Genomic DNA, 68705 nt, shown 5'->3' on the forward strand with positions numbered 1-68705 from the left:
CAACTACTCCATAAAACGATGCGTAAACCCGTAATAAAAAATAATGAACATTACACTTGTTCCTTCATCTCAGGATTTATGCGATGTTGGCGCCTGGTACCGTATCTCTTACAAAACAATTACAACGACCATATCACGTTTCATCATATTCCTAATGAACTGAAGGATGTAACGGCGATGCTAATGAGATCTCAAAATAAAATCCTCCGATCTCCTAATCACACTCACCAAAAATCCCACGCAATTCCTGTTCGCGTCCATTCACAATCAGATCTATAAATCTGTCAATTGAAATCAATGATTCAGCGTATTATATTATTAACGCCACAAAAAGCCAGACATAATTATTCTCGGGATAATTAAAGCAAGTGCATAATGAATGAATTTCCGAAGCAAAGTATCGGCTTTCGACGCATTAATGAGTAATTGAATAGATACAATCAACGGAATAGAAAAAAAAATCATTGAATTGCAAGTGAAATGATCAACACGTCATGAGAATTTTCCACCCCTCCTTTCATTATGTTATAGAGATTCTCTCCCCTCGGGGCATTTAATCATGATCGCAATAGCTGGGTGTACCATTCACGCATCCTCCTCACACATCATCTATGTGACAAACTCCAACGTTACCGCACAACATCCCCTTTAATCCCTAATTACGATGCGAGGGAGAATGGAATGGAGTAGCAAGCTGAGTCGTGAAACACTGCATAGCAGATATGAACCAGTGGACTCATACAGCAACAAACGTTACTGATTCGAGCGACTAGTCGACTGCATTGTATGCTCAGGCACTAATTGCCCATCCAATGCTTCATGACTCCACGAGTTCTCAATACTTGTTCCATTATGATACATCTTACCTCTCAATTTTTCCATCCTCGTCACTCCTTCCATAAATCCGAACGCCAATACACGAGGAGAAAAATCCAATCCAAAAATTCAAACTGCCATTACTCTATCGCAGTAATCCATAGAAATGATTTGTTTCGAAAAATTACTAATCAATCTGATGACTTCAGTGTTGTCACTGCATTGACAACAAGTCATGCCGTCATTTTTGAGAAATTATGTCAATCATGCCTCAATCAAACTGAGATGATAATTGGCTTAATATTTTCTCTCGGGGCACGTGAACATCATTATTGATTAAAACTGGACTCGAATTATGCAGCGAAGCTTAATTAATATCTGGAGAAAGTACTCGTAACTTCCGAGACTCCGTAAACATTTTATTCGAGTAACACTGGTTGCGCAATTGCACCAGACTGAAATTGTAGTCGGGTTTAACACGTTATATAGGTATATAAACCGGTGGCTTTGCCTACGTGACTGGTGCTAGAGTGCAATATGGTCACGTTAACTGGATTCTCGATAGTCTTTGAGCAACTCCTTTGATGATTGCCAGATTGCCCTGTCTCCTTCAACTGAATATCATTTTTATTTCGAGTTTAATTAAATGGTTGAAGAGAACTCCATTGATCTCGATATCAAGTAATGAGTAAGGTTTATACCAGACAATTACTTCCGATCAATGATGTGGTTTCCGATGATCAAATTCATTCAATAAATATTAACAGTAAAACTAAAACAGTAATATGACGGTAATATTACAAAATATCCATAATTCGCTCAGTTTTCATAACAAACCATTAAACTGATAATTAAATAAAATAGCAGGCACAAATTATCAGGTTGTTATTTTATTCCATAAGTCACTGATTTTTTTTTATAATTAAATCATCATATGGCGATTGATTTTCCGGTGGTTGATCATGGTCGGTGTTTATCTCATAATTATTTCGCAACCTCAACTTTCAAAGAGCAAAGTGAACTTTTCTATTCCGAGAAAATACCAATAATAGTGGAAAAGAGATTATGATGAGTTAACGATAATTACTTCATCCATCACTTATAGCAATGATTCTTCGTTTTTTTATGACTCCGAGAAAAACTAGAAAACATCGGAATGATTAAGTAACGCACATTTCTTGTGTTATTAGTGGGAAAAATCAGAGGATGGTGAGGGGCGGGGGAATCCATTGCCCAGATAATGAAAAAAAAATATTGCGACACTCAGGTTGGAGTCGCGTAAACGAGAGTTCAATAGCATCACCTACGGAGAAATGCACTCTTGTTTCCTGATCGGGTCTTGAACAGAATACCGACAATTGCATCAAGGCCAACATACGCATTACCCCAGACACTCAATCTCACTCATCTGTCCTCTCTCTCTTACCAAACTATTACAGCAATCCGCATATTCTCATCACCAAGAAGAGAAAATTAAACGGATATTTTGCAATTCTCACACGATGTGCGTTTTAATAGTGCTACCACTACATTTTTAACCGTGACGCCATTGAACCCATTTCCACGGTTAAATATTCGTCCGAAATCTCAGCTGCTATCTCTGTCAATCGCCCACTAAGTTATTCTGCACATCATCGCAATAAATTGTTAGATTGTGTAATTGTCCGCTGGAATGACAATGAAAATGAGTAATTGGGGGAGCCATAAGATTTTTTTTAGGAATACACAGGTGGAATGAAATGGACGGAGTCATTTTAAGAATTTAATTGCATGAATCAACAGGTATGGCGACAATTACGGGATAGTAATCTCTGAAGTTCAACTCGGGTTTAGTCATCATTTTAATTTGACTTCTGAACGGCTTTCAATTGTCTATTGGCAGTCGTTTTTCTCTTTACCTGACATGCAAAAATCCAATTATCATATTTACCAACGACAAGAAAATCCCCATATTTCAATGTAAATTTATATTGTAAAAGAATTATTTATGATTCATTGCCGCACATAAATATACAAATTGTGCCAAGTAAATTTACTTGGCAGAAATAAATCAATTTACCAAAAGAATTTTTATTTCTCCGTGGACACCTGAAAGGAAAATAAAAATCCACTTTTCCACTGTTGTATCGATTCAATCTGAATAAACTATTCGATCCATCAATTCATGAAAATTCCAGTAATAAATGCAATAATTGCAGTAAAAATTCTAATGCTCCTCACAAAAAATGAAATATCCAAGCTTTTACTTAAAATAGTAATGATGTAATTTCAACTACAATTACTATGTACTCCACTGGGGTTTCACTAAAAATTCCTGAACGAGCATGGAATACAGTCCACGGTAACTAAAATTGGGGGATAATTTCCAACAAGTTATTATCTTCTCTCTCTATATATATATGTATATAAAAAGACTCATAATTTTTGAATATGGCGAAATTGGAAGCGAAAAAAAAAATATAACGTCTCGCTGGAGTATTTTGCTGCACATGAGCAGGGATAAATTTAGTTCCTTACCTTTTTCGTTTGGATCAATGGTAGTACGTGCTTCGTGCTCGATTGCACCGTATTTCCAACGAAAAGAATTGCGCATGGAAGAACAATGCCCCCAGCAAGGAGCATTTCTGATCGAATTTATGCCTCGAAAGTGTATCCAATATACACGAGCTCCGCCATCGCTCCATTTATATTAAACATTAGAGAAAAGCCTATTTCATACACGTGAAATTTCAATGAGAGTAATATTATTTATTCCACTTTCCACCACAATTTATTCTCTGAAATTACCATAGAATATAATTTCGTCATTATGACTTACTTCCGAACGATTCCTCATGGGAAACTACTTGAAAATGATGTTTTCACTGCCTCGTGGTGGCGTAAGTAAGTTTTATGCGGATAAAAAAGTGAAAAATTACATACCGAAAACGTGGAAGTCTTCAGGACGTGGAATAATGACGGAAGCGAATGTTTGAATTCATTTAGTTTATTTTTCCCGTCGAGGAGGAGTCCGATAGATAAACGATTTACGGACTCCCAAATGTCGACGTCTTCATCCATCTTTCCAAATCACATTTGAAGGATCCCAGCCGTTGCGAAGAATCCTCTTTCATTCCCTGCGATGATGTATTAACTAATTCAGGAGATATATTACCATTTTTATGATGTAGGTCACTGCGGAATAATGCCCTCGAGAACGGAAAATTTTTCTCGCCTGATGGAAATTCGGGAAGATATTTTTAAATAGAATTGGAGGGAAGGACGAGGAATGAATGAAATTTCAGGAGAGAACCAAAATCTGCGATTCGCCAAATCTTCGAGATATTTTGCCCCTAGAAGGAACTCTTTTCCCTTGAAAAAAAATTGTCAATAAAAAAAATATATGTGTATAAAAAATATAAATATATCATATCCAAATACATGATCATTATATAAAAAAATATCTATCAAAAAGTATCAAAAAATTGTTTAATATCCTAAGACAATCATAAAAAATATAATTGCTGAAGAAAACATGCTCTACCGTAAACTTGTTTTTTTTTTTCGTGTAGCAGTTGACGATCACAAAGTGCTTTCTAACATATTGGAAAAATTTGAATCGAAAAAAATCTTTTTCATGTATCATGCATCAGAATACCCAATAAAATCTCCACACCAGAATATACACTTGCCCCTCGTATAAATTTACAAACATAAAAGGGCTTGAAGTACTTGAGTACTCAAAAACATGCGGACTATCGCATCCAAGACATCACCGCCACCCATATATTTTTTGTCTTTTATGAAGATGCTAGGATGCATGAAACTTTAGGAGTGAGACACACCGGTCTCCACGTGTGACTGATTCTTGATGAAAGTACAAAAAAAAAGGAAAAAAAAAATACACAGGAACATCGAGAGATCATAGTACACTCTCCTTTGCTTGACGACGTACGAAACACGCTAAAATTCCTCATGTTCTTTTCTTCTCTGACATTTCCCCATTTCTCCATCAGTTCATTTTTTGTTCACTCCTTCTGTACCGCAACCGCACCGAGCTCCCACTATTTTAAAAAATATTTTCTCTCATTTTTTTTTATAGTACCTCGACTTTTTCATATCTCCCCTGCTTCTTCTGCTTTTGTATTACACTTTTTTAACTTCAACATCTCTCGGTGCAGCCTGGCGCAACTGTAGAGGGTCTCGTTAACGCATAAAAGGATGCCATGTGAAGGAATACGCAGTCTGCCAGACAGCACTTTTTGCTGTTCAACCCGTCCTGTGCAGCATGGATGTACATGTAATTTCGTTGGAAATTATTTGAAGCAATTGCGGATGATATTGGGGGAAAAAAGTCGGAATTATTCTGCGAGATAATGCCTGAATTTTCGTCGACGAATTATTTATTTAACATATTTTTATTATTTATTTTATCGAGTATTCATGAATATTATCATGTTCTAGCAGATCACGCATACGAGTACATTTCATAGAAGTACTTCATGTCACAATTCTTGTTTAAAATTTCTACTCCAGAATCATAAAAATTTACAATCTCGCAACATTCATCGGTTTCATTTCCAATTGTATACCGTACATAGAAAAAATACTTCTATACTACCTAATTTGTCCTCCAACTGGTGAAATTCCATGGGTTGTGTCAGTCCAGGAGATGACGAAAAAAAAAACGAGACAGAAAGCTGTAAGAGCAGTTGAATGATAAAAAGAGAAGTGAATAGTCGAATCTATCAAGAGAGGTAATTACCTAGAATAATTGGCGGAGGAAAAATTGCCCGTCAAATGAAATGTTTCTATAATTGCTCACGGAGGGGAGGCAATGAACTCAATTAAATCGTCTAATCGTGTAATGCAAACCGCAGTAGTTGAAAAAAAGCGTCAGGCTAATTTTCGTTTTAATCCAGCAGCTGATGTTTAAGGTAATAAAAGAGTTGAGGGCTGAATAAATTATACATCCGTTCTTTTTGCAGGTTCTCTCTCCTCGGCATCAGGGAGTACTCGAGGGTTGAAAAAAATAAATGGCTCTCGAGGTTATTTGTTAATCCCCAGAGGAAAGAAAAGATCATCTTCAACGGACAGACCAGAGCTAAGCGGATCGCCCTAAATTTCTATTAGTCACTTGAGTGATCTATAGAATATATTCTTCACCGACTGCTAAAATTAATGGAACAAATATAAAGATATACAATTTCTCTCGAAATTAATCGAACTTGATCACACTGTCTAAATTCTCACCCAACAACATATCCCTATATTTATTTATTCTTCATCCTTTAATTCGGTATTACCCATAATCCAATATTAAAATTCATCGGAAACTATTTGAGGGTGGTAATTAATTTTGGGAGAATTTTTTCCGGAAAATTTCACGTGGAAGACTTAACTTCGGCTACCCAAGAAGTCAATTAAACCTGTGGTAATTAGTTGATCACCTGACATATTAAAAAAATTCCCATTATTGTGGTAAAAAAAAAATGTATCCGGATTCATAATTTCTTTGGTGTTGTTCATTTTTTTCGCTTCAATTTCCAACCAAGGAGATAATAACTAGGGACAGACATGGGAATGAAAGCATGGGGGAGAAAGCGATGAAAGAATGGAGTGAAAAGAGTGGAGTGGAAAAAGGGCTGGTCGGGGTGGTTAGAGAGAGGCAGCTTAATTCTCGTTGAAGACTGGTAAATGCGAAATTATATAGATAAGGCGGAAGAGAAAATGATAGATAATACATAACTCTGGTGAATATACAGTAGTGTATTTTTCTACAATGTACCGACAAACCTTGGGATATATATTTTTTTTTCAACAATTTTTTTTTCTAATTTCAGTTTCTGTTTTCCATCTCTCGCAGTGAATAAAACAAGTTTCAGTGGCACCGGTTACTGATGGCAACAAAACAGTTTCTGTTTTATTTTCTCCACTACCAGCCCTTGCTGTGTTGCTTTGAATGTAACTAATTAGTGACTACGTCGAGTCTGACGTAGTGAGCCCAGGATTTGGCTGACGTCGCTCGTTATCATTTTTATTTCAAAAGCTCAGCGTGTAACTCTCAGAATTTCTGGTGTGAATAGAGAAATATGAAGATTGAATAAATGAAGATGAAGGTGATATATCGGGAGTTGTTTCTGCGGGAGTTTCAGACGTTAGGTGTGTCCGGAAAATGTCCGGCAAACAATATGCAAAATTTTCATAGAGAAAAATAAATAAATGCGTGAGATCCTGATATAAAAAGGAGAAAGGAAATCCATCTCGACACATCTTCAAAATATCTCGAATGATCGTGAGAGAAAGACCCGTAGGACGAACCTGACCCGACACCACGATATGGTAGCAAAATTTTGAAAACCAAAAAATCGCAAAATTTGGAAATCATTGTAGAAACCAAGGAAGGTTCTACATCATTGAATAAATCGTGCGTGGGAGAGCGGGGGCGGCGAAATTTTTTAAATTCAAAAAATGTAAAAAATGTTAAACTCGCGAAAATTTGGGAATTATCGCGGAAACGAAGGAAGGTCGCAAAATATTGAAGAAATTTTGTCTAAGGGGCGGGGGCGGCTAAATTTGAAAATTCCAAAAAATTTCAAAAATTCAGAATATCTTGAAAATTTGAGGATTATCGAGCAGGCAATCTAGTAAATGATCAAACAGAAGCTGTAATAAAAAATTAAGTGACTACTAGCGGCATCTATGTATTGCAATGAGAGATAAAAACCCCGCAGTTACCTAATGAGTTGCCGGGAAAATACCAGAGCAAATAATTATAAACTATTTAGAAATTCATTGCAATAATTTCTCCCCAGTTTTCTAATTGGCAACACTCCATATTCTCCTGTTTTCGAGGAGAATTTCCATTTTAATGATGAAAAACATTCAAAATCTTAGAATAAATTGTTATTCAGACATTCAGAGCATTTTTTTTTCTTGTCTTCGTGGGGAAAATGAAGCTTTGACTTGGAAATACGTGATAAAATATACTTCGTCTCGCCACTGGGATTTAAAAAAAACCCGAAATATATCAACTGCTCCCTCGCCATTATACAGAGCATGCAGGATTATGAAAGTCACTCGAGCCACTTCCGGTAGGTTTGATATATGTGCAGAAGTGGGAATATATATACATACCACATGAGGAAGAGAGGAAAAAATCCAATTTTAATGAAAGGATGGAGAAGGCATTATTCATGCACTTGGACAGAGATATCATTGGAAAAAGCGGGCGAATTGCAGCCAAAAGAGCGACTCATTGCTCACCCTCGGACAATCGTCAAAAACCAATTGTCGAAATGACTTCCATACTGATAATTCATATTTCAAATGATGCACATTCGAGAGGCACATTCAGATCTCACACCCGCGAGGAACTGATGACTTAAACTGGATTAAAAATAAATGAAAGATCGAGTCATCCAATTAAATTGGTCGCGATATAATTTCACCTACATTATTCGTTCCTTGAAATTTAGACTGATTCAATTGCGGAGAAATAAAAAATTATCGAGTTATACTCTTTCAGTATTTGTTTTAGGCATTCATTTTTAATTATTCTAATTACCACGATTTTCAGAGGAGGTAGACTTTTATTGTTATTTCTGGGATGATGCTGTCTGCACTGAGAAAAAATTTTTCTGGTACATTAATTCACCTCTGCCAATAAAAACACTTGGCACAAGTCAATGCATTGAAGAATTTATATTGAAAGATGTGGATGTAGCGAAATTATTACACGATCTTGATATTTTGGAAGTCATTAAATATTTTTTTTTTCTATTTTTTGGTGCAGAAAATACGTCTCTACTTTTTCTCCCCGCCCTCGTGGCGAAAATTCTGGGGTCGAAGGTCCATTTTTATCCAGTATGACGAGTAACAGCTGATTGCGAGCTCTTTATAATTTATCAGGAGACCGCTGCCAAAAAATAGAACAACAGAGTTTGGGTCCATCGGGTGTGAAAACGTCTTATCTTCTGTTTACGACGAGAGTTGTTTATGAATTGGTGGTCCATACGTAATACCCGTGGTCACTTTAAGCTCTCCTCATTTTTATCATTGGATTCTATGTTTTTGGGGTCGGGAAATTGGGGAAGAAGTCATTGCGTATTGAGAATGAACCCGGGTAAAAAAAAATTGTAATCGAAATATTTTTTCCCAATTTTCAAAAAACTTCTGGAAAACTTTTCAAAAATTTTTTTGTTCCTATTCAATTTTTAAAAAATTTTTCAAAACCTATCTTAAAAATTAATTGTTTTTTTTCTGATTTTTTTGTTGGTTTCATAAAAAAAATTTTGCGAAAAGTTTTCCAGAAATTTTTGGAAAATTTAAAAATTACTCCATGAGGATTTATTCGCCCTGATTACGGATCTCTGGCCGGGCCGCTACTCAGAACTCTTCACTTTTTCCGCGAATTTTCATTATTGCGCAATTAGTGAATTGGTGATAATTCTTTAACTTACCACTCAATTTGCATTCATAGAAAAATTTCATTAGAATTTTTTTTCAATTATTATTCCCACTCTGAATATCGCCCACTACCTGTCTAAATAATTTACTAACAAACCTTCGCGATTTTAATGAAAAATTCTAATTTTTTTATTTGAAAATGTTTTGTTATAGTAACTTTAAATCAGGGCAGAATCATCGAGTTGCCCAGATCTTACGATGTCTTTGGCAGCGTGCATTAATCCCCGGATACCGTATCTGATTTTCTTTCGATATTCGAATAATGTCTCGATAACAGCGACTCCAACTTCCTCAAGAAAAGCCGCTAAAGGATCCTGTTCCTGTTGGAAAAATGCAGATCAATGAATCGTTGATCAACGATCTCCTCCGAATTAATTATCTCGTTAAATATATAAAACAGAAAGAATAAATATTAATTACCTCGTCATTATCATCGTCAAAAATTCTATCCCATTCGAAGTCATCCTCCGATTCGTTATCAGTACTGTTAGAGGAGTTGTTTTGGAGATTTTTGTCCGAAGGCCCCGAACTTTGAATTCCCACATTGGATTTTCCATCAAGGTCTTGGATTTTTGATTGTTCTGTGCTCTGATTCCACGGCTGATTAGAATTTCCATTTGGAATTCCTGTAGAGGAATTCTGTTTCACATGTTCATTAAATCCTGGCAGAGTTGGAAATGGATTCAGAGTTGCTTGAGTGGGTTCTTCCGAATTTTTATCGGTTGACTTTGTGGTGGTTCCTAAATCCTCAAGATTCTCCTGAACAGTATTCACATTCTCATCGTACACCTCAAGGTGTCGCAATATTGCCTACAATTGCCAATAAATCAATGTATTTCATGAATAATAAATTAACGGGAATATTGACAATGATTTTATTAAAAAAAATCGAAAACTATGAAAAAACGTTGAAAAATAATTGAATTCACTTACACGATTGTTTCGCACTATTTTCTGAATAGGTACAGCATTAATTAACGTGCAGGCAAGCAACACGATGAACAAATTGTTAGAAACCATTTTCTCATTGAGTAATTCCGACTATTGAATTCCTGACAACTACCTACTGGCCTCAAAATTCTTCAAAATCTATCCTATATACTCCCCACCTGTATAAACATTGCTTATCAGAAATCTACATGTTAACAAATTCAAAAAGACTCTCTCCGTCCGTTCCAAGAGAATGCCGACCTGATCATCATCGAATTAAAGTATATCGTTTTATTATATGTACTTCGTTTTCTGAACCGAATATTTTGAACCAATAACTGGCACGTAATTCTTCTCAAAATCATAATAAATCGACGAGAAAAATTCTTTTATTGTCAGTCAACAAAATAAAACACAAACGCCAACAGACTCGAATATCCCCACATAAATTCATTTCGGTCTTTCAGAATTTCATAATCTGTCGAAGTCCCCAGCAATAAGCGGTTGTAATAATTTTTATGGTCTTTATCAGATCGACCTTGTAACCAAAAAAAAATATTCAAAAAACGCCGCGCTAAGATGGGGAGGAATCGGCCAAGAAAGTCCCTAGGATTTTTTTTCGAGTGTTGGCGGCAGCCTCTGGGGAATTTTCAAAATACTCACTAGCAAAACAAGTACAAACCGTTGAGTGTTGACAGTGAATGTTAGTGTCTTCTTTGTGATTTTAATTGTTTAAATTTACTTTCTCGTATTATAGCGATTTATTCACGTCTTCAGGACAAAATGCTGGTGGAAAATAGATTTGAATGTGACATGGAGACGATTCTCTCCTGCTCTGAGGAGGAGAAACTATATTTCAAAAGGTTAAACAAGTACCTGCACGACTGCAGAACGAAAATCACGAAATTCGTGGAGGTAGAATCAAATAAGGGCAAAGGTATGAATAAATTCAATTTAATTTAATGATAATTATAATTAGGCTTTCGGCCCTCATGTCCTTCTATTTTCACGTTCAGGTACATCGACCAGGTTAGAACAGGATAAAGAACTGATCGCACAATTATCCACTGACATCAGAACCCTCGAGACTCAGCTAGATAATATCCTGTTAAACCAAAAAATATCGAATAAGAAACTCGAAAATACGATAGCCACGGATGAAACTTTGAATGCCGACATTTGCAGAGAAAAAGAAATCAGAGAGGCTCTCGCCCTGGAGACAGTCGACCTACAACAACGTAATTCCAATAATTATTTTCAAGATTTACGCACATTTCACCAGTGGAATTAAAATGAACCATGACACAACAAAATTTAATTTTCCATCAAAATTGCATTTGTCTAAAATGATAGTCTCATTTTCTCCATAATCATTCCTTCCAGAACTGGAGACACAGAAGGAGGCGAAGAAGAAGGAATGGAATGCCATCAAGATGGCGATAGCGATTTACAAAGAGAAGTTGAATATTCACATTGATGTCCAGCACCAGGAGAACCATGACACCCTAACAGTTACGTTAGTCCACGATGAAAATCCAAACCGAGACAATAATTACGTGGTTCTCCAGCACTCCGAGGGTGCATGGCGAGGTGAGTTCACCCTCAGAACATTGGTGAAATAAAAGATTATTCTTTAAATCAAAATGTGTCACTTTTTTATTTCAGTGTCGAATATTCAACCACCACTGAGTGACAAGGACCTCACCGCAATAAACTTGAATCAGTCTCGAGACTACGAGATTCTCGAAATCACGAGATTTCTGTGTCAAATAAGAAATATTTTTTTAAAACATGACGTCAGCGATAAATAATACTTTATTGATTCGAATGAACATCAAGAAATACTCGTTTTTTAGAAGAGTAAAGCCTTTATTGATAAAAATTAGGATATCTAGAAACTTTTTTTTTTAATCTCTCGTCAACTTTTCCTTTCCACGTTTACAGACATACGATTCGTTACATATACATGTCAATTTTTATTTTGATCAACGATGAACGCTTTTCTTATCAAAATATAACGTTTTGTCGTTATTTTGCAATAATAGGTTTTTTTCTTCTCTATTTGCAGAGATCAATAATAAAGTTACATTTCACATTCCTTTCAATTTTCTTTAGACTTAGAGATCTGTTAACTGTCTTCATGTACCTTCGCAGTGATGAAAAGAAAATTGATTGAAAAAAAAAGAAAAAACGAAAGCAAGAGACTGCAGATCACAGCGTTGATAAATTACTTAGAAGCTAAACAATGTTACATATCGTGTCAATATATGCATACATAGGTATAAATATTTCATTTGGACACATCTGGCTTCAGATAATGGAGTTAATGTATGCATATTATTGCTACGACGGTTAGCGCTATGAGAGAATTTTTCGCTTACAATACTTAACAGTTCAATGGGTCTGACTTTGACTTCTGTATAATTGAAGCTGATCGGCTCATTTCTGGTTAATTACCTTGCTCCATCGTCGTATCATTCAATTAGTCAACGCAATTGTCACGTGAGAACACAAATGAAAAAAATTCAATAGAAAAACCAATTCATTAGAAAATTCTGTTGGATTATTAATCCATTGAACCTTATACTTATACTTTCTATGGATTCTCTTGAAATACTACGTCAAGAAAATTTCAATTTCTGTCTACATTATTCTTTTGAATTCTGTTGCTATTTCGAAATGTAAGATTCACTGAATTCTCCTTCAATCGAATGCGCTGGTTTTTCTTGTCGACGTTTTTTTTTTCATACGTGGTTAGATGAAAGAAGACTGCGGGAGTGAATTGTTTTGAATACTATGACGAATATTCTACTCAATACCTAAGAATGGCTGTTTAAAAATGACTTGAGGAGACTTCAATAAAAATTATTAGCATTAATTTTTTTTCTTTCGCAATTGCTCGCACAGATGAAAATAAAAATATCCAATGATTCCTTGAAGAAATTTTCTTGAAAATTGTTCTTTTTTTCGTTAACATTTTCCACATATAGTTGTTCCTCATAAAAAAAAAACTTAAAAATGGAAAAGAATGATAAATAATATTAATAATGGGGAATAATTATGACAAATATATTACGTATGCAGTGCGCGAGTCAATAATAAATCATTTTTATGGGCACGGGTCAAATAGTGGGTTCAACTACATCTCGCCCACTGACAATTGAACAACTCGCAATTCAACAGATTTTATTTCACTCATCAGTTGACCTGCAGTCATGAGTTCTCTCATTAAATTTTTTTTCTCTCCTCAAACATTGATCTATTGATTCATGATATTTCTCAGCACCCAGGTTGTTCGATCCCTCAATAATAACTATCGGTTATTCTAAAATATTTGTCATTCTGAGTAGTGAAGAGGGATTTTCTGAGTAGTCAAGGGATTTAACACTAAATAATATCATTAGAAACCTAAATTTAATCATGTTTTAGGGATAAAATGAAAACTATTTACAATGTCTACAACAGTGCCCTGTGCCTAAACCATAATTAACCAACTACAATTCTTACATTCACACGACATTAATTTGAATTTTCGTCGCTCCGTCGCTTTTTTCGCACTCTAAGAATACGCAAGTACTCTCACATTTATAATGCTTTATATTTCCTCGAAATCGTTATGGAAAAATTGTAAACTATCAATTACCCCTGTTGAATATATTATTTTCTTTGATATTTCGATAACTCTTTCTCTCATGAAATTCCAGCAGATCTCTAGGGAGAATTGAATGATAAGAACAAGGAGAAGTACTTGGAGATTCTCGAGTAATCTTAGCGTATAATAATTTTATTCGAGAGTCGCAGCAAATGATACATTACCGCCAGAGGCGGCGGCAGCAACCGCAATAAAAAGGGTAGGCGGCAATAGAGGCGGAGAAGATGTTGTTTCAGCTGGGGTCTTCATCGTCGTCGGACAGTTACTGCTGACCCCATAGACCTTTGCATGGTTGACTTCCAGTGCAACCGTTAGGTCGGCCAGACCGGCGTCACACAACACTGGGTTATCTGAAAATACGTGTTTGTTATTATTTTTTTCTCTCCTGGAAAATTTATCACGCCGTACGCTAGAGATAACAAATAATCAAACCGAAGAAAGCACAATTGATACGACAGCACATAGAAAAACCTTCAGTGCACCCCAAGAAAATATTTATTTGTCATCAACAAAATAAGTTTTTTTTACTAAATACATTTTTTATCAACATGGACATCTCTATTTCTGATTCCTCATACAAATGTATCAAGATTTTATGTGAATATGTATTTTACGCTTTAAATAATGTAGGAAACAGAAATATTTGTTCAATTCCGATATTGAGCATTTGGCAATCCCTTTTCCTTATCCGAGGTCAAACTCCGCGTGAATGAAACTTCATACGTGGTAATGTACACTTCGTGTAATCACTCGTTATCCCGCATTCATAGTTTTCTAAGTGTCATATCTCCTGATTTTAGTGATTTATTGTACCAGCCCTGGCGTCATGTAGCAGCGATAATTTCAATATCTAATCGTTCCAATAAATTCAAGTGAAAATGTCACAAAACTGCAGGATTTCACGTCAATAATGATATCAAATCGAGTTGAAACAAGAGACTCACTCCCCAATGAAAGTGGCTCATCAATTCTAGTGTATTTTATCCCAAAATTCAGTAGTCAAATAAATATTATAAATATTATAAAAAATTAGTACCTTGTAAGTAAATACGTAAGACATCAGGCACTCCATGCACAGTGCATCGTGTATTAGCCACCAATTCTGGTGTCAATGATGTTATCTCATTAGCAGAGACGTCTGCCCAGCAGAGAACTGGAAAACCCCGGAAATCTCGTTCTGATAACGTTATCAAACGATTGTTTGATGCATTGAGCTCTTCCAATGCAGGTAAATACGTCTGCAATAAGTAACCCATACGAATCGCTCGTTAAAGTAAATGATAAAGTGATCATAATTTCATTAGTGTAGTAGTACCTAATACGCAAATAGATACCAAATTTTTTGTAGTTCTTATTTTCCTCTACAAAAAGGTTTCAAAGGAATTTTCTCTATCTCCGTTAAATTCCGAGATATTTCTGAAAAGTTCGACAAGACAACCAGTCTACTTATCATCCTTCACAATTCACCTAATAGATAAGTTTTCGAAGAGTACCTTCCAAACTGAGATAGCTAGAAAAAAATGTGTAGGGTCTTTTTTATAGAGTGAAATGAAAGCTACAAAAAAGGTCCCGCAACATTTTTTCCAGCCGTTGTAAATTCCGAGATATTCCTTGAAATATCCGATTATACTACAGGAAACTGATAATCTTTGCGATTAATACAACTTTGCGAATAATACGTCAGCCCAGGAGTGAAGCTCACCTCGGAAGTATCTTCGAGTGTTGTGAGTCTGTTATACGATAGATCCAAGACTCGAAGTCCCTCGAGGCCCTCAAGATCCTGAGGTCCAATCGTTGGACCGAGTGCATTGTGACTGAGATTAAGCCTCTGCAACTCTCGCATTCCAATGAACAACGATCCCTCCAAGCTACTCAACTCGTTATTCTGCAGTCGCATATCCTGAACACTGGCACCAGGTATCTCCTCACCCTCCTCCTCAACGAGATTCTACGTTAATCAATAAATTCCTAATTAGCCACAATTGTTTCAACCTTGAAGACGATCATCACACATACCTCCGTTGGTCCACGATAAAGACGGATAATTCGATTGCTTGACAGATCGAGTAAACGTAATTCCTTGAGTCCACGTAACAAGGCAAATGAAAATTCACTCAATTCGTTGTGGGTCAAATTTAAACACTTTAATGATCTCAATGGCCAGAGAGCGCTGTTGCTACCATTACCATCACCACCGATGCTTGTATCACCACCCAATGATTTCAGGGAATTGTGCCCCAACTCCAGATCCTCCAGCAACTCTGCCTCCACGAAATCTTCCTCTGTCAACTTTCAATAAAAATTCAAGATAACACGGGTTAAAAATTTGAAAACGGGTTACATTGAATTCAGCTATAAAGGTTTAATTTTTGTTACAAAATTAAATTCAATAAATTTACAAAAATATGGAATATGTACCTCTTGCAAGTTGTTGTATGACAACTCTAGGAACTTGAGCCTCCGTGCCTTCTGCAGAGTTCCATCGAGACTTTGGATGTAATTATGCTGAAGAAAAAGGGTCTCAAGTCTGTGTAGATATCGAAATTCCGTTGGCAGATGAGTCAATTCATTGTCAGCGGCATAAAGCATCTTCAGGTTGTGCCCAGATACCGGTAGTTCACCGTCCAATGACGTCAATTCATTAGAATTCAGAAAGAGCCACTCCAATTGGTTGAGATCACTGGTAATTTCATAAATTCAGCATCAGTGATAATCAAGGAAATTCGCGATAAATACAGAAAAATACCAAGAGTCATTGGCAGATATCTATTGAAAATCTTCAAGACTAGGAACGAATTTTATTTCCATTTTCGCCTTCGGATCAATAAATAGAGATTAATGGAGCATCTTGGAAGAGGAAGCTTGATTGTCCCTTATTAACTCATCAGTCAGCAACATTGTAAACAGGATATTAAGAATGAGGTTGCACATACCGGAGGGTTCGATTCAGTGAGTTCAGATGATTTCTACCGACGTGTAGATGTCTGACGAGTGGTGGAAGTGAACCTGGTATCATTTCCGATATCAAATTCCCGGCCATTGACAGATGCTGCAGCGTTGGGTTGTACTGAAAATTTTATTATTTAACACAACGCAATTCAATGCAATCCAAAATATACGTGGTAGAACGAATTTGTTTAATATTTGTTTAATATGGATAATATATTCTATTGATTGTTTCTATTGAATGTTTTTACTGTATATAATTTGCAGTTATTACCTTGAAATCATCAGAATCAATGCGATTGATGCGATTTCTGCTGAGATCAAGGGTGCGAAGCAGTGAAAGATGCGATAAAATATCCCTCGGTATCGACAATATTTCGTTATCAGCTAGACTCAAGTATTGCGTCCGACCCAATCCAGCGAATACTTCACCATCTACATTCCTGAAAAATAATTAATTCCTCATACACTCATCCTCAATTCCGTCTATACGAGTTCAAAGTACTATAAAAAATTCAAGATAAACATTGACTCTGAAAAATCTGTTGAATTCCGTTTGGAACTTTTCCAAAATTCTGAGGAATTCTCATAAAACTTTTGTTGTATACTCGATGGAGAAAATTTTTCATTGAAGATTCAGGAAAAAACAGAAAATCCATGACTCAGCGTTTCTTATAAAAATACTTAAAAAAATAATAGTGTTTTAACGAAAATTTGCTGGAATTCCAGTAGGCATTCACCAGAATTTTTCTAGAAAATGGTGTTTCTCGTTTTAATTCGAATGCATCTGCTGGTACATGTGGTGTTGTAAATGAAGAAAAATTGTGGCAATTAAACCCAACAAAATTAATAGCATAAATCATTATTAATGGGAGAGCGGGAAATTTCTGTAGGAACTTCCGGAAATGCTACCGCCTCAGTTGCAAACTCCAATCTAAGGGTCATTGTGATTCATTATTTAATTACCACCACTGATAACCGTGATAACAACCCACATAAACATGGACAGCCATCTGAAAAAGGTCAGGCACGATTAAGGCTTTATCTTTATTTATTGTGAGGCGCCAGAAGTTGAAGCGGACAGTCTGAATTTTTATCAAAAATTTATTTTTCAGTCTGAAGTACTTGAATTGTTGGGAGACCAGAACAACGCGGGAATATTATTGTTTTCCATTTTCCAGGGGCATGGAAAAACCACGTGCTCTTGCATGTGGTTTATTATGTCAACGCACAGTGACAAATACTCCGTTAAAATTTATGAATCATTGGGAAAAATGATTGAACGACTTGCTGTCCCCGAAGCGGTGAGTCATCAGATGAATTAATTTTTAGCGAATCACAGAATTTACGTTATAACACGTACAATTTCACTCTCGACTCACCATTGAATTGTTCGATAAGTCGTTTCGCTCGAGGCGTACTTTTTATCCTTTTTAATGTTTTGGTAATTTTTTGGGAATTTTTATCTCCGTACGGTTCTACCTTGTGAATGAAGAAATTCGTTATAAATTATATTTTTCAATATCCGAGACTGAAGTGAGTAGTGGTGTGCATGATATAGTCAGACCCACGTGGTACCCTCTACCCCCATTCGTATACATAAAAAACTTCAATAAATGAAACACCGATTTGCAATGACTACGCACTTGTGACTCCGAGTACTTCAAACCGCCGGAATAATTATTAATTCCAGGATCGACGGAAAAACTGAGAAGAAACGGAGGAAAACTCTGGGGAAACCCGACAAAAAAATATTGACAACGTGTGAAAAAACAAATAGTGGAAATACCCAGTGCTTTTTGTAAGAAATTCCATGAGCATTCTCTTGTCATTTTCATTGTAATTAATTTTGAATAATTAATAATTATTCTAATTAGAAGATCATACAACTCCATTGCAACACTTTTTATTTCTCTACCCCCAGTTTTCGCCACTGAATTTTTATTAATTCCCCATAATAAAATAAAAATATCGTAATTATAAACCAACATTTATTTAAAAACAGATGTCACATAATTTTGAAGAGAATAATCCCAAGAGCACCTGTAAAAACAGACTGACGAGAAAAACCCCGATAAATTCATGGGAATTTCCCTGTAAATTCGCAGAAAGCTCGAGAATTTTCGTCTCCAACGAACGTCAGAAAAAATACCGAAGAAAAAAAAAAGGAAAAGAGTGGAGTGGACTTACCCCAGATGATCGTGATTCAATTCAAGTCTCGTAATGGACATTCTGAGCTCCTTGAACCCATGCCTCGATATATCCCGCAACTCCGAGTGAGAAACCCTGAGTGTAATGGTCTGTTCAGGACCAAATTTACCCCTGAGTGCATCAGCAACTTGTCCAAATGACTTCATCCTCTCGCACACAACTTCAATTCTCTCCCCATGACCCTGGGAATTGACATTTTTACCGATACCACCACCGTCATTAACACCACCCCCACCACCACTTGCACTTGAACTAGCACTTGGTACAATACGGCCCACATTACCCGAATCATTAGACGGTGTTACTGAAACTGGATTAACAACAACAGGACTTGTAAAGTCCTCCTGTCTGCATGTGCAGGGATTTATTTCACGTCTAACAGCGCAATGAAGACTCGAGCTAGCAGCAAGTCCGAGTAAAGTGTAAAGTATACCGGACATTGTTCACAGGATTATTTGTATTTTCAACGAAAAAACAAAAAAAAACAATCTATTGAATGCGGCTGATTGTTGTTCCTTAGTCAGCGTGATGCTACCGACTATCCTAATCACCATCCAAACAACCGAGAGTCCCCATCCGCAATGATTCCGGTACGGACCATGCGCGCACCCCCCGCAAACAACCAATTGCCGACAAGTATCTCCGTCGATTTACCCCTACCCGCCCCCCCCCCCGTACTACCACCCCCTTAACTCACCCACCTCATCCACCCTCGTTTCTTCACCCCCTCCACCCCACCTTCTCCCTATTTTTTTTTTATCCCTATTTCCCCCACCCCCCTTTTTCCCCCCTCGTTGCCCCTGTGACAATCAATCAGACGACTGGCTCTACCCAGTAGTCTGCTTTCCCCCACCTTTATCTCAACCCTCCTGACCACCTCCCTACCCCCCTATCACTCCCTGTCTCCCCTTATCTCCCCCTATCACTATTTTTCCCTCTCCCCAAGCACCGTGATTCCTTCTCACTTGTTCTCCACTGTTTTCTTTATTGCTGTCTCCACTACTTTTTGTTTCAGTTTTATAACTTCCAGCCCATCAACTCTCGTTACACTCCAACTGAGTTTAATCCGGTGATTAGATTTGCTGGATTAATGCACTTGTCACTTTGAATTTTCCTTTTTTTTTTCTTCCCTTTGGTTGGATTATTGGGCCTCGGGGTATGTGGAACACATTTGTAGTGATTTTTTTTTTGTCGGGGGGTGGGGGTTATTGATGAGATATTTGGCGCGATGGAATTGTGTTGGTCAATTCATCACGCGTGTATTTCAAACTGCTGGCGCCACGGACGCAGCAAGAACATTAAATCGTTGCGGGCCGTGCCGGACTTACTTATAGGCTCTGGACGGGAGGTTTGTATGGCAAGTACGAAAACAGGAGTGATAGTTATCGGTGGGAACTCTGGGAGAACTTCGGACAATTTTCGGGGGGTGGGGAGACTCTTTTTTTCGACGGAACATGCAAAGAAATATGCAATAAAAACTGCCCATTATTTCTGTTATTCCGCAGCGAAATATGGTGAAGGAAAGTTTACGGAACTCAATTACTCAATTACTCTTTACATTTTTTTTTTCATTTTTTGTCGAATTTTTCGTGAAAATATGCGATATCACAATGGCGTATTCGGTAGCTGAACTTGAGTTGAATAATTTTTAGTGAATATTTCTCTCCGTGCAGGGTTATTCAACGAATGACCTAAATCAGTCATTTCTTCTCGCGAATCGTTTCCATCACAAATTTTTTTAGACTCTAATTGCATTATGTCAATATTCTTTAACGCAAAGCCGATGGAAACGATTCGTAATCCGAACTAGATGGAGAACAGGCTTCAGAGTTAATCAGCTTAATTGTAACGTGATTATCACTCGCATCTGCATCGAGGAAAATGGGCAATTTGACTAAAATAAGAATCTTCATCAAAATTTTATTCGTCACCCCAAGGAAAAAATAAAAAATAAAAAATAAAAAAAAAGATGTCCAAAAACCATTTAATCAGGTAAAAAAAAAATTCATTCATCTCAAATAACTACTTTATTTTAATTGAATAAACTATCTACTGATTTGGAATAACTCTTCAATTTGCTCAAGTTGCAGAAAGAGATTACAATAGATTTTTTAGTTCTTCTGATTGGATTGGCGTAAATGTGTGAGGTATATGCATTGAGGCATATAAATGGCAGACATTGAAACACCTACAATAGTCAAGATGCAAGAGTGAATTTTTTACGAGTGAAAAACGATGAGGCGTCAACGAGGCGTCGTGAAAGCGACATTCCAAACGCGTCTTGTCACGCCATCCACCCCGAAAATTCAGCATCGAATTGTTCTACCTCCATTTATTTTTCCAGCCTTTTTATTATTTCTTTTAATTTATTTTTCTCTCCATTTTTTCCTCTTACCTTTTATTTTTTGTCACCGAAAAATTTACTGGGTGGACAAAACAAAGAGAAATTTATGTCCGCCGTACGACACCTCCTACCCACTGGACATTCCAAGCACTCTTTGCGGACGTCGAACTGTATTTCTATTACTATGTTTCTTCTTCTTTTTTCAAATTCTTTTTTCAGATTCTTTATCCGTCCTCACATGGTCCGCAGCTTTTGGAATGGCATCCGGCTGACACATTGAAACCAGAGTACATAAATAAAAATTATAAATAAATTAAAATACGGTGAACACATTCTGGGGACATTTAATTGAAAAATTATTGATTTTGGTAATAAAATTTTATTCAAACCGCCAATCATATCGGTATTCAGTTAATAATTAACATGAGTCACCTAAACAAATGATTTATCCGACAGAAATAAAAAAAATTCTTCGAATAGAATTTTCCTGGCAAATTGACAAAAATTCATTTGTATCTCAATTGAACTATAAATTGTGTTTCTGGTGTCATTAAATAATTTTCATTGGAACAAGTTGTTAGTTGGTTGAAATAAGAGGGAAAATTTAAATAAAGACTTCTATTCGGTCATTTTAATTGGCATACGAGTTCCAAGTAAATTATAATTACCATATGTAGAAGTTAAATGAATATTGTTACACGGAAAAACTATAACATTATGTTGAATAAAGTTTCTGTTTCTTCACGAGAAAAAAAAATGCAGTAACTTGCGATAACAGAATCCCTGAATGCAGGGCTTCAATAACTAAAATAATATCACAATATTTTCCGAATGAATAAAATCAATTTTTTACTACTTTTACAACCAATTCTCTGTGTTTTTAAATATTGAGAAGTCACTGTAAATAATTAATCAGATATTTTGGATATACTATTCTATGGCGTAGATTCGCCTCAACTCGAAAGTTTATCGTGTTTTCATAGACATTTATGTCGAGACGTTATAAACAAAGGTCAGAAGTTGAGCAGCGTGATGTATACTCGTTATCAATGAAAATACGACTGCTGTCTCCATTACTATATCGCACATGATTTAGAACAGTGAGAGCTCTTTCCTCCGATTTTCCTCTCATCCGTCCCACGGCTTCGTACAGATTTGTGAGGGGAATTTCCGTGAATGAAACCACCCATATCTCATCTTTAACTTCTCCCCACGGTTGTCTCATCATTGATTGAACTCATTGAAATTTTCAATCTCCAAAATTCGGTCCAATCCTCCAGTGAAGACGACGAAAAACAAACTTCTCATCAAGATAGTACGAAAAAAAGAAAAAAAATGAAATGTTACCTCAATGTAACAATCCACACAACTCAAATCCGAGGCAAGTGTTGTGGCCCTTTTCATACGGATAGCAAATGAAGGCTGACGTCACATTGGTTTGCGAGTGAATGAATAAAAAAATAATCTAGTAAAAAGAGAGAGAGATTAAAATAAGAGTCTTGCGTGTTGGTTATAAAACAAATGCGAGAATGCAGCCTGGCGCCAACGTACACGAGGGGCTGTTGGGCGCCTCACGGACGATCGCGCATAACGAAACACGAATGCCGCATGAACGCCTACCGATCGTGCGTAACATCGAAAAACTGTACATTCGATACAAGAGGACGGCAATAAAAAGTCGTTAAATGAAAATACAAAATAAATAAAGGCTGAGGTAAAAATTGACAATCCAGTTGGCTCGATCCACCACCTCATTTCACTTGTACAAGACGAGTGTGTATACCGGAACCGTTGGCGGACACGCAGGAGCCGGACAGTCGGGCTATGTGAGAAAAACAAGGCCTATACGACCCCAACTAAGTACTCCACTGGACGGACAAGGGAACGAGAGCTAAATCGAGACAGCTACATCATTATGAGGCGTGCCCCCGAGTTTCTTTTCCCTCTATTCGTTTCCTTTTCACGTATTTTCTTCTTCTTCTTCTTCATCTTCTTCCTTTTCATTTTTTACTTACTTTTCTTTTTCTTTATTTTCTTCGTCATCTTCTGGCGCCTGATGGACCCGACTTCTTGATGGCCCACAACGTAACCCCTCTGACTGCCTCGTTTTTATCTACCCGGTGTATATCACATTATCTACCTTCTTCAGGGATACTCTTTAGCTTTTTACCTTTCTCACATTTTTATTGTCTTTTCACTGCCGAGGGTGAGTCATTGCCGTTTGCCGGACGTCAATCTGTGGAAAAGGCATTTTTCCGAGGTTATTCCTTTTTTATTCGTTTATTTTTAAGAGGGCGGGGGTGGGTGAGTGATTTATGGATTTATTGTGCTTATTTTGAGGAATTTGTGAAAATTTGGGTGTCTTGAAGGAAATATGCGTGGGTTCATAACGAGTGTCTCGTATTTATTGGCATATTTTTCCGTCGAATCAATTCCTCAATTTCAGAGATTTTTATTTTTTACTTCAAGAAAATAAATAGGATTATCACCATCATAAAATGCCTCTTCGCTACCTAATTGGATTAACTCGGCATTTCAAGCAGTAAAATAGGAATATTGAGAGAGAAGTTTCAAGTGCTTATGATACTTCATTAGAGGGACACATTTAATTATCCTTCAACTCTTCTATGGGCGTTTAATTTCCTACAATTTTTTTTCCTGGAGTATCTCAATTTCAGAGATGAATCATTTCCGGGGCTTTGAAGGGCGCCGAAAATTTTTTTCATTTTTGAATCGAATCGAATTCTGAATCGAAAAAAAATTCGCTCAAATCGACTTCACTATAAGTGAAATCGATGCGTCTCGCCGAGATATAAACGAATATGACCTTATGCGCAGAAGTCGATAATATAGGGACGCGCAACATAGACCATGATTTTTCAAATGGATTTAACTCATTAACAATCAATGTACAAACGACGAAAACAAGAAATTCGTAATGTACAAACGATTTCCTTCGGAAAACACCCCTAATTTGGTTTTATTGATCAATTTTTAATTTGTTGTCGGCTAAGATCATGCCGAAATTTAATTAATTTTTTTTAATTAATCAGTTGATGTACAAACAAGAATTTTATAGGTACAATCATGTGCTAACGATGTACAATCGAGTACATAAGGTCGTTTTTCTAATTAGTGACCCATGTCGGCTAAGTACCTGGAGGTCGAGTCCACAGATGGACAAACACTCCCATTGGGTGTGGCGCCCTCCCTCTCTTGGGCTGCAGTACTACGATGCCGCTGGGGTCACTCCAACCCCCAGAACTGAGCGTCTCTACTTTAGTCAACCCTCTTTAGTGTCGCTGACAATCCCCTTATAATCCGTGGGTAAAACCTCGTGCTACCGCGTTGAGATATTTGATAGTTGAGGTTAATTCAAGGCACCGAAACTTTTCCAATAAATTACTCATCCCCATTCAACAAGGCCCATAAAAATTCTCGCCAACTCTCCTGCTGATGTGAATAATTCCACTGAATTAAAAATGGCAGTAAGAGTCCAGTTCGAAAACAGCAACGAAGTCGGAGTATTCTCAAAGCTGACCAATTCGTACTGTCTTGTGGCAATCGGTGGTTCAGAAAACTTCTACAGTGTTTTCGAGGCTGAATTAGCCGAGACAGTGCCAGTAATCCACGCTTCTATCGCAGGATGCAGGATTATTGGTCGGCTTACTGTTGGAAACAAGAACGGTCTTTTAGTACCAAACACAACAACCGACATTGAACTTCAACATATTCGTAACTCATTGCCGGACTCTGTCAAGGTCCAGAGAGTGGAGGAGAGGCTGTCTGCACTTGGAAATGTCATCGCGTGCAATGATTATGTTGCTCTGGTCCATCCTGATCTCGACAGAGAAACCGAGGAGATTCTCGCAGACACATTGAAGGTTGAAGTTTTCAGGCAGACAGTGGCCAGTAATGTTCTCGTAGGCTCATACTCTGTTTTGTCGAATCAAGGAGGTCTGGTGCACCCAAAAACCTCGATACAGGATCAGGATGAATTGTCATCCCTCTTACAAGTTCCATTAGCTGTAAATATTCTTACGTTTCGTGTGGATTAATTGAAACATTTTTTTTACTGAGCATTAGTGTCGATTTCTTAGTAAATTATTGCATATTTTTATGAAATTATTGTTGTTACAGGCTGGAACGGTCAATAGGGGAAGTGACGTGATAGCAGCAGGAATGGTAGTGAACGATTGGGCGAGTTTTTGTGGTATGGATACAACTGGTACTGAAATTTCGGTTATTGAGAGTGTATTCAAGCTTAATGAGGCAACACCTGGTGCAATTACCTCGAACATGAGGGCATCACTCATAGAGAGGTGAGGAGAGTGTTTTTTTTTTATGAAAATGGCAATAATTTCACGAAAACTCGATTAAAGAGTGATTCGACTTATCTTTTATCTTTTCAATTCACTAATGATTTTTTTTTTACTTTTGGACTAATTATTGCTTCTCTCGTTTCAGTATGTCCTAGAATTACTGCTATCACCAATCGAGTGTAAATCTGGACAAAGTAAGAACGCGATGTTTGCCTGTACATAATTACATCAAAACTTCCGCAAAAAGGAAGTAATATCCAGTATAAATTTTCATCTTGGGAAGCCAGGATTAATTCATATGAAGTGCATCTGTCTTTTTAATCAATCGAGTTATAAAATAGAGGAATAAATAATGACAAATTGAGTATGGAATTTTATTCAATTGAAATTCAGGATTGTCTCTTTATTCCTTAAAAACGAAAAAACACTGAGTCATCGCATTATCTCATTCGATGGAAAAAAAAATTATGCATTATTTATTCTATCTTCAGGCTTAACTGCAGGTCAATTTATTACAATTAATAAGATATATACAGTAATATCAAAGTAATACTCATTGGCTGCAGATTAATAACAAAACTAAAACACAAAATTGCAAGATATTTAACCTGAACACATTTCATGTTACTTCTGTGCTGACAGGAAATTGATATCTACGTTCTTCGTCCATTCAGCATTTCGTTGAAGAGTCTGAGGTGATAAATAGTACGCTATGAAAATTTCAGTTATAAAATGTATGTCTCTGCAAAGTAATCAGGTGGATCAGGCCCTAGATCGCTGGTAACTTCTAAATTCTAATTCATTCATGTCAGATTTCCGTACAGTTGTAGAATGGTGGAATAGGACACGACTTAAATAGGAATTTAACTTCAGAAATATTTCTCAAAATTGGAATTTCTGTTCCACCACTCGACTCCACAATTTCAAAGTTATTAACAATAATTATCCCAATTCGAGGTGAATAAGCATCACTGACTGGCAACAATGTGTGCGTCATTAACGATCATTTTCCAGTCATTAGCTTCTCTCACTTGTCACTTCATTACGATTGAAATAATCTCTGCAATTAGTTTGGACTAGAGTAGAGGAAGCTGCTCGGCATTGAGTAGTTCCTCGGCCGCAGGAGCTTCAGAGCGCATTACTAGAGTTATTCCTGCGCTGTAAGATGCTGGGATACGAATGTGCGTTGGATCAGCGGTACGAAATCTTGGTGGACGTTTCTGGTCCATCGATTCGCGTATCATATTCACCACCTGACCTGCTCATCCGATAAAAATTCCAATCGTGCATTTATTGATCCCAATAATCTGAGATCTGCAATATTTATTCAGTTTAATTCAATTGAAGAAACAATGATAATTACCAAGGACATTGAGCCTCCGCCAGCGATGGTCCATTTGAGCAAGTTTTGCCAAGTCAGTTGTGGGGTTCCAGTGTGCTAAAACGTCTGCTCGACGAATCAACAGGACACTGGGGCTCATCAACTGATGCCACACAATCTAAACGAGAATAGCAATTTCATTTAAATAAAAATACTTAAAAAAATGATAATCTCCTCCATCATTTCGAGTTAAGTACCTGCTCAGGGAGACATTCTAGAGGATTGGTGAAATAAATGCCAGCCTGACTAACCCCAAAGATCATTTGATGATGCCAAGCATCTGGAATCTTTGTTCCAGTTCCATAATTTTGGAGATTCAGTGTAGCTATCGGTGCTGCGCCTGACGTCAATCAAATATTTTAATTTTCAATGCTTCAATCAATTTGAGTATGATAATTCAAAAAAAAATTACCCCTAGAAATCCAGTAATGTAACCAATGTGAGAGTGATATTGCTCTCTCGGGATAGAAAGCAAAGAATTTGGAGACCACAGCTCCATTAGTAGCGAGAGATAATCCCCTTATGAGGTCTCTGTGAGTGGCACCCGCCTGTGATCTGCTGACTAAATATCTTGGCAAAGGGCTGCCAGGTTCACGCTGTCTAGTTGCAATGCTCTTGACTAAAACCTCAAGGGAGAATGGCACATCGAGGGCGAGTAAAACATTGACAGCTGAAGTTGCACCACATGCAGATGTTGCAATCTGGGTGACTTGTTTGACAGTTGCCTCCTGTTCACTCCAGAGCATGACTTTTTCCACTGGCAGAAGCCCATCGAGTCGCTCATTATACAATTCACTCTCGAGATTTGAATCTCCACTCTGATTAAACGCTGTCTGCTTATTGAGCATTAATTTCTTCGCCATCATTCGATGATAGAGCGTCGAGGAAAGATTCACCTTTCGAGAATTCAAGGCTGAGTTTTCCGGCAAAGAAACAGCTGCAGCATCAGCCCACAATTCAGAGTCAGCGTCTCTGCTTTCACCTGGCGATATTAAATCTCCACTGGTGTTGTGGTACCCATAGGATTCCCTGATGGGCAGTCCAGGATTTCGTTGAACACCTGGTGTACTCAGCCTTCGTACTCCAGAAACTGAGATTGAAGGCTGGGGTCCAGGAGTTCCACTCCCCGAAGGCATATCCATCTCATTCTCGACTTCGCAACTAACATTTGGCTCCTGTCTGGGAGTCTCAGTTCCACCAGTGTTTTTGGAGATTACTTTGCCCCCACTCAAGTCATTCAAAAAGATGTGATCCTCAGCGTGATCCATAGCGATATTCTGGATGTCCTCGTTGATGGAAGCAAGATCACTGTCACCAGTGTCTTGTTCGCAGGATGGTCCAGGATCAAAATCCATCTCAAGGAAGTCCATCTCAGGGCTGGAGGGTCCACTGAGGGGTAGACCAGCGACTTCCTGGGCATCAGGTGCCCTTCCCAAACCTGGAGGTGCCCTGTAATCACGCTCATCGCCTTGGTCATTCCCCTTGTACGTGTATATACAGTAATCCTCATCAGACATGTCCCCTTCGTTTCCAGAGCTCGAGTCTCGTCTTTCTCTGTGTGTTCGTTGTAACCCAGGCTGTAATCCACTGGGTCCAGGTATCTCTCTGCTCCCATTGATATTGGGCCTGAGGAACCCACAGGTGCCTTGACTCGTCGAGCCAATGCAGCCCCCGATATTATTCAGAACACCATCAGACACGTAATCCTCTGGGCTCGAGCTAGAGCTGCAGGAAACCTTTGGGGGGCACTTGTTTATGCCACACACGTAGTCCACGTTGTTCCTCATGTCCACGTCGTCGTGGGGATGACCTCCGGAAGATGTGGAAGTAGAACTTGGCAAAGAGTGGGTCGTGGAGAAATTGGCGTTCGTCAGGGGTTTGAATCGAGAGGATGTCTCAGCTGGAGAACCATTGGAAATTCCTGGGGACTTTGAAGAACATCTTGGGGAGTCCTCACCCAGGTTGTTGTTGAGTTTGTGTTGATCACCGCCGTTTTGAATCTTTGGGGGCTTACGAGGACCCTCTGGTGAACGATTGTCGTTTGGGGCTTCGTCCATGTCCAGGTCAATTTCATTACGAGGTTTTGTGGGTTTTTCTTTTGAGTTCATCGTGGTGATCGAGGAATTTCCAGTAGTTTTGGGGCAAGCCTATCGAAGACAAGCGATATTCGTAATAAATTTGTCGATGAGGAGGAGTCGAGTAATTAAATAAAATACAATTTTGTACCGCTGCTGAAACAGTTGGATTCACAATCACGATAAATTTAAATAAAATTATCCCGATGAAAAAAAATTTCTGTCACTGGAAAAATGCAATAGAGGTCAAGGTGGTCCGAGCGTATCAATTTACGCAAAATGTCGTACTACTGTTCTACCTTCACTAAAAATAATAATAAATGTTGAGACAATAATTAAACTGTCCCTGATGACACACAATGCCAGATCGTCCATGAATATTTAACTTGTTGCGGAAGGTCACATTCTCCCCCATCCCCGAGGGCCTAAAAATCCCCAGATCCTCTCCCGCGAATCGAAAAGATCCCCCTGAGGGCTCAAGATTTTTGTCCCAAAAAAATCCAAAGAAATCCTTCAACGATTATTTCACAAAGTGCCTGGAGCAAGTGCGTCGCTGTAAAAGCGTGCTCAACCTCAAAAAAAAAAGAAAATAGGGAGAATGAAAAAAAGTACCTGAAGTGAGTTGAATGACACGAGGACTCACTGATGTGCATATTACCTCTGCTTCATGGATATTCGATAATGAGGGGACTGCAATTTGTTTTTCTCGATTGTTTACGTGAGATAAAATGGGAAACGTGTACTGTCACTGGTGCTAATGAGGGGAATGAATTCGGTATACTAACGTTTCCGAGAATATCAGTCCCGGAAGTCAGCTGATTCGACGGAAATGATTTTCTTCAGTCAGAAATTGTGGTGCAGTGCTTCATCCATTCCAAAACAGTATTTCATCGACTGATTGCGCTAAAAATCATTTATTTCCCGTGACCATTGGTTTCTGCAATTCCCGGAGAATTCTGTTCCATTTGTTTTTTATCTTTACTCGAGTTTTTTTCGTATTCTCGAATGAAAATTAATTGAGAGTTGAGAGTGATGGAGTACTCGAGTTGTCGAATATTCATGGAAGCAATGGTATTTTGTATGTAAATGGAAAATAATCAGCTGTCACTGGGAAGAATTAGGAATTCCTGGGGGATGGGAATGTAGATATTTGTAAGCATTCGTGAGCCTGGAGGTTGGCAAGAATATTTTTTACTGTTGAGTTGTGGGATTCACTGTCGTAATGAACATCGTGAAGATTAATGTGAAGAATGTGATCTTTATTATCCTGTCACTCATATCAAGTGCTGTCAATGATGCTCACATCGGTTATGGTGAGAGCGATGATGACAATTTGGACGTAAGTGCCAAAGAATTTAATTCAAGTAGAAATGAAATTTCAATGTTTTGCACATTATTTGCGTGAATTAAATTTTTTTGGCACTCTTAGTCTGTCATTGAGATATCCATGTGGCAATTATGCTGATTGATTAATTATTCTTTCTTCTAGACGAATTGATGAATTATGCCCATAATAATTTCACCTACAATAACAGTAACAGAAAGGTAATTGTTGTCTAAAATGTTCGATTGTTTCAATACTTTCAATTCTTATCAATTTGGTTTCACACAAAATCCTCGGAATCGTTTAAATATAAAAGTTATTATTTATTGTTGATAAAAAAATTATTGAAAGCTGGTTGTTTTATTTACCGGCAGGACGAATTGTATGGAATGTGCCCTGTTGGAGAAATGTGCACAGACTTGAGTGGTGACTGCTTAAAATGCGATATGACGACAAATTGCGTTTATGGAACGACTTATACTGCCAATTGCACTGCTCCAGAGCCTATCGACTGTGTGGTATGTAAACAATTTAAGTGGGCATAATTTTTCTTCAAAATTTCCTCTTGCAATTTAATTCTAAGAGTAAAAAGATGAGAATATTTGACCTCATTTATTTCAGGGAGAGAGAACATTTTCGAAACAGTATATCTGCCGATACTGTTATCAGACTGGCCACTGGGAACATCACTGTCAACAGAAGAGTAGTTGTAGCTCTGTGGCATCACCTCCACAATATTATAAGTAAGCCTTTTTTGTTGCTCGTAATTCTGAATATTAATTTTCTACTGTTTCAGGACAAACTGTACAGTTAATAGCGATATAATATGTCTGGGAAAGAGAAAATTCATGAAGAATTTAAAGTGCAATTGGACGGGGGGGTATCGATGGTCCACCGCTCTCATTTTGAGTATTACACTTGGGGGCTTTGGAGCTGATAGGTAAATTTTTTATTCAATCGAATTTTGGGAAGTTTTCAAAGTGAATACCAATTTCCATTGATTATTTGATATTATATCTAATTAATGGAATAACTGAGGATAATTCGTTATTATTCTGTTTGAATTTCAGATTTTATTTGGGTCACTGGCAAGAGGGGATTGGAAAACTCTTCAGCTTCGGTGGCCTAGGGGTGTGGACATTAATCGACGTAATGCTGATCTCCATGCGATATTTAGGACCTGCAGATGGGTCCCTCTACATTTAACGTGCATTTTACCATCAATCATATTACTCACCATTTTAATATTTATTATTTTTCTCGAGTTTACCTGAGACGTGAATTTACTCATTTGCTCTTTTTACGCAGACGATTTAGTGTTCTCATTTTTCGTGTATCAAAATTTATGACGAGTTTCAGATTCTTTACTTTATTGATTAAAAAGCAAATTATCTATTTTTTATTCTCAAACTTCGTTTGGGTGGTGATTAATGATATACAATATTACAAATTCAAAAAAGGCCAAAGTAAACGTGCGACCTATAGTTTCTTTTAAACTATGTAATGTTTTTTAAATTATATAATATCGATAATTCGTCTCTTATCACCAAATTTATGAATAATGAGTGAAGAACGGGAGATACATGCAAAAACAGTGATCTTTATTAATTGCTGTACAATAACGATTATTCGCAGTACACGCAGCATTCAAACTCAACTCCAAACATAAAGAAAAAGTAAGAAAATGTAATAAAATAAAAAAAAGGAATACCGCTCGTTACAATTTTTCCAGAAAATCGTAACGAGCATGAAGAAAAAATATCGATCTTAAATGATCCACCAAAAGAGTTGTCAAACGTAATAATGAATCCCTAACATCTCTCAATCATATCCAATTTCCTCAATCAAGAGTAATTTATCTCTAGAATCTTCGATTAAAAAGATAAAGCCTCAAAAAATGGAAGGAAAGGAAGTGAAAAGATTTTTGAAGTCAATTGATCGAATTTTATCGTTTCACGATTCAAATTTAGTACGAATATATCAAGAACTTATATTTAAAAAAAAATGAAAGCTAGTTCCTCCGTTTCATTGCTCTGATTCCTCCTCGATTCGTCGAATGACTCTCTTGTAGTCCTCCTCAAGAGCTCGATACTCTTTCTCAAGTGTCTGAATTCGTTGCTCAGCCGGTGGAATAGCGACATTCCCCTTTTTATCCAAATTCCTGAGTGCAGACTCGAGTTTTCTGAGATCATGGAGTTCCCTTTTGTATGGAATATTGAGACGTCTCTTGACAGCAAGCCTATACTCCCTATACTCCTGCTCATTTGTCAAATCCGTCATCTTCAGCCTGAGAATCTCGTAAATTCGTCTCGCCTGTCTTTTGTTGATCTTGAATTTCTCTCTGGCTTCATTCGCCATCTCCTTGTTGAAGTTGTGCATCAAGAGGTCTCGGCTGAAACTTGGAAGTGTCATGCAGTTCATGGCATCCACGTAGTCACGCACTCGTTGGAAAGAGACTGCTGGATCCTCCACTGTGATGTCTTTAACTTCGTTTCTTCCGATGTACTGACGATAAATAGCCTTCAGCAAGTGAGCACAGAGGCCCATTTTCTGGAATGGGGGCAGAATCAACACTTGTGCTATTCGAGGTCTAGTGTGATGGGGATATGCGTAGTATTGGTACACTGTGGCAAATCCTATTGTCCCGTATCGAGGGTTTCCAGATGCTGATGCATATTTTTCGTACCTGGAACAATATTAGATGTTATTTAATGACGGCATTGAATGATTTCTCGTTTCTGTTATTTTGACATTACGAGGATTTAAAATTTATCTTACATGTTGAAATAATGCCATTGGTCGTCATCAACATCAATGAAACTGGCAGCATCAATGTACCAGAGAATGAATGTTTGGAGACGATCGTGATATTCCCTGAAGTCTTTACAACTCATATCAGCTTTATAAACTTCGAAATGACGAACTTGTTCATTATCTGTGGAAAATCATGAATTGAATCATTAATACGATTATTTAATTAAGGACGTTATAAATTAATTCGTATCAAATTTTTATGATTTATCCTGTCTCTGCAGATGAAGGAATCAATTCAAAGTGGATTAAAACTTTTTTCAATGACAAAAATTTAACAACCTTGTAGTAACTGTTCTCACCGTTAACTGAAAAGGAGTGTAGCAATTCGCCAGCGGGTCTGAAATTATCATCCTTGACCAGTGTTTTGACGAAAGAATCTAAATTATCGTGAACATTTGGTGGCAATTTGTCAGTCATCTTGCCAAGGACATCATCAGGCTCAACCCCTTCGTATACACCTTTCTGTAGTTTTTCAGAATACGTCATACCGAGGTATGTCTCGAGCCATCCAGCTGAGTAATACAGCTTGACCTTCAAATCCTTGTATCCAAATATTGTCTCACTGTCTCCGAAGACCTGATGGGACATCTCGGGGGAGAAGGATGTCTCTTCATTCTCCAAGTCTTCTTCGCTTCGAGCTAATTTGAACTCGAGTGCATCGTTGCTGTCGATCACATATGCCTTGAGACGTGCTTCTACTGCTTCATCCATTCTAAAAAAAATAATCCAAAAAAAATGTTTGAAAAATTCGTGATTATAACCGTTTCATTCAATCGTTATTTCCCCCAGTTGAATGTCCATAGTCATCGATCAAATATATAATAATTGAATTAACCATTGTAAGAATCCACCGGCGTCTAAATTGTTCAACGGTCGACCCTAGTCTAACCTCAACCCCAAAATTATAAGAACCTCGGTAGGAAAAATTCTCAACATTTTCCAAGCCTTAAAAATATTCTTGTATGTTCTCTTTACAAAATGACAGTTTACCTGAATTATCTTCGAGGGTGTTTTAGACGGAAAAAAGAAGGATGAAGTGGATAAAATTCAGGAATACACAAAATCCTCCTGTGGCAGAGGCTTCGCGCCAAATGTCTCTCGTAAAAACTTCAAGAAACTGATTCGTCGCCATCACAGATTGGCGCTGCCACATTGAATCCATTTGGCGGATTCTTTAAAAGCTGTATGATTTTTTTTGTAGAACGAAATTGAGTATTCTTAGTTGTCAGTGAAATTGAGATTTCATGGTTATTGCAGGGAATCCATTTTCAAGTTTTTATTCTGGTCTCTGCTGTTTTCTGCTGCCATTCTCGATTAAATCCGTTGCGTGAATGACCTCTGAAAAATTTTTCTGCGCATATTGCCTCGATTGGTGAACACTAGATGGTATGAGCAGACACTGGCATTTTCTCCGTAAACACCTGAAATTCCGAACAGCGCGTCCTTAGTGGTAGTGGCGGTAATGAAAGGCTTCCCGGCCTTGTGTAGCAAAATGGTCGACAGATTCCCCCAGTGAGTGTGTGACGTTCTCTTCCCCGACGTGTTGTGTTGGTGTCTCATTCGCTTTTTAACGAAAAGTCTATTATATGTAACTGTTTGTGTTTATTTTCCTGTTGAGTGTTTTGTGTTTATCCCATTGCATTTCTATTATTTTGGAATACACGGATTTTACCAGTTTGTTATCCACGTATGGGTGAGTGAAGAATTTTTATATTTTGCTGGGTTGAGTAATGTACGCTGTGAAAATCCAACGTTATACTAAGTATTCAATATCCTCACGTAATTTTATACTTATCTATTTATTCTTGACAAGTGAGCAATATTGTCAATGGAAAAGTCGACAAGTTGGAAAAAATTTGTAATGGCAGATGATCCCCAAATCTCAGTGTATCTTACGTGGTGGGGTATTTATGTTCCACTGCCTTAACCATAACATTTTTATGTCATTCCTGCATTTTTTGTAATTCTTTTTTTTTCGACCCGAATGGTAGGCGTTAATTTTATGACACGACAACGCGACGTATTCGTCAGTTGAATGCAAAATAACCGCCAGATTAAAGACCAAGTTAATCTCCTTCTTTTATCAGCTGCCTTGAACCTACGGAGTTAGTTTTCATAAAAAAATTTCTTCACTCAATTTGTTTCATTAAACTCACTAGATCAAATAATAATGATTACCAGAAGGATTAATATCTCCCCAATTGATCAAATTAAATGTGAAAAAAAATATGAGTTTCTTCTTGTAACAATTTTACTCTCATTTTTACCGTGTAACATGGCATTAACCTTTCCAGCGATCTTGATTGCAAGAGAAATCTGTTTTTGAATTTAAATGGGTTTTGAGGGGATTGTGATTATCATCATTCTAAGGAGCAGAATGCATTTTCTCTCTAAATTACTGGTGTACGTATAAGGTAACATTGCACTGGGAGAGAAAAAAAAATGGATATTTTCCCTGGGAGTAGCAAATGCAATGTTTTTATTGAAAAGTGTTTGACACTCAATGCCATCACCCACGGAGACGCGCATAATGAGATCATGGATCAATTAATCAGTGGTAATCACTCGAGGGATCGTGGTGTTGAACAGGAGTTGACTTGTACTGGAATTTTCGTAGAGTAAAAATAGATGGATAAATGGAAATGAGAGTAGAGGGAATGGTATGAATGTGAAAAGGCGCTCGTCTACATGTGAAGGATCCCTTCTTGTCTCGTACGCATGCCAAAGCCCTGGTCATAAGTTACGTCGTCGGATCAACGGCATTCCACTGGAGAAAAGATACCTCGAGGATCGACTTCTCCACTCTAACCACTTCTTCTTCGCCCTCCACTTCGTTTATCGTTTTTCTCATGTTTGTTGTTGATCATTTATTCCTTTTTCGCTGTCCTCAAGGTTCAAACGTATTTGCCCGATTTCTTTTTTTGATTTTCTCTACATTTTCAAGGGTAAGTGGAACGGAAAATTCAAAAAACCGGTAATTTTGGCTGAAAGGGAACACAACATGAGCACAGAAGGGGTTTCAAATATGAGATGGTGTCGGTAATGCAATAACTGTGGGTTCAACGAGGTGTACCAGTATTACGGGTTTAAGGTATCAATATCGTGGTTAGAAAACAAAATAAACAGTCAAGAACTAGATAATTTTTTCAAATGCATTGTTGGGTTCTTTATGAAATTATATATCAAGTTTCAGGGGGTCTTAATTGACTATTGAAAAAAAATCTTCGATAGCACATCGATGACTTTTACTTTTTAGCTTATTCAAGATATCAACCATTTCAGATTTTTCGTGATGATAAAATCATTCAATCATTCTTTGTGCCTGAATATTTTTTTGCTGGATTTATTTTTATGGACTTGTATTCGGGAGAATTATACCATACTGGTATTGACACGCTGAGGAACATTGTTGTTTGAGACACGACATATAATTTCGACTAGAACATCCGGGCTTGAACATATTCTCACAGCAAAGCTTCAACCTCATTTCGGTAATTAATTCCTGTCTCGAGGGACTCAAGCGTCATCGTCATTCTGAGTGATGTCGAGGGAGTTTTTAAGTTTTTAGGTCAATTCGAATGCGAATTATTTTTCATTCCACTGGCATGAAAGAGACGCTAATAAAACAGAGATAAAAAGTTTGAAAAGTATTCTCACAATAATATGTCGTTGGCGATTTCCTCTCATTACGATCCTTCCAATTATTGTGTTTCAATCCCTTATAAAGGCATGACAGTTTAATTGTAAGAAAGAAATCCTACATCTCCATTATATGATTTAAAATTTATGCTTCCCGTGGATTCTCGTTGATTGACAAATAATCGATTGGCGGAGAAAAATTCTCACGACATTTAAGTGAAAAATTTCAAAACGAGTAAAAAAAGAGGTCATAAATTCACTCCAACTCAGTCAAAGTGAAAATTGATGACAATAAAACATCACACAGTGGAATTACTGATTAATGAATGATTAATAGTTTAGAATTGGTATGGAATCAATAATTTTCTTGGAATATTCGTGAAAGTTTTTATTACGTGCGTGTCTCTTGACCATTAATCAAATACCATTCGCAATCAGTCATAAATTCCAGGAGACAGAATTTTTCAATTGATACGATAATATGTAAATAATTGAAATGCTTGCTCATGACGGCTGCAGAATTCAATGGAGATACTAACCGCTGATACGTATTCCATTAAAATTAAGATTTCGAGATATTTGCTCGCACTAATGTTTTGTCTATTCTCTCCTCATTTCAGAAAAACGAAAATTAAAAAGGAGGATGGACTGTGACTCGTGAAACTAGGTAAAGTTATCGTTGAAATAAAGATACATTGAATTTTTTTCCGGAGAATTGAATTGCATAATACTTTAACAAATACTTCAACGGAGAAGACATCCAATGGGGACTAGGAGAATATTCATTTTCCATAATTTATGATATGTAAGAGCTATGAGTGAAAAGTTGTCTCAGAGACTCACTCGGGCGAACGTAATATCAATATTTCTCTCGGCTTTCTCTGGAAAAGCTGTAGCTCTAGCTGTGCCTCAAGTTTTGCAGAGAAACTCCTTTAGCCAGCAAAACTTGACAGTTCCATCATACAACAAAATTGGCGAAGGAATATTATGAAAACTGTGAATACCTTCGCGAATTACTTCTGAAAATTATTTCCCTCGGTGTAATTTCAGAGAATAATTGAAGAATTACTAAAACAGTGTCTGGAAAGTTTCAGGACAGTATTTCTATGAATATTAATTTTATTCTTTCGGTCGAAACGTTATCTGACTTCGTTTTACCACATCTCAATTTTTTATTTATTCATACGTATCGACTCTAACGGGTTATCTATACAAATATATAATGGCTAATTGTTTCAAACTGTTACAATCTTATTTTGCATAATTTTTAGAGGCTTCATATTTTTTGCCATTAAGAACTGTGAGCTGTGAGCTGTGGTCAATATTCAAACGCGGGGAATACCTACACTTTGCGATTATTACTCTCCGACACTGACATACAGCCTTTTGTCCGTAATTCCAGGTTTTCACTAGCATATCTATTACTACATAACCCCTTCTCAACATATCGGTTATGAACACCTCGTAGTGGTAGTTTATGCTGCTGGTTGGAAATATTTGTTAGGCTTCACTGATCGTTGAACCTACTAGCGATAGGTTACCTATCAAAATACCACAACTTAAAATATTATCGCTTCAAAACATTACAGCAGGAAAATATCATAGCTGCCCTAAATTTGTAAAGAAAGAATTCCAATCTCATAAAACGGTAATAATTTCCTGAACTGCAAATTGTCACAGATAAACCGCTGACAATGTCCTTTCAATAGGAAAAAGTAAAAGTGAATTCCACTAAAGTGTTCTTATTTACCAGTAATTTTTCATAAAAAAAATTTTCTCGATGTCGATGGTCCGTAACTGCTGCGTCCATCATTGGCTTAAATTGTTGAGCACTCATCCATTTTTGCATGCATCTCTGATCGTGTTGCTTTCACTCCTATTATTCAAACTCGCTCGAAAAAAGAGACGTGGTAAAAAGTGAATTATTTATTTGTAAAAGGCTCGAGCCCAAAGTGCAGGGTAAGGAGAAGCATTGCTTTTCACCACGTCGTCACGTGGAGAACGCTAAGGGTCACGGTACAGTAACACGTCCTGTTAAGACTAACGCAACTTATGAATGTAGTGTGAATTTTTCGCTACACATTCCTACATATTTTTCTAGAAAGATTATTAATGCTTATGTTATTGCTCTTGATATTATATTATAATTAATTGGGAGGAATGAGAGGTCTCGGTTAAATGTCGGTGGGCGGGGGAATCTTGAGTTTGCGTTTTTTTTTTCGGCAATTTTGCCAGTGAATTCGGACTAAATGGTCTTCATTTATCGACTAAATTATAATTGGCTGTATTACAGGACTTATGAGATAATCGACACTGAAATTAGGGCTTGTTGGAACGTGAAGGATGCCGAGAGTGAGTCAATGATCTTTCAAACTACTGTCGACTTCAGTAAGAGATACTGAAGGATTTGAGATGATCTTCTTGAATTTTCCATCACAAAACGCGACGCATTTGCACGGCAAAGATTTTAATTATCTCAACTCGCAATTACATATAACGAGCAAGGAATCGTGAAGAGGCATTTGTCGTAAATTTCAGAAACTCACGTAAATTCGACGCCAATAGGGTCCCAACGCATGAAGTCGTTCGCTCCTAGCTCACCTATAAATTTCATCCAATAATTCATGAAAGTCGTTATATTTTTGCCCTTACATTTTTCAAAATTTTATGATTTTCGTGGACGAATTATTCCTCTCATTTTCATTCGATAAATTACCGTAGTAATTGTGAAATCATACGATTGGATGATCTGAAATATAAATCTACACTTGTAATTTCAAGGATTTATCAAATCGTGTGCAGTCGAAATGAATTTCTACATACAGAGGAATTTTTCACTGAAGTAAAATATTTCAATAAAAAAATGTCCACTAGAAAATTTTTAATCTGGAATTGTTCTTGATTTTAGAAAACTTAGTGAGCGAATAATTTACTTTCATGTGGAAACACGAGCTGGATTGCGATAAATAAGCTAAAAAATCGCGTGTCTTTTCCATTATGAAACTAAATAATGAGACATGCAATGTCCATGAAGTCTCAAATCTGCATTGCTCAGGAGAATTTTTAAACTTATTCAACTCCAACTTTTTCTTTAGAAAAATATAAAAGCGTCAATCATTGAGTAATTTTAAATAAAACCTAAATTACGTTGTAAATAGTCGTAAATTACAATTACGTTGATCTAATGGTAATTTACGACGATTATAAATTCAATTAACAATTGTGCAGTCGTAACTTACGCTTCGACATAAATCGTAAAATACATGTTCAAAAGTATAAAATACTGTTTTTTGAACGTAATTCGTAATTACATTTTTATGTGCACGCACATATGGTTTTGAATTCATTAAAAATTCCTTATGAGTGCTGAAGCCGTTCTTCAGGAAATTACCATGACCGTAAGAAATCTGGTTTAAGGAAATAATTCTTTTCTTACAGAGTCTTCCTTCGCGGATAGCAACTGTTCTGGATACTCAAGTTTTTTATAGTTTAAAAAGTCTCTAGCGGGATCAATAGTGAAGTGGTAAAACGCGCCGAGTCGGTATCTCAAATTTAATATTAGACATTGAAACTTGAACGTTGACCTTTCATTTTCATTACGAGTTTTAAAATGAAGAATTGCCGCAGAAGAAACTAATGAAAAAAAAAACTTATCATTAATATAAAATAAAATCACGAGAAGTATATGCCAGGTCCACCTAATATTCATATATCACTCATACAATTGTTCTTTTTCGTGATATAACGCACTACTCCGCACTCGAAGGATAAGCTGTCGCGTGAATAATTCAATATTTTCCCGTGCAACAGATTCACACTCAACTAGAATAATTGCCTCCTTCAGACGTCTGCATTAACTCACACGCGTTACTAAGGAAATGGTGATGCCTCAAAGCCAAGGATTCGTACTGAATTCCAAAGTAGAGAATAAGTTTGTTGGGGATGTCGTTATTACTGTACATTCGCACTGACTGGTGATATTAACCAGCAGATATGAACGCTTCGATGCACCTGTTGAGTACCGGCTGCAAGAAGATGCACAATTAAGTGAATAAACAGGAGTAAACCATGCAAGAGAGTCATCAAATCACACTCAATTAAATTTCAAAATGTTATCATTCTCATAATCAGAACGTAAATGACAATTCACGTACTTTACGTTAATTCCGACGAACCATCGAATCACACTGATGTTTCTTTTCAATTCAATACCCGGGAAACAATGAAAACTCGAAATAACCACTTTGTTTACTACTTTGGTGAACGATCACTCATTATGCGTCATATATTGGTTTATGTATGGGAGCTGTTTATTCACTGTCTATTGAATTTACATATTCTCTGCACACTCCTGTACTCAAGTACCGCCTCAATTGTATGAGCGCAAATGAATAGAATATCCAACACCTACACTAATATGGAGCTTTTTAATGGAGAACAGGGTGAAGGGACTTTTTTTTGACCAAATATTGGTTTACTCGGAGGATCACGTCCCTGATGTCATATTTCAACTTTTTTGGTTCCACAGATTTTCAGCGAGAATCGCAATTCTAGTTTATGTGACATTAAAGTTCAACAAACATGATAGATTCATTGCGTGGTGAAGCTTCAAGGCTGCTTATCCGTGGGATCAGTTTAAACTTTAGAGATGATATTTTTTTTTTTTCAATTTTATAGCTCGGTTGAGAGGATTAGAGTTTATTTATTTACATGGGTATTGATGTGGAAAGAAGGACTTAGATGAATGGTTTTTGTTCAACAGGTTATTTGAGTGGGCCTGAAGAATCGGTGAATACCGGTAGTTGCCGTAATGCCAACTTATCACAATGCGAGTGGTGGTTACCCAAATGTATCAGCGCCAACTCGGCAGGGAAAGGTTGATGGAAACCAAAATCATCATACAATATCATCGAACGTAACGGCCCATTCTATAATTCAGAACGCAATTCAGTCGCTGCAGTCGATTCAATCAATGCACTCGATACCTACAAATAACTTGACTGGATCAAACAATATGTTGCCACATCCAGTTTTACCGATCATGACAACTCATTCGTCTGTCACATCGCAGAATGTACAAACCCACATGAGTCCTGTTACTTCACCAGTTATTTTAACACCAAATGCCGTACCCAATTCGAGTAACTTGACAGTATTGTCGGCTAATACGAGACATGAAGTTAAACTTAATGCTATGCCATGGTTTCATGGAAAAATATCAAGAGAAACAGCAGAAAGACTTCTACGACCTCGAGAGGACGGTCTCTTTCTAGTCAGAGAATCGACAAATTTTCCAGGTGATTACACGCTGTGCGTGTGTTTTCAGGGAAGAGTCCAGCACTACCGAGTTAAATACAAAAACAATCAATTAACAATCGATGATGAAGAATTCTTTGAGAATCTTGCTTTACTCGTGGAACACTACGAGCAAGATGCAGACGGTTTGTGCACACAGTTGACTAAATCCCTGCCAAAACAGGGCAAACAGGATTTTTGCGTCGATCCGAAAGCCTTTATCGAGGCTGGATGGGTCATACAGACCCATGAGCTCGAGTTACGTGAATGCATAGGCAAGGGAGAGTTTGGTGATGTTTTACTCGGGGTTTATCGGGGCGAACGTGTAGCTGTTAAAATGTTAAAGGATAATAGTGAAGCAGCACAAAGGTTTCTCGCTGAAGCAAGTTTAATGACATCACTCATACATGACAATCTCGTTAAGTTACTTGGTCTCGTATTTAATAATCAACATATGTACCTGGTTACTGAATACATGAGCAAAGGATCGCTTGTTGATTATTTGAGATCAAGGGGAAGATTGCACGTTACCAAAAAGGATCAGATTAATTTTACATAGTAAGTTCATAGCATAATTTAGTATGTAGAGGGTGGAGGTATGAAAGTCTTTGGGTTAATTCATTTTGAAACCCGTCATGGAGCTGAATTATTCGACTCTAATGAAACGGCTTTCAAAATTCAATTAATTAAGCTATTTACTGGTGATGCAACCGAAGACGACTTTTACTCTTCTTCAACGCTCATTCAATTGCTGATTTCCAAAAAATTTCCTCATTTTAAGTCTGCCTTGGTACTGCATTGGTGGTAGATGTATGAGATGATGATTCAAAGGATTGTAACAAAATATGACACTGTATTACACATTGTTTTGATAATTGCAGTGATACATGTGCTGGAATGGCCTATTTAGAGTCCCGCCATGTGGTCCATCGAGATCTAGCTGCTAGAAACGTCCTTGTAGCTGAAGACAATTCAGCAAAAGTGTCAGACTTTGGTTTAGCGCGAGATGAAAATTTTTCGCTCGATGGAGGTAAACTTCCGATCAAGTGGACTGCACCAGAGGCTTTAAAACAAAATGTAATAATTACTATCCCCCATTCGTTAAGACTAACTAATGACTACCTGAATCTGATTCTCATAATTGCAGAAATTTTCCAATAAATCCGACATGTGGAGCTTTGGAATTCTCCTCTGGGAAATTTATTCTTTCGGCCGAGTACCTTACCCCAGAATAGTACGTATCATCATTTCGGTATCGTTGAAATAAACATTATTATAGAACAGACCATGGGGAAATAATAATAATAATAATAAATTTAATCTCTAGCCATTGGCAGATGTCGTTAAGTGCGTAGAGAAAGGATATAAAATGGAACCACCGGATGGATGTCCCTCGGAAGTTTATGATATAATGAAGCAGGTGGGAATTTTCTTGAGATATTTCTCTTGAACGACGTAACAGAGACAAATTCAATTTAATAATAATATATCCTTTGGTTTTATGCTCGAAACAGGCTTGGGATTTACAACCAGAGAAGAGACCATCGTTTCACGATATTAAAGTTAAACTCGCTTTTCTGAAGGCTGAGTACACCAAATATGCAAATTAAACAAAGCTACTTATACCATGTGGATTTTTTTTATTATGCAGAAAGCAACATACGAGCGCTTCGTTCTCTGAAATACGTTGAATTAAGAGGAGAATATATTACGAAATTCAGAAGCTCTCGAGGCTTTACTGAGATGACCTGACCAATAGATAGAATATTTAAATTTTTATTGACAATTGCATAAAGAATAGAATGAAAACTATAATTATACAATGATAATATAGTAGAAATGTGAGGTACACTTGACTTCTTTCATTTTAATATCATCCTGGCTTCATTTTTAAGCTATTCTAAATCTTCCAAAGAGTATTCAATTAATTTCTATCGAAGATCCTTTAGATATGACTCTCTCTATTGGTTAGATTATCGTGTTCGTTACAAGTAACTGAGGGAAAATTGACTGTGAAATTTCGTTGATTTTATTTGTATTTATTATCAATTTAGTCTGGTAATTGGAGGATCGTCCGTCACATTAACTCCTCTTTTCATTCATTCGTAATATTTAACAACCACGTTACCTATGTCGATTGTGCCTTTGTTCACGTAGATATTTTTTTATCAGAATGAGTATTCGAAAGTGGCACTTCACCAAATTTGATGAAAACCCCACAAGACTGGTCACTCAATCGTTCGAAATTTTTCATTAACATGAGGCAACAATTTTTGAAGATAATAGAAATAAGAATGACAACACGGTATTAAATTAACAAATTTTTATGATGCAAAATTTGGAATATTCAAAACACTATATCAGTACACAAGACTGTTTCAAAATTATGAGTTTATGTAGATTCTACTGTCTATTGCATGGATATGTTTTCATAGTAACTTGTTTTCACAAAGTGGTGATTCCTGGAGCACAAACTACAATCCTTCGAATCTATGCACATGAAACAATCGTAATTACTCTCACTTAAAGAATAAACAGATTGATAAGTAGCTTAGGTTCATGCTCAAAAGTCGTACGTGTTAATTCCATAATTTCATCCATTAGTCCACGTAGATCTGCTATTTCAGCTGAAATCAGTATGAAGTATAAACGAAGAGAGAAATTAATACTGTATATTAATACTTTTTTTTTTATCAAAGATATACAGTAGTTAGATTATTAAGCGGTATTAAAATTCAATATATGGAGTGACTAAGGTACACAACTCCCATCGATTACGAGATATTTGTCATGATTATCAACAATGTAAATTGAAATGTAAATAATTTTGTACATAGCTATAATTTTAAATTCGGAATGAGTGAAATTCCAGTAGACCGAGGAGAAAGAAACGTTAACAAGTGATTAGAGATTTAAAACAAATGTTCATATACTCGTTTAAAGTTCTAAACCTACATATAATGCATTTTATGCAATAATAAATGATTGAAAGAAGGTGAAAAATAGTTGTGAGATCACTTTGGGTATTTGCCAGCTCAAAGACACTATAAGAAATATTTAATACTACATTGAGTTTTCGATTGCAGGGTGAACTATCCTCGAAAACATTTATTTCTTTAGTAGATCAGAGTCGAAATATTAAGGTCATTGTGCAGCTATGATTCAAGATGCTTAACTATGCCAACGATATCATTTGTTCAACTTTCATTCTGCTGAACTTTGAGCAAATTAAATAAATTTTAAAAAAAGTAACTGTGACTCTGTGTTGCCATTGCAGTTTGGAATTAGAGTTAGACGTAGATAAACGTGTAAATTTATACTTTAATATCGATTATCCAATGAAAATGATAATATTCATCAAGAAAAATTCTATAAAATCGTCGAGCATTTTCCTTTCCCTGCATAATTGAAAATATATTTAATAAAGTCAGTGATATCATTTATTGACAAAATTTTATTTGAGAACTTGAAATTCAATAGCGTAACACAGAGTCTGAAATTTTTTATATATTGATAGAAGATATTTATTTTGGTACTCAAAGCGCGACGAGTAACATGTTCCCAACTGCGTTGTTTTAAAACGTAGTGATGAAAGATAAAATTTCCGTTTCCATCTTCACTTGTAATCTTGAATTCATTAGATCTTAAGAAATTTAATATATATTAAAATCGAATACGCAAATATATAATTGAATTGAAGCAATAACAAGTTTTCATTTACTGCACCGTTTCATTTACCTAGGTTAAAAGAATAATTGGTTTAATTAGTGATTTTCTGTGCTTCTATCTACTTCTATCCTCGTGTGGTTCATTGGTAATTCTTTTACGATGGAAAACGCTCATAAACGATGAAGTTAAATTTTTCACAATCTTCATAATCGTTGACATCGGAAACTGAATTCATTCTAATAGAGAATAAAAATGAAACTACTTTAATATTCAGCGTTGAGTGATCTATAAAGAGGTGCAATATAAAAGACTTTGTAATTGCCAACTGGTGCAAATAAATTGATGTTTTATTGCGGCTGTCAGCTCGTCGCCTCCCACAATTTCATTACTTCCCTCGGTGAGTGAAAATTTGCTCCTCGTATTCCATTTCCTGATGAAGTTTCTTAGCTCCCCAACTATAATCGTAAATTTGAGGTCACGTTTCGTTATTAGGTTCATTGGTTCATAAAATCATTGTTACTTCTTAGATCAGATGAAAAGTGGACGAAACTGGTGGAATAAACTTCCAATAAACTGAAAAAATAAAGAGACTATACCTCCCCACATGTCAGAAAATCACAAGGAAATAATTTTATTTAATTAATCCGATTTAATTGAAATCGTTTGGCTCAGAAATTAATACACTTGGATCATTTTCCTATTTTTCCACACATCAAAGTCTCCAGTATTTCGTCATATCGTTTGATTTTATTTCTCCTCCAAATGATTTCTCTTGCTCTGGATTTATTGATATCAATTTTAATGGCCTTAGCTCGAAATTCCCCGAACTTCAAAGACTTGGAATTCTCTCAATCAATCCAACTCTAGAGGCACACATCAAAGGGCATCAATGAATTGCATCGATTCCCTAGAGTTGAAACGTTTCGGTTATTCTAACAGTAATGGAAAATTCTCGGATATATTTGATTGATAAACTTTCATTAATTTCATATTTTTAATTTAAGTCAAATCAGAAATAAAAAAATATGTGATGCCCTGGGAAACTAGACTTTTGCCGGTTTGATAATCCATTTGTCATACTGAGGCTATTTGAGTATTAAAATGAATATTTATCTCATTTGCTTACTAAGATAATAATTAAATTTCCAATTATTCGCGACCTGGATGAAACTCTCATGTTCTCGTGACTCCATTCGAGCCTTTCCTATCGATTATAATTTTCTGAGTAATTCTTTGATATCGTTGAAATCCTCCTTTTCATTTTTTTCCACTCGTTTTAATATCTGCGCTCTCGGATTTTTTTCGTTTTATAGAGGATCTCAGGAGTTCTCCATCAATGGTCTTTTCATATCCATTTCCACGGAAAATATTCCGTCTGGATCAACATCATGTTAGATTCACTTTTTTTCCGCCGTAATACGATTCTCGGTTTCTTCATCCTTTTCACTGGCATACGGATTTCCTAAGTAGGAAAGAAGCGAAAGAAAATTATACGTATCTTACGGTCGAAAATCGTGCCAACATCTTCATCTTCACCCTCCGTATGAATTTATCCACTGTTTTATAAGATTTACCTGCACTCGGTTTCTCGTTAGGAGCTGTACAAAGAGATATTTCATTTTCTTCATCGTCTAGGTCTTTTTCAGGATTTTGAACGGGGTTCTCTGATAAGGTCATAACAAATGGTATTGTACGATCATCCCCAATATCTTGAGTATCTCCAATTTCTTTTTTCACTTTCGCCATTTCTGCAGGATTTAGAAGTCTCTGATAATTGCTTTGATGGCCATTATCTGGTTTTCTATAGAAATCCAAACAAAGAATTATCACGATTTTCAAACGACTTTTCCTTTTTTCAATGCCATGAGCCTAATTAAATCCACATTATTTTTATTTAAACATTTGAAAAAAATGCAAGAGGTGTTCTACAGAGAGTTTTTGCCCATATTTATTGCATGTATTGCATGTATGTGTTGATTGGGAACATATAGGTGAAATTTGAGTAAATACAAATTGAAGTAATGGGAAAATGAAAAGAAACGCTGGTTCACCCTCACTCTCTGTAATCCTCCAACCTCGAGGTATCCAATTTATTCTGACAATACCAATAATTTCTACCGAAAAGTTATCTCCTTAGACTGTTCCAATTCACGTTCGTACGTGGTTTCTGGGCTACCAACGTGCGGTTTGAGATTCAGTCTCCTCGGGCTACGAACTTCGATGTGAAAGGGATCCGGGGAGTCGTACGTCTGTGGTTGCATTGTGGTTTCACGTCCGAAGGGACTAGCAGCCGACAGACTACCAGGATACGCGTGCCATCCACCACTACCATCGAGATCTACATGTCTATTGTCACGAGGTATCATTGTAAACCGACGATTCTCCATTACCTTCTCAACTTGACGTATTTTACTCTCAACATTCCTCAATCGAGTTTCAGCAATTATCCGCTGTGAGCGATAAGGAGCGAAACTCAAATTTACCCTCTCATCGCATTCCTTCTGTCTCAGAGTTATCAGCAGCTGACGTAGTTCCTCATCAGACTTCATGCCCAGGATCATTACATCGAATTGTTTACTGCCTTCAGCACCCATTTCTTGGCCACTCACTTGACGACTTATTAAACTATCGACATGACCTTTTAAAACATTCACTTTTAATTGAGTCGTTGTCAGAATGTGGACGATATTCGTTGGTGGATTGGCAGTCATGTGGAGATTTATCAAAGCACCAACTTGTTGAGCATTTCGAGACTCAGCTGACAATTGTTCTTGGGCTAGATTATTCAGAGCGTTCTGACTCCTCTGCATGATCTCCTCAATAGGATTGGTAACATTTGACCCTGGGATCCTTCTTAGAATCATCCTGGTGGCTGCACAAGAGATGACTCCAGGCACAGCTAACAGCTGTGCTGCTAGTGCTTGTAAATTAATTGCTGATGGACAGTTGCGTTTTGAGCAGATCGTCTCGTCATCGGTCTCACTGCAGAAATGCTGGTCAGGTTGAATCGAGGGTTGAATTTGATGAGCAATAGCCTTGGTGGGATCAGGTGAGGTGTGGAAGCAGCAGGAGCAACGGAGAGGCTCAGCTGATGGCTTTTGAGGGCTATTTTGAAGCATAAATGGATTGAAAATTGGCATCGGCATCGGCATGGGGCATGGGTAGTAGGCAGCTGGTTGAAAAAGCTGCGATTGTCCGCAGGGAAGTCTCATTCCATGACATTCCAGACAAGAGGGCTGAGGAGATGGAGGAGTTGAACAACTCGTAGGAAGGATAAATATTGGCCCAGATGAGGGTGTTAGGATGGCTTTGATCTGCTCGAGAAGTCCGGGGGCGAGCTTTAGCGGCTTTTCAGGGGATTGAGAGATGCAATGATCTTGATTTGGCTGTTGGTAATTTGAGGTGAGGAGGTTGGATCTTTGGGGATTTGGGAAGGCATCTGAATGACATTGCGGCTGCGGTTGGGGGCAATCTGATTAGAAATTGGGGATTGTTTGTTATTGTATTAATTGCTTCTTCGTCAACTCGTAGAAAGACATACTTGATTGGGTTCCCGTCATGATACCAAATGATGGTGGCTGGTAAGTTGGATTACAGGATTGCGGTATTTGCTGTTGGTTTTGGAAAAAGTTACTCTGATCCCCTTGGACTTGATCGTTTTGAAAGGTAGAGGTGATTGGGGGGACGTTCGCGTGACATTGAAACCAACCTGAGAATAATCCAAGATCTTCATTTATATTTGCTGAAAAGGTGAGAGTGAATCCAAATTAATACGTTATTTATGCATATTCACCATTTCTGTTCATTTTGGAAATTATTCAGAGTTTATTTGACACTGAGAATTTGGAGATTTTGGCCCGAAAATTATTTAAAACTCGCCCATGTTTTTTGCTTAATTTTGAGGTGTGGTTTTGTGATAAAAAAATGAAGAGCGAAAGTTCTTTGGGGTTTTCAAATGTCGCAACGGAATTTCTCTGCAAATTGCTGCGGTCAAGCGTAACACAAATTTTTTAATTCGCAAAATTGAAGAGAATGGAGTAAAATAGAAGTTGTTCAATGGCCGATAGCCGGATTGTAGTAGACTGAAATTCAATGAATTTTATACGGTTTTAGAGCTGTTTGGGAGTGTACATGTGACGGGTGCATTGCAGTGACATGTTTTCTCACCCCTCTATAATCGAATTTTTGTGTAGCAATGAATTCCATCAGGTTACTTTATGAATACTTTGAACACACGGCATTTGAAATCCGATGAAAAATCTGGCGGCCAAAAAGTTATAAGGTATTTCAAATGGTTTGACATTTATTCTAGAACCATTGCTGTAGTTTTAAAGTTTATTACCAGTAAAATTGATAGGCAGATCACGAAAAGACCAACAACTTTTGTCGAATAGGCTCGCAACCGTGCCTGTTTTTGCATGAAATTTTACAACCGTCTTCACATAAAATCGGATTACCCAATTTAATTTTAGCGCTGCTTTTTTAAATATCGCAGAATCTGAGAGTGAAATTTTGATGTGGATAGTTAAATTAGATTTTCAAAAAGATACGAGATCACAATTTCTCTACTCAATTAGCTTTCGTTGCTATGCGGGGATTTCCGGAATTTCGAAAAAAAAAATGAAAAATGAGAAAATATTGTAAGCAATTCCTGACGCAATTCCAAAACCACTGAAGAATTTCAGACGAGTTGATCAAACTGTTGGCAGTGGCGGTATAAACATAACAGTAAAGAGTCAAAACGAGTTTATCTTTGCTTCTGACGTAACAGAGGAATAGTAGGGGCATACAATCAGACACATGAGTACGTGCGAGCTAGTTCATTGAGCGTTCAAAAACGATGATATAATTTATATTCGGCGTAAATTCCACCAATTGAGAGGACACGTGTAAAAAAAGAAGATCAATCGGTGGTATTTCTCAAGAATATCATAAATTAAACGGTCGTATACTCAGGAATTGGTGTAGCTCGTGACGTTGAAGCCCGGAAATAAATTCAGTGCTGAAGTGTTGAAATAAAGTAAGAGTAATAAAATAAGCCCTCTCTGCTGGGCGTTCCACTTTTTGCTGAACATTTCGGAATCAGAAAAAAAAGCGTGAGTAAAAATTGGATTTCACCTGTATACAGTTTAGATTGGATTCAACGAAAACGATTGCAGAACAACTCACTTAGAATTTTTTTTTTTCATTTTTTCTTCGGTTATTTGCTGGAGACGTTGCGCAAAATTATTCAGTATGAAGTTGAAAATATTTGAAAATTCAGTACGATTGACTTATTCAATTTCAGAATATTTAAGAATGGGGGAGACAACGTTGGAATCTATTAATTTTATTGAGACTGATTTGATACCCGAGATGGTGCACAATCGATGCTTCTGTGAGTCAGGATCACGTGAATTCGTAGAGTTTGAATCGGTATCAGTGAGACCACTGATAACATCTCGAGTGAATAAGACTCGTGAATTATACAGAGGTAAAGTGATCATCAGGTTCTCAGGGGAGCCCAAATCCTTTGACATCATCATAAAACTCCTACCCACCAGCTGTCAAGATGACGATCGAGCTTACGGAAGTTTTCTAAATGAAGAAATGTTCTATAACAAGATGACAGCAAAATTCAAATTGAATATTTATCCTAAATGCTATGCAGCTGATATGGGTAGATACGGTCGCCCGGTTGTTGTTCTGGAAGACCTCGAGGCCGTTGGATATCGCCATCTTTCTACCAAACTGGATGGCAATCACTTGAAATTGTTACTCCAGGCCATTGCTGAATTTCATGCCTGCGGGATCGACCTCAAGCACAAGGAGTTCTCGATATTTCGAGAATTCTACGCCAAATTAATAGAGACTAAGAGTGACGGGGACAAGTACATGGAAAAATTTTATCGGTATACATATAATATATATAGGAAAACTTATTCATAACGAGAAAGAAATAGCCATTATTCTTTACTATTAATTGAAGGATAAATGTCGACGCAAACTCAATAATTTTTTTTTTCAGAGCCCTGCACATTCTGAAAGAAAATGAATCAGAGTATGTGGAAAGATTGAGAAGGGAACTCGGTAGTAGAGAAATGAGGTGTGAGGCGAACGAAAATCCATTCTTCACAATTTGTCACGGTAATTTGGACTTGAATCACTCATTATTTTTCTACGACGGAGAAAGACCGATAAGCGTCCAGATTTTGGGTTGGAATAGAATGGTCTACACGTCTCCAACAATTGATTTAGAATCGATTCTCCGGGAAACTCAACTAGAAAAGAATTGCATCACCGAGATTCATAAAAATTTTGACGATTACTTTGACACACTATTCAGCTCAAGCACAACCTTGAAAAATGAGGGATTACGCATGTTTTTCCGGGCGATCTTCGTATTTCTTGTATTCTCCACAATTCCGGAAAGCCCAGAAAATGAACATGAGCTCATCAATTTTCTGAATTCACTCTTGTAACACCGTTACTCCTGCAAGTGCCTGAAAGCTGAACTGAAAATTGCGCAAGAGTTTCTCAGAAGGATAACTTTGTAGAAAAAAGTGCAATAAATTGTCTGCCATTACGATAATTATTCCGTCTCAATTATACGAAAAATAATTCATCCGGGGTGAATAATTTAATACCAAAGTTGTGGTGGCTTCTTGAATTGTCAACTTCTCAAAGTGAGAAGAATTGAGAAATGTTGAATGGAGGAGGCGAATGCATGGAAAGTGGATAGTGAAAATGATTTGAACGTCCAACTGTGAAGGACCCTGGACCGAATCGTGTTTGGAAACTGGCAAACTAATTTGCATGGTAGATGTACACGTCCAGTGGATGAGGACGGCGAAAATACTATTTTCACGCAGGCCATCTACTACATCGTGTGACGATTATTGACGAGTCTGTCAGATAAGTGGGATGGATACCATCATGTTATATGCTAATTTTATTTTTCATGTACTAGCATGTATTATCTAAATTTTCCAGCTCAGTAATAGCCTAAATTTATACTTTTGATAACGAACATGTTTATTTGGAGGAATGTATATTTATAAGGTAAAATTTCATGCGTAGCGGTTTATTCAACTTAAATGAAATATCAATGTTTTATGAGCGAAAATAACGCAATAACTGCGATGGCTCGGAAAATTATTTATCTTGCAGCAATTAAAATTTGTGTAGTTAAATTGGCTCCGCATGGGTATATGCAATTGTAAATATGACATGGGTTTCATTAAAGTCCTCAGGATATTGCATAAATACAATTTGCAGTCGAGTAATTTTTTTTTCGCGTTAAAAAACGTTAATCGCAAATGAATGAACCAACTTTTAGCATCGGGCACCAATAATCATCATATGGAAAGGTTTTCATATTTTCTGTGATACGTGGTCCTGCTGCTTGCACGAGGTGGATTAAACTGCGCCAGAACACAAAGCCAAAGTATGGTAGTGAAAATGTTGGAGGGAGGAGAAAATATGTTGACTGCAGCAAGTTGCCTCCACGAGAATGTCAATCGCCTGGGTGCATAGTGCCTTAGGGGTAGGAAGTAGTGGTTACGTGGCTACTACTTCCTGTGGCTGAATCTTTTGCGGTTTGAAAAGTCATATAGAGGCCAATGGGCAAGATAATGGCCGGTGGTCGCAGGGAAAATTCTTCCTGAATAAGTTCCCAGTATGTGGCTGGTCTATGGAAAATTTTTTCTCTCTCATTTGAAATTTCATGGCTATAGCTACCACACAGATTAGTTAACCCCAGGAATTTAATCGTCCAATCCGATGAATTCCACTTGCACATTCAATTATTTATTTTTTGCAAAGCTATAAATATACTGCATCATATAAATACCATCACGGCCGCTCATATCTTAATTTTTTTTCCTGCAAGTTTTATCGACCTCATGACTGCCACATTCATGGAGGCTAAAGATTTACCCTGGAATCTCACTGACGCGAATATTAATTGTCTACTGTAACATTCTCTCTGCCGTAAACTGAAATAATAATACTTTTGGTTTATTATCTCTCATTCCGCGGGTTCATTAATAAGCAAGCACCTGCCTTTTGTCATTTCCAGAACATTTGTGATAGATAAATAGTATTTGAAAAATTCTTGGCAGTATTTTATTTTATTTTCGTGGTTTTCCTTGCTCTTTGAAATCTAGGCGAATTCTTTTGGAGGGCTCTACGCGAATTATCATTAAAATTCTCTCTACTCTGCTTAATGATTTTATTGTTGGGTGTTATGCAATTTCCCAATGACTTATCAATTATTATTCAAATAAACATTTCGTTGCGGAGAAGAGTGAGATGATGAATTTCACAGAATGCACATTACCGTCTCCGGAAAAGAATCCATTTCATTTGCGGGGAGCATACTTCGCGGTATACAATCGTCACCCCATTTTGCAAGAGGCTGGTATGCATGCTGACCGAGTCACTCATATTGAATTCTTCTGCTGGATTGTCCATCGATTGAAAGTGCCAGAAACGAAATTAATTCATTCAACGAATGCACATCATCGCGCCGTTTATGTTCAGGTCTACCTGAGGAATGCGTTTATTACATAGCTTTGCCGGAGGGGAGTATAGCATGTGCAGGAATGCTACAACCACCCGTGATTATTGGATAATCATGAACATACTCCAGTTATTGAAATGACATATCGATAAGTAATAGAAAAGTGGAGAGCAATACACGCATATCCAGAGTGCACCTCAAAAATGACCATTTGGTGTTGAACATCATGAAATTTCGTGATTATATCGGTTTTCATTCCAATCCATACAGAATTTCAAAAATAAATATAGAATCGAGTAATCGAAATCAATTACCATGCAGAATAGTTTGATAGTAGCCTAGAGTCAGTTCAATTATCGATTTGCATGTTTATACGATAAAATATAGTTATGCAGCATCGTAACAAATAATCAATTTTTCAGCGCACTTTTCAACAATTGATAATTAGATTATCGCAATTATCAATGAAACACGGATATTAATTAATGTGCATTCGGTGGATACTTGGTAACGAGATGCAGAAATTAAATGCAATGGGTTATGGTCGTTGATACTAGTGGATGAGGCGTGCTGGTAGGAGAGTTTTCGCCATCCGGATTAGGGTATGGTTGGGAGATATTTATATATATTCGAAAACGTACGACTGAACTTTATATTTTTTCTGGAATAATTGCAGAATCAGTGTACAATAAATATGAACGATACTGCATAAAATAATAATTTATAAAGTGAAAAAGTTTCACGGGTATTCGGGTCATGCATGTGCGATTAAGAAAAGTGGTTACGGTACATGAAATTACGGTATAATGAAATAGCTGCAGCTGTTGTGTGCACGTGGTCAATCGATATTAGATATTATTCCCAAAGAATTTTGAATAATTTTGGTTTTGTAATTTTTGGGAGCGTACATGTTCCATGTAATGTACATATGTACACATTGTAAATCTAATAAATAGGGTGGAAGGCAATTGGTGTTTCAATGGGCAATCAAATGGCTAATAAAACACGTGAAGTAATCGAAATTCGCGTTGGCCACAGGCGCATCTATGAACGTTAACTCAATTACACGCCGAGTAAACACAGTCGAATAGTTTGCTGGGGTAGTTAGAGCCCAAGTTTTGCTGCTTCATCAGTTTGAAATTGGTAAAGGTCATTGATAATTTTTCACATTTATCAACCCTCTCATGTGGCGTTTGGCGATGTATCAAAAAGAATTTTCTGAAAATTTTCCCAGAAATTTTGGAAATATTTAGAAAAAATATTTCGATTTCAATTTTTTTTTACCCGGGAACTGTTGATCCGAACAAAATTGTTCCCACAATTGAGCCACATGATCCACACTGGAAATGCGTGGACAATCTCATCACTTCAATTTACATCAATGAAGTTAGTCAGGACTTGGTCAATAGATTCTGAAAATTGTCAGATCCTATTAAATCCTGGAATGCACTATCAACGTGTAGATCGATTGGCGGCTGCGGACTAAATGAATTTTAATCAAGTACCCGAGAGCAACGAGACAATGCCAATGAAGTAGGTACGTTTAGTGGTGTCGCATTCCTGTTAAAACCTGATGACACCAAGCTAGATGAGAGTCTGTCGAATCGAGGTCGAATTACATTGAGCTTAGAGACAACCACTTTCAATGGAAATTACAATGGGTCAATGCCATCAGGGAGGGCAACTCGCAATTGGATCATTACTTCAATGTACTCTCCCAGTATTTCGGAGGCACTGGCTATTGCTACGTGAACTTTAAATCATGTGAACAGTACAGTACTTGCACTTCTTCAGCATTCAGAATGAAATCGATATATGGCCATCTACGCTTTCACGGAATGGTACTGAATTTCACCCACATCAATTCTATCATGCGAGTAGGACTGCATCGGATATTTCGATGGTAACTGGGAATATCGCATTTCCGGTCGATCGATCGATTCTGCACTCGGAAAATCAATAGACATCACTGGGTGCTGAGTACTTGACAATTCGTACGGACACATGAGGATCATTTGGATTCTCACTCGCAATTTTCCTGTAAATTCAGGGATTCGGGAAAAAAGTTAAAGGTTAAATCAGAATTGTCTTGAATGTATTTTTTTTTTCTCCAACAAACGCTGCTAACAGAGTTTGTGGGATCACCTTATATTAAACTAAGTTACTTAAGAAAACTGTTCGCGCTGCACAAAGTCTAGAGCATAATTCTCCTCGGTGCATTAGAGTTCTCAACTCCTTCACTGCAGGATGAATTCCGAGGCCTATCACTTCAAAAGTATAACGTGCTTTTGTGCCTGGTAATTGTGTTGTTGCGAGCACATGTACATCTGAATCCTAGGCTGTTGAGACTGGGATAGAGCACTTGTAAGGCTCACTTTTATTTCTTCTTCTCATTGTCTCGGCTGACGTGAAAATTTTTCAGAGGAAATTTTCCTCATCCCACTTCAGTGCGTACCTTTTAAACTTGTGTCGTAAGGTGTGAGTGTGTAAAAAAAATGGTGACCTGTCAGCAGCAAACTTTGAAAATGATTTAGAAAAAATTTTGTAGAGATGGGTTTTGCGAGGGAGGAAAAAATTGATTCAGTGGAGAGCGGTGATTCATCGTCTTATCGTTCAGGTGAAAGAGTAGACTCTCGAAAGAAAATAATAGTGTGTTACTGACGGGTCTGTTTGGACGGATGATAGCTGAGTACTAGGTGAAATGGAATGGGTGCAGAAGGAAGAAAACGAAAGAACTGAGAGTCCATTGGATTCTAACGACTAGTTCAGAGATTCTGGAGTCCTGCTGTGCAACGTTTAGCATTACTTTTCAACTGTCTGTAGCAGTACACCTTCTTTTATGTCTGGTCAAATACGGAATCGAATAGTCAGTGGTGATATATTGTGAAAGAAGAGAATTCAGGTTGACACACATTTAAGAGAGGAATGACGACGTCGAAAGGATAACAGCGTCCTGTCAATTTACATTCCCTCCTTTATATTTCATTGAATGAATCAAAAGACATTTTCATTATCTTCGTGTAACTTGAGAGAGCCCAAAGTACCCACTGAAGATAACAAAACCCATTTCGATTAATCTTTCATGACCAGAGTACTTCCTTTTGACTCACATTTTCACCTTAATTAAAATGGTAAATTCTTATTGAAATATTCTCTCACGTGTTCGTGATATTCCTGGGTATTACGTTGTATAATATTTGCAGATATTTCTAGAATTTGTCATCATAAAGTCTTCATTTGAAAGCAAAAAACCATAAAATGGTATGAACATCGATGAAATGACGGTGAAATTTAATGTGAATTTTCGGAGGTAACCACGAAACATTTTGCGGTTCAAGTGAGGCTTCCCGAGCTTGTCCAAGTTAATGGAATTGGCTTTGTTTTCCTCTCTTTTCATTCCATTTTCGTTATGAGCTCAATTGCATGGGATAGATGAATAATGAATAAATTCACTTTGGCGCATGGAATATTATATCCCTTTTTCCATGAGCGCATTGTGCCTATCGATGTTTGTTGAAATTATCTGATGCCGAAGGATAGAAAAGTTATGTGGCAAGAGTAAAAATTATCCGAACGACAAGCTTGAGATTGATTATATAAATTTGTGTTGATTTTTTAACCTGAGACGTCACATTTTCAATTTTGTCATGTTAGTAAAATATGATTGTATAAAATAGGGATTATAATGAGAATGATATTGCCAAAAGTTTCGTCTTCGATTAATTCGTCCTGTTCACCCATGAAACCTCGTTGATCCTAATATTTCCAGGTCATCGCAGAGTTGTTATTTCGCTTGGACGCTTCAGCCGATTTGTGCACAGTTATTAAACCAGTTTAAGTGGAATGATGAGAGGATCAGGGATAGAGTTCGAGGATGAAAGATAGTGAAGATACTAACGGCGATGTAATTCCAGTTGGAAATGCAATATTTTAGACATGTCCTCCTTTGCGTCGTCTCCAAGATAGAGAGATGAATGGAATTGTATCATTCAGTTGATGTATCCGCTAAAACTATTGTTTCCCCCATTGTATTGAAGAGCAATTCTATATCAGCGACTTTCTGTCAATTGTACAGTTAATGGAGTTTAGGAGTATTCACAGTAACTTAAAAGTGAACAATATCCATTAGAATACCACGAACTGTGGTAACACTCTAACCATGCTAACGCTGGCCTCAACTTTACTCACAAGTTTTATACTATGCATGACAAGTCTGATGTTCGTGCTGTGTTGTATATGGCAAAGCATATTGCACCGTGGAGAATTTTCAGTCACCATGTTACGTAACACATGCGAAACTGGAAATACTTGAGTTTGGGCCATGGCTATGGGTTTACGAATCCTGGTGAGGTAATTGGCGTGGGCTCACCTGGGAGTAATTTTATGGTACAATTCCGAAATTCCCGTAGGGTAATGTGTATATATTTTTGTTACCTTTGTATGTAGGAAAATAAATGAGATGTATAATAATGATGTGAATGTGAAGATTGCATTAGTTTCATCTTCATAAAGTTGTCGCATAATTTCAATGATTATTGTTTTTGGTGGACCTGAACCATGCCTTTAAAAAAAAATAACTTAATATCGATAGTTGAAAAAAATAATTTCAACGTCTTTTTGAGAACCATAGAAACATTACACAAGACAAATGTGACATAGTCACCTTACTGATCAAGTATAATTAGGGGGGTTGAAGAATTAATCATTGATTCATGAGAGCCGGCCTACCAACCACACCAGATAGTATTGATAGATCGCTACGTATGTGTCTGTCTGTTTGACCAATCCCTTCCGTAGGGTGCATAATCCAATTCGATAAGCCTGAGACCAGCATTTCCAGTGTTCAAAGTACAGAGAACGCCACTGCAACTCCGTTCAACAGTTAAGCTGACACCGTGCAATGTCCTGACCAATCCATGATCTTCCTCCGTACACTTGTCACGCAGCGATAGAGAGAAATGCAGTGCGCGGATTTCGCAGCCCAGACCAATACACCATCATACATATCTGCAACAACGCACTCTGGTCTATCAGTGGATCTAGGGTGCGTATACAGAACAACATGGAGTCAATATAAACTGTACGTTTGCTGAACAATGTTGGTGCCAGTATTGCAGTCACCAATTTCTACATGGACACCGGGCGAACATGGCACGTCCTCCTATATAACAATCGATGTGTGGATAGAACCGGTAGTCGCCTTGTAACTGCTCCTTCCAGTAGATATCGTCTTCCTAAAAGCAAAAGCCGCTGTCTCCAAAAACTTTAAGTATTAGAAAAATCCTATTTTTATATTCGATAGCGTTTGATAATTCAAGAGATTCCAAACGTCGATTCACTGGGTACTATATGTAGTCACAACTTGAGTTCCATAATTTTGTGACAATTTGTCATTTTCACATCATATAAGTGACTACGGCTGCTGAGTTATATCAACAATATGGATCTCGAGTCCAATAATTGCTAGTGAATTTCAGTGAGTTTTCATAAGTTTTGGAGTATATGACTATTCCAAATAACGGTATAAACTTACAGTGAATGGCGTAAACTGTGCGGTAAATGCTCCTAACTCCTGTTGCCAGTAACTAGCAATTAAGCGAGGTGCTGCTGTGTAAAACAACCTATCCCTTCCTGAACAGAGCTTCTCTCTCTGAGTCTTCTTATCCGATCTCTCTCTCTCGGGCTCTCCATTCTATTATCAATCTGTCTCTCTCCCAGAGTTGGATGATGGAAGAGGCGAGTGGAACAACCATGTCTCAGAGTTTCTCGAAAGTCTTCGTTGTGCGCTGAACCTGAAAATTTTCCGTCCCCCGTGATGATAACGAAGAATTGGTCCCGAGACTCAGTCATTGAAATTCAATCTATGTTGAGTACGAAACTTGTATCCCTTCACATTCCCTCATCACACAGGATATCTAATTTTTTTGTCCGATCGCTTTGGGTGTATGTTATCTCGTGTACTCTAAACTTAGAAGCTTTGAAATCATCGTGGAATATTTTTCCACGTCGATAAATATTTTGTAAAAAATTTAATCAGCTCTATTTTTGTTACACCAGTAAGATTTGACGTAGACACACCTCGGTGATAGGACTCCAACTGGAAGGAAGTTTAATCCAGTAGTAGAGCTTGACGTGGACACGTTCGGATGGCGGAATTCTAATCAGCTGTAGTCTATGTTCAGCAGTATTATTTTCCAATTTCCAATTTAAAGTGGTGCTGCAGAAATCTGGATCTTCTGAAAATCAGGAAATTATTTTCTTCCACTCCTCCGGCTTTTCTCTCCAGTAATGCTCCCGTGGAGGTCCAAAGTCTTCTGAAGATTAGCGACCAAGTTGCACTACCCTTATAGATAGTTGGAATGCTGTGATGGCGGAAATTTTGTGGTGGAGGAAAAACTAGCATGTGAAGTGCCGAACCAATCGCAGGCTTTCACATCTCAACCGTTTAGAATAGAATTGCCACTCGAAGAAGTTTAGAAGTAGAAGTAGTTGAAGGACACTCGGCCTTTCTCCATGGTCCGCGCGAGTTGTGATCCCTGAATCTTGTATTAAAAGTCATGCGGATCCGATCTGCAGCGACTGTACAGAGGAAAGAAAGGTAGCAGACCAGAATAAGCTGGGGAAATAATAATATGATGAGTCTTGCTGCTATATCAAAGAGCATGCTGATTGAGTTTTTTTTTCGTGTGCAATGGCACTCTGCATATTACGGTATGCATGAAAAATATTGCACTGTAAAATGTTGAAATCGAATCGTTTGTCAGTGAAAAATGAGCCAAAATGTAGTACAAATCTTGTATAGTGGGAGACCTAACGATTAACTGAGCAGGTGTTAGTGTGACCCGCAAAAGGTCACACCCGTTTCAACACATCTCTCCGAACGCACTCACATACTCAAGAGTATGTACATGGGGCCATCAGCCTACCCCAATTTTTTTTCATATTTGGGTCATTCACGATCACCTAGGTATGATTTTTTTGCATACAGAAAAGGAGGAAAAAATTAATCCGTACATGCCATAAAACAGAAAATCATATTCTCAAATTTAATGAACATGAGTGTTGAAACTTTTGCATTCATTAAATTCATGGAAAAACAAATTTTGGAATTCAGAGAGATTTCTGGAGAGTTGAAGTTTATGTATGGTTCAATTTCTAGACATTTAAATTTCCATGTTTTCATTGGTAATTTTAATCAGTACTTCAGTGCGATCCGGTTCGTTGAAATATATCCTATCCGTGAATTGCGGGAACTAGCGATCGCAAGACCCTGTAGATTAATTTCCATCGGTGAGTTGGATTTCAATTTCAACTTCACAAGTTTCAACGAGTTTATTCCAGAAATATTCATGATTCCAAATAAATAACGCATAGGACAAATAAGATCGAGATAGAAGGGACTTATTTGAATTAACTTAAAACGTATCTAAAATGTAACGTTCAGATATGACAGTTAAGCAATATGCAATTAACACGATTCGCGAATTCTCCAGACGAAGCACATAGTAATATGAACTAATTAAATGATTATTGTGACTAAGCGCTCTGTTAGAAAATTACTTGAAATTTCCAACAACCGGCAACAAGCAGAATGAGGCACAAAATCTCGGTAAACGTCATAAGAACTAGTGAGTGAATTTCCTGAATATTCAAGTATGAGTTTTGAGGTCGACACTGGAGTGAAAATTATTGAAAAATAGTTGAGAGAGTTAAAGGATAGGGGAGATAATAAATACAGGTGTAGAGAAAAGAGTAGAGAAGTGAAGTAAAAGTAAAGGTGAGGGCACAGGAGAATGTGCGAGGGTGGTGTGAATTGTGTGAATTGGAGGAAGAGGAGGATGGGGTAAGGATGGTTGTGAGGATGGTTGTGAGGATGGTTCGTTGAGCGGCCACTGTAGCGGCGCTGCTGGTTGCCTATGAGGAGGCCAGTTGTGTTTCGCACGTCGATTTGTACGGATCGTTTTATCCACGCTGAGGACTACAACTGTGTTGTTTTCGTTGATATGCAAGCAGGCTAAACCCGGGTGGAACTATAGCTTATTATCGTGGCATAACGTGACATGCCAAAGTATGTTATTCGATAAAATAGTGATCGCTGACACTGTCGGTGTCACTGGTGCTCTCTATGATTTTTCAATTAATATCCCATTATAAATTATATATCCAGCTGCATAGAACGTTATAGAATAGCCGGAAGATAAAAAATGGCCATTATCATCATTGGTTTTACCTCGCTCTCCCACGAGAATTGAATAACCTGAATCAGTTCGTCCCGCAATTTTGATCCTTCACCTTTTGCTCCATTTCTATTTTCATCGCTACACTCGCCAGGTATTATGCTGTTCAATTCAGTGAATGGACAGGAGAAGGCAAATAAGAGTTTCGATGAGTACCAATAAGGGAGAGCAATCTCTAGTGCTGGGGTAGTGCTGGATCTTGGTGAAATCCGCATCCCTCGGGGCTATTTTTCCTCGTTGATTTGCACCGGTCTCTCGCCTCAATTCTCTTTTCCTCCGGGATCTTCTGTTGTCCTTTTACGTTATTCTTTTATTTGTCTATCATTTAGATTTTGTGTATCGTGACTATTTTCGGAACAATAATATCACAGCAATTGGAAAGTCCCAGGATGTGTATTGGAGGATGAAAGCAATTGAATCCAGTGGATGAATTTGATGTACGGATAAAGGAGAGAACATTCAATCCGTTTGTGATTTTTTTCAGTAGTGTAATCTATTTCTTCTGTGACCTGTGAAGTTTCTGATTGAATACAAAAGAAAATTATGTCGTCGAGTGTTAAAGTGGATAATGTGACAGGTGACTTAATTGGTTGAATACTGGACAGCTTAATTCTCAAGTGATCATTAATAACCTCATTGCAGGAGTTACCACAGTGTAAGAAGTGTCAAACAAATTACCTCAGTCACGTGTTCTGAAACAGTGGATAATATTTTATGAAAATATTTTGCTTTGAATATCGTTTGGGCCTACCCAATGAATGATGAATAGTTCTATTGCGTGTGTTCAGTGACGTTACGAGTGATTACCGTCGCATTAGCTCCACCAAAAATAAGTCTGAAATCAATTCACCAACGAGTGGTAAGTCCATTTGATTACTAGAATATATTTAACGCTCGGCTGATTCTTTCATGTTCCATTTGACGTTCCTGTTTTTATTACTGGGCGTGTTTTAGTTTCTCCCCTATTTTCATGAAATTCATTTAGATGTCTTTTTTGGGGAGGCCTTGATGTTTAGTTTCTTGTGGGCTCGGTGCCAAAGTACCTGTCTTGCAGATGCTTCCGTGTTTCGAAACCAGCTGGGTCTCATCCACGTACCACACTCTTAGATATTTTTTTTTATTTCACTCACAATGTCATCTGAGTTTTTCTATTTCAATTGAAGAGCTTTATTATATTTATCATTTTTCTTTGCCATTCAGGAATATTGGAATTTTCGTGTTGAGTAATCATTAATTTTTGGATCAAAATATAAATTTTGAAAAAAAATGTTCTATATTTGACCAATGATAAAACCGCAGTGGTGCAGGTTCGACTTCCCGAAAATGAAAAATTTTTTTTTTTGGTTTTATTACAAAAACTCAGTTGCGGTGGAACAATGGTAGGCGAAAAATAAAAAAACATAAATTCAAATGAATTCAGGATTTGTTGCATAGAATCGAATTATTCATTTATGTGATAACCATAAAATTCTGCCTCATTCAATTGAATTCGTGAAAAATCAAAGGTTATCCATTAAAAAAATTGCCTTCACAATTTCACAAGAAGTGAAATTATATTTGTTCTCTAGGTGAATAAAGGGTGTAATGTTTCATACGTTGTAAAGACGCAGGCGCTTTTTCATGGCGTAGATCATGATGATATATACAAAAAGTTGAGGTGTGCGTCATACTTTTGCGAGTAGTTTTCATTTTCCCTTTTCTCGCATCAAGGGAACCCTTGTGATGGGTTGACCCGAGTAGATGGTGAAAGACATCCAGACTCGGTGAGCAGTTTTGAAAGCATTATCTTCAAGCTTTAATAACAGAAAAAAAAATCTAACTAGTGGTGATGGTCAGAACATCTCTCTGTATCTCGTTTTCCTCTGCACTCGTTCGAGCTTTTAGCCCGACATATATTTTTTTGGAGCGAAAGCTCTCACAGGCTCGCTCTGATGCGTTGAAAAACCTCTTTCATTTATGAAATAAAACTCGAGGTGATATTTTAATATTCGGAGAGTACGGTGTGGTACGTAAAAATAGTTAATCTGCTCGTACATTGCTTTTTACGTGGGAATCCTGTCGGTTTGATGAATTGAGAATAATTCTGTTTCTAAGTGGTGATTTATTATTGAAGTGGTGCATGTGCCACAAGGGAAGTAGAAGGCTGTAATAAGAGCATAGATAATGTTCTCAAACTGGAACTTCACCTCAATCATAACGAAATAAATCATTAACTATCCATCCGTCTTTATGTATCTGTTATTCGAGAATCGAGAATCCCAGCTATAGAAAACCCTCGGGCTGTCGTTATAACGAGGAATATAATATTATAATGAGGGAAAATATTGTAACTTGCAATCGAAACTTTTTCCATTCAATTCCCGGGCTTGTAAACACTAGAGCTGTTAGCATTTCTTCGTCTGAAGATAATAAACCAAAAATAATTAGACTGCTTTATAGGGAAGCTTGGGACATTACGAATCCCAAGAGCGAATAAGATTTGAAAATTAAAAAAATCTATCACAGCCTAATTTGATGGAGAAAATGTGATGAAGTTTAAATGTTTTTTTGCATTTTTTTTTCTTCTGCAATAAATTTCAAATGAAAATTTCATTATCTGTCCATTGCAATTCAACCAAAAATATTCATAATAACTAGTCACTCGGAAAAACGTATATATTAAATATTCATTGCAAACATTACGCATATATTCTCTGGGAATATATCTGTCCCATATAAGATACGTCTATGACTCTTGCATGAGCAGCAAAAAATGTACTTTTTTGGATTCATGTGCAATATCTGTAGATTGTATGTCAAATATTTTATACACATAACTATCCGGGGACCATACTTGAGATAAATGTTGCTATAAAACTTTTTCTTGTACCCTTTTCCATGCGGCTATCCTCAACATAAACTACCAAGAGAATTATGCAGCTTCGAAATATTTATTAAACTGGCAAAAATGTGCGCATGCCAACGACTTTTGTGTTTGGCTTGAGGTCTAATGGCCTTGTGAACTTCAAGTCCATTGCGCCATCTAAAAATAGCAATATTAATTCCGCGCTACCCACGGGCAGAAAAAAATTCAATGAAAATTCCACTCCTGTTCCGTAATCTGCCAGTCACTATTCAGTAAAAATAACGAAACAGTTACGCGCTTTTTCACAGAACGTTCAGAAAAAAAGTACGGAACGTTTTTACCACGTGACGTCGAATGGTCCAATTCTATTGCAATTTGTTGGAATTAATTTTCAATTTTATTGATTCATGTCAATTTGGGGGACTGAGAAAATCGACCTGTCGATCTAGTTTCTTCCACTCAATAGCAATTGTTCTCTGATGGATGGACTTGGGGTGTAGATATTTGATACATGATACCCCTGACAACTGTTTTTTTGTTGTTTTTCCATTCATTGATGCGTGCTGTACCTTCCGGATTGATTTCATCCTGTTCATTCACATCCAATCGCCTCTGAGTAAAAAAGACGAATTCTAGTATCGAGGGAACGAACAAAAACTCAAGAAAGAGGCTAATCGAAGAAGGGTGTTTCGAGGGTCACGGTTGAATGCTTCTTGTTGATTTTCGTGTTGAGCTTATTCGTTCTATGGAGGACTGTTTATTAGCTAACCTTGAAATTAAACCCGAAGGCTATCAGTTCGTGCTCCGACGATAAAAAAAAAAATATTTATCATCGGGTGCTCGAAACCTGCGCTACTGGACCGCTTGGTCATGGGTCATGGGGTCAGCATAGCAATCCACTTACACTTGCCCAAAGATATCCTCTTGCTATCACTCATTTTTATCATTTCTACACACACATGCGTTGAATCTCCCATACCCTCACTCCCGTGTTGAGAAGAACAAGCAATGGAAACAGTAGTCAGGTGGGAAGGTTGAATCTCGTTTTGTGCTGTCGTCCGTAATGAATGGGAACGAAAATTTGATTAATGATGGTTTATAAAATTAATATAAATGAACCAGACAAAAATCGTTAAATTGGAAATTGGAAATTTTAATCTACCGAAATTACAACTGTCTAGTTCCAGTGTTTTTCGAGTGTTTCTCGCTATTCCTAGGTTCTTCCAGTGGAAAATTTTATACCCTAGTAAGATTTTACTTTTAATTATCTCGTGCTTCTACTTGCTCTTGCTCCTTTTTATTCTCCAATGAATTACTGCGGTCACTCTTGTTCCGGACAGAATACGTGAACTCGAATACTAATGTGGAATGTTAATTTCTACAGCTGATAGTTGTCCGCTGGGTGTGAAGACTCTTTTGTGATAATTGCGAATTGTACTGCTTGGAATGAAGTGGATGAATGTACACAATGGTGTGTAAAACGAGGAAATGTTAAGAGAAAGTCGGGGAACTTCTGTAATTACATTTCTGTCAATGCATATTGATGTTCAGATATTAAATTATGCAAGTGAAAAATTAGCGGGACTAGCCTGAGTAAGTTGATAGGGAGGAATAAGAGTTGGGAGTATATATAATGAAATAATTGTACATGTATCTTCGTTTTATGTGACAAAGTATACTTCAATTTTTTAATCATATTATTCCTTCACACTGCGGTTCGACAGATAAGAAATACCAATTTTTTATGTAAACTTTCATTGAAAAATGAATGATTTTGTCAGATATGAAATTTTCATTCGCACGACTTTTTTTTTCGTCTATAATTAGAATAAATTTCTCAACGAATGAATTAAACAGCAATCATTTGCGTTTTATTCAATAAATCATATCTCAGTCAGTTCATATGTGAAGGTTTATTAATAATGTGAACATTTTTCAACGTTAAATCCACATTTTGAATTTCATATTCGCTTTATGGAGGGCAACTCGAAAACGAACTGTGTACTCAGCGAATAATGCCCGAATGCATTTTATGGGTAAAATGAATTGATATTACGGGTCAGATAATTCATGCATCCTATTCTGCCATAATTGGATTTTGAATTGGTTGACGAAAAATGAAAATTTTTACATGCACAAAGGCGAGCGGTCAAACGATATTTGAGTGTGAAATTTCTCGGCTAAAGCGTTACAGCCGAGAGTTGCGTTAGTTATACAGGCATTTGTTGTGACGTAAAAATCAGTGATTGGCGGAAATTTCATGGTGGGGGAGGAACAGGTAGTGGGACTGTCGAGTCAAATTACAGGCTTTCGCATCTCAATCGTTTAGAATAAAATAGTGACTCGAGGAAGTTTGGAATTGGAAGTGGTTGAAAGGCAGTCTGTGAGGGGCCTCTCTCCATGGTCCGCACGAATTTATATTCCTACGTAAGTCATGAGTGAAACACCTAGCCGGACTTATAAAATGGACACGCTTTCGAGATAGGCTCGCGATCGCGCGGAGTAATTCAATAAAAAAAAATCGTGTCAAAATACTCGAGGTTGGAAAATGAAAGATAGGGGTTGGCGTGGGCAATAGCGCGTGTTGATTCTTCTCGTCTGCCAAAGATGGTATGCATACGATGTCTGCCTCTCATAGCCATATCCCCCTTTTACTTTACAAATACATTCTCATCCCATAGTTACTACAATACAGAATAGGAGTGAGCTTGATATGAGATAGAAAGGGAGAAGGATTGAATGTTTTCGTTGGGTATGGGCCGAAGTGAATTGGTCGAGGTTGACATATTTCCATCAATAAAACCATTCAAATGGGAAAAAATATTGCTAACGAAAGCGGAGTTCTTCCTGCAACAGTAAATTTCTGAGGGTGACAGGTACTGTTTCGGAATTTTCTTTTCCGATTCCATTACTGATATGACAAAAGGTCGATTTAGCTTTTATTTAGTTTGACTGATCTCCTTTCATATTGTTGTTCTTTTAGAAAGTGCGGTATATATATTTTTTTTCAAAAATCCAAAAGCTGCACTAATCCAATGCTCATCACCTTTCTGTTTTAATTATTTTCCAAGCTGTCGTAGGAATTCACAATTTATTTTCATTAATTTTATCAATTGCTGATGCTTCATGTTTGGTTTATTTTCTTGGTTACTCTTATGTTTGATGTGATTCCATTATTCATTTCTGCTTTTTGTGTTACAGGTCAGTGCGCGAACCTGAACGAGTATTATGTGAAGTGAGTGTAAAAGATCTGG

The 68705-nt window shown here is 37.2% G+C and overlaps 11 protein-coding genes and 1 long non-coding RNA gene across 23 annotated transcripts in view; 6 read left to right on the forward strand and 6 right to left on the reverse strand.

Moving 5' to 3' along the window:
* Positions 1-9362: 9362 nt before the first annotated feature.
* LOC105268960 (probable ATP-dependent RNA helicase ddx42) lies at positions 9363-10643 on the reverse strand. The gene is made up of 4 exons (XM_011308895.1): positions 10456-10643; positions 10198-10373; positions 9685-10074; positions 9363-9584 (listed from the first exon to the last, which is right to left on the reverse strand). Exons 2-4 carry the CDS (start codon positions 10282-10284, stop codon positions 9423-9425), a joined length of 639 nt encoding a protein of 212 aa, XP_011307197.1. The 5' UTR covers positions 10285-10373; positions 10456-10643; the 3' UTR covers positions 9363-9422.
* A 218-nt stretch (positions 10644-10861) lies between these two features.
* On the forward strand, positions 10862-12378 carry LOC105268962 (uncharacterized). Its single transcript, XM_011308897.1, has 5 exons — positions 10862-10897; positions 10972-11131; positions 11211-11432; positions 11578-11784; positions 11860-12378. The coding sequence occupies exons 2-5, from the start codon at positions 10978-10980 to the stop codon at positions 12003-12005; spliced, it is 729 nt and encodes a 242-aa protein (XP_011307199.1). The 5' UTR covers positions 10862-10897; positions 10972-10977; the 3' UTR covers positions 12006-12378.
* On the reverse strand, positions 12077-19638 carry LOC105268961 (insulin-like growth factor-binding protein complex acid labile subunit). The gene is made up of 8 exons (XM_011308896.1): positions 18983-19638; positions 17067-17235; positions 16780-16913; positions 16265-16526; positions 15863-16135; positions 15549-15794; positions 14883-15084; positions 12077-14196 (listed from the first exon to the last, which is right to left on the reverse strand). Exons 1-8 carry the CDS (start codon positions 19441-19443, stop codon positions 13979-13981), a joined length of 1965 nt encoding a protein of 654 aa, XP_011307198.1. The 5' UTR covers positions 19444-19638; the 3' UTR covers positions 12077-13978.
* A 1344-nt stretch (positions 19639-20982) lies between these two features.
* Positions 20983-23102, reverse strand: LOC105268963 (uncharacterized). The gene is made up of 3 exons (XR_892391.1): positions 22899-23102; positions 22695-22812; positions 20983-22647 (listed from the first exon to the last, which is right to left on the reverse strand). It is a non-coding gene; the product is annotated as an uncharacterized lncRNA (long non-coding RNA).
* Positions 23103-24631: 1529 nt separating this feature from the next.
* On the forward strand, positions 24632-26033 carry eIF6 (eukaryotic translation initiation factor 6). Its single transcript, XM_011308898.1, has 3 exons — positions 24632-25375; positions 25488-25669; positions 25815-26033. Exons 1-3 carry the CDS (start codon positions 24830-24832, stop codon positions 25822-25824), a joined length of 738 nt encoding a protein of 245 aa, XP_011307200.1. The 5' UTR covers positions 24632-24829; the 3' UTR covers positions 25825-26033.
* Positions 26034-26128: 95 nt separating this feature from the next.
* On the reverse strand, positions 26129-29840 carry LOC105268966 (uncharacterized). Of its 3 annotated transcripts, XM_011308901.1 has the most exons (6): positions 29425-29718; positions 29277-29351; positions 27463-29197; positions 27248-27390; positions 27033-27168; positions 26129-26927 (listed from the first exon to the last, which is right to left on the reverse strand). In XM_011308901.1, exons 3-6 carry the CDS (start codon positions 29156-29158, stop codon positions 26746-26748), a joined length of 2157 nt encoding a protein of 718 aa, XP_011307203.1. In that variant the 5' UTR covers positions 29159-29197; positions 29277-29351; positions 29425-29718; the 3' UTR covers positions 26129-26745. The 3 variants fall into 3 exon arrangements, with proteins under 3 accessions (XP_011307203.1, XP_011307201.1, XP_011307202.1); XM_011308899.1 differs by lacking the exons at positions 29277-29351; positions 29425-29718 and adding an exon at positions 29738-29840; XM_011308900.1 differs by having other exon boundaries at positions 29277-29718.
* Positions 29841-29967: 127 nt separating this feature from the next.
* amx (almondex) lies at positions 29968-32336 on the forward strand. Of its 2 annotated transcripts, none has more exons than XM_011308904.1 (6): positions 29968-30438; positions 30615-30670; positions 30824-30967; positions 31071-31192; positions 31246-31389; positions 31520-32336. In XM_011308904.1, the coding sequence occupies exons 1-6, from the start codon at positions 30348-30350 to the stop codon at positions 31653-31655; spliced, it is 693 nt and encodes a 230-aa protein (XP_011307206.1). In that variant the 5' UTR covers positions 29968-30347; the 3' UTR covers positions 31656-32336. The 2 variants fall into 2 exon arrangements, with proteins under 2 accessions (XP_011307206.1, XP_011307207.1); XM_011308905.1 differs by having other exon boundaries at positions 30382-30464.
* Hat1 (histone acetyltransferase 1) lies at positions 32030-34380 on the reverse strand. The gene is made up of 4 exons (XM_011308903.1): positions 34254-34380; positions 33563-33975; positions 33228-33384; positions 32030-33135 (listed from the first exon to the last, which is right to left on the reverse strand). The coding sequence occupies exons 2-4, from the start codon at positions 33972-33974 to the stop codon at positions 32475-32477; spliced, it is 1230 nt and encodes a 409-aa protein (XP_011307205.1). The 5' UTR covers position 33975; positions 34254-34380; the 3' UTR covers positions 32030-32474.
* Positions 34381-34711: 331 nt separating this feature from the next.
* LOC105268969 (C-terminal Src kinase) lies at positions 34712-46221 on the forward strand. 2 transcript variants are annotated; one of them, XM_011308906.1, is made up of 7 exons: positions 34712-34956; positions 37523-37569; positions 41665-42755; positions 43079-43274; positions 43345-43431; positions 43525-43617; positions 43712-46221. In XM_011308906.1, exons 3-7 carry the CDS (start codon positions 41713-41715, stop codon positions 43805-43807), a joined length of 1515 nt encoding a protein of 504 aa, XP_011307208.1. In that variant the 5' UTR covers positions 34712-34956; positions 37523-37569; positions 41665-41712; the 3' UTR covers positions 43808-46221. The 2 variants fall into 2 exon arrangements, with proteins under 2 accessions (XP_011307208.1, XP_011307209.1); XM_011308907.1 differs by lacking the exon at positions 37523-37569.
* A 15-nt stretch (positions 46222-46236) lies between these two features.
* Positions 46237-49762, reverse strand: LOC105268970 (uncharacterized). 8 transcript variants are annotated; one of them, XM_011308910.1, is made up of 8 exons: positions 49660-49762; positions 49408-49575; positions 47985-49338; positions 47441-47667; positions 46993-47328; positions 46549-46773; positions 46387-46439; positions 46244-46321 (listed from the first exon to the last, which is right to left on the reverse strand). In XM_011308910.1, the coding sequence occupies exons 1-5, from the start codon at positions 49670-49672 to the stop codon at positions 47264-47266; spliced, it is 1827 nt and encodes a 608-aa protein (XP_011307212.1). In that variant the 5' UTR covers positions 49673-49762; the 3' UTR covers positions 46244-46321; positions 46387-46439; positions 46549-46773; positions 46993-47263. The 8 variants fall into 8 exon arrangements, with proteins under 8 accessions (XP_011307211.1, XP_011307212.1, XP_011307214.1 ...); XM_011308912.1 differs by lacking the exon at positions 46549-46773; XM_011308909.1 differs by lacking the exons at positions 46387-46439; positions 46549-46773 and having other exon boundaries at positions 46237-46321.
* An 896-nt stretch (positions 49763-50658) lies between these two features.
* Positions 50659-52437, forward strand: LOC105268972 (uncharacterized). The gene is made up of 3 exons (NM_001414551.1): positions 50659-50962; positions 51154-51757; positions 51874-52437. Exons 2-3 carry the CDS (start codon positions 51165-51167, stop codon positions 52325-52327), a joined length of 1047 nt encoding a protein of 348 aa, NP_001401480.1. The 5' UTR covers positions 50659-50962; positions 51154-51164; the 3' UTR covers positions 52328-52437.
* A 9875-nt stretch (positions 52438-62312) lies between these two features.
* LOC105268978 (T-lymphocyte activation antigen CD86) overlaps positions 62313-68705 on the forward strand; it is a gene marked incomplete in the record, with an annotated part of 141679 nt that continues 135286 nt past the window's right edge. The window contains 2 exon segments of the mRNA XM_011308920.1: positions 62313-63465; positions 68653-68705. The exon segment at positions 68653-68705 is cut by the window's right edge and continues 85 nt beyond it.

Source organism: Fopius arisanus, unplaced genomic scaffold, assembly GCF_000806365.1.
Source record: "Fopius arisanus strain USDA-PBARC FA_bdor unplaced genomic scaffold, ASM80636v1 scaffold00063, whole genome shotgun sequence".
NCBI lineage: Eukaryota > Metazoa > Arthropoda > Insecta > Hymenoptera > Braconidae > Fopius > Fopius arisanus.

Bases quoted from the DNA above. Each gene is read 5' to 3' on its own strand.
- Hat1 (XM_011308903.1), bottom strand. From the start codon at position 33,974: ATGGATGAAGCAGTAGAAGCACGTCTCAAGGCATATGTGATCGACAGC. The intron at 33,385-33,562 runs GTGAGAACAGTT...GATTTTCCACAG, and splicing joins ACACTCCTTTTCAGTTAACG to ATAATGAACAAGTTCGTCAT. The intron at 33,136-33,227 runs GTAAGATAAATT...ATATTGTTCCAG, and splicing joins CAATGGCATTATTTCAACAT to GTACGAAAAATATGCATCAG.
- LOC105268969 (XM_011308906.1), top strand. From the start codon at position 41,713: ATGCCAACTTATCACAATGCGAGTGGTGGTTACCCAAATGTATCAGCG. The intron at 43,432-43,524 runs GTACGTATCATC...TTTAATCTCTAG, and splicing joins GAGTACCTTACCCCAGAATA to CCATTGGCAGATGTCGTTAA. The intron at 43,618-43,711 runs GTGGGAATTTTC...TGCTCGAAACAG, and splicing joins TTTATGATATAATGAAGCAG to GCTTGGGATTTACAACCAGA.
- eIF6 (XM_011308898.1), top strand. From the start codon at position 24,830: ATGGCAGTAAGAGTCCAGTTCGAAAACAGCAACGAAGTCGGAGTATTC. The intron at 25,376-25,487 runs GTAAATATTCTT...TTGTTGTTACAG, and splicing joins TCTTACAAGTTCCATTAGCT to GCTGGAACGGTCAATAGGGG.
- LOC105268961 (XM_011308896.1), bottom strand. From the start codon at position 19,443: ATGTCCGGTATACTTTACACTTTACTCGGACTTGCTGCTAGCTCGAGT. The intron at 16,527-16,779 runs GTATGTGCAACC...TGAAATTACCAG, and splicing joins TCACTGAATCGAACCCTCCG to TGATCTCAACCAATTGGAGT. The intron at 15,085-15,548 runs GTGAGCTTCACT...TACTTATTGCAG, and splicing joins CACTCGAAGATACTTCCGAG to ACGTATTTACCTGCATTGGA.
- LOC105268970 (XM_011308909.1), bottom strand. The intron at 49,339-49,407 runs GTATGTCTTTCT...ATTTCTAATCAG, and splicing joins CATGACGGGAACCCAATCAA to ATTGCCCCCAACCGCAGCCG. The intron at 47,329-47,440 runs GTAAATCTTATA...TTTCCTACTTAG, and splicing joins TAACGAGAAACCGAGTGCAG to GAAATCCGTATGCCAGTGAA.
- LOC105268972 (NM_001414551.1), top strand. From the start codon at position 51,165: ATGGGGGAGACAACGTTGGAATCTATTAATTTTATTGAGACTGATTTG. The intron at 51,758-51,873 runs GTATACATATAA...TTTTTTTTTCAG, and splicing joins TACATGGAAAAATTTTATCG to AGCCCTGCACATTCTGAAAG.
- LOC105268960 (XM_011308895.1), bottom strand. From the start codon at position 10,284: ATGGTTTCTAACAATTTGTTCATCGTGTTGCTTGCCTGCACGTTAATT. The intron at 10,075-10,197 runs GTAAGTGAATTC...TGGCAATTGTAG, and splicing joins AAATAGTGCGAAACAATCGT to GCAATATTGCGACACCTTGA. The intron at 9,585-9,684 runs GTAATTAATATT...TTTTTCCAACAG, and splicing joins TTGACGATGATAATGACGAG to GAACAGGATCCTTTAGCGGC.
- LOC105268966 (XM_011308899.1), bottom strand. From the start codon at position 29,158: ATGAACTCAAAAGAAAAACCCACAAAACCTCGTAATGAAATTGACCTG. The intron at 27,391-27,462 runs GTAATTTTTTTT...GATTGACGTCAG, and splicing joins ACATTACTGGATTTCTAGGG to GCGCAGCACCGATAGCTACA. The intron at 26,928-27,032 runs GTAATTATCATT...TCGGATGAGCAG, and splicing joins GCGGAGGCTCAATGTCCTTG to GTCAGGTGGTGAATATGATA.
- amx (XM_011308904.1), top strand. From the start codon at position 30,348: ATGAACATCGTGAAGATTAATGTGAAGAATGTGATCTTTATTATCCTG. The intron at 30,671-30,823 runs GTAATTGTTGTC...ATTTACCGGCAG, and splicing joins ACAATAACAGTAACAGAAAG to GACGAATTGTATGGAATGTG. The intron at 31,390-31,519 runs GTAAATTTTTTA...TTTGAATTTCAG, and splicing joins GGGGGCTTTGGAGCTGATAG to ATTTTATTTGGGTCACTGGC.
- LOC105268962 (XM_011308897.1), top strand. From the start codon at position 10,978: ATGCTGGTGGAAAATAGATTTGAATGTGACATGGAGACGATTCTCTCC. The intron at 11,433-11,577 runs GTAATTCCAATA...CATTCCTTCCAG, and splicing joins GACAGTCGACCTACAACAAC to AACTGGAGACACAGAAGGAG. The intron at 11,785-11,859 runs GTGAGTTCACCC...TTTTTATTTCAG, and splicing joins CTCCGAGGGTGCATGGCGAG to TGTCGAATATTCAACCACCA.